The following is a 72,089-nucleotide window of genomic DNA, read 5'->3' on the forward strand; positions in this document are numbered from 1 at the left end:
CTGCAAAGTTTTGATCATGTTGATAATTTAGAGGCCGTAGAAATATAATACAGTAGGCTTTCTAGGGGTAATAATAAAACATTGAAATGTATTTTCATATTTAAAATTTTTACTGATGGATGGTGAGGGGAAAACAGACCTCAAAAATGCTTCATACGTTTTTATGTGATGCGTTTCTCTCTTTATCTTTCAATAGCTGTATTCCCTATACGACAGATGTCCTTCGGGCTACCGGCGTCCGGGACAAACATGGCTTACATGTTGATTGGTGGAAGCTCACTTACTGCTGCTCTTGTTTATGTATGCATTTTTACTTCTTTAATCCTGTTTTAGAAAACTTTGGAAGAGTTAATAATAATAATAATAATAATAGCATCCATTTATGCTTTTTCACCCCCTTTTCCTCCAACAGGCTTATAAGACAATAAACTCGGACAGTGCAAGATATAATGAAAGAATCGCTCAACTCGAGGCCAGACCAAAAAGTAAGATTTAAAAAAAAAAAAAATTTTTATTGTAGTATTATTATTTTCTAGTTATTTTTTGCTGTAGTGGTTTTGTTTTTGCTGATGTACACCTGTTTTCAGTTTGCCTGTTAGTTAATCTTTCATCATCAGTAAAGCGGAATAATTTACACAGACAGTTGGGATTAGATTCCCATTCAGAGTTCTTTATTCCTGGCTTCAGTTGATGGGTGCTGCGAGTCAGGCCTGTTCTGGTATGTGTGTGTTTCTGCAGTTCCTCAGGCGTGATCCTCTTTCTGCAGTTACCCAGCAGCCAACTAAGCTAGCTACATTTAGAGCAGATTTCACTTGTTTACTTCTCTTGCTTGCGTGCTGTTAACCCCTTACTTTTTGTTCTCCCATTAGGTGAGGAAGGTGAGTATATTTAGCCGGTCTTAACAGCATGTCTGGGTTTTTTTTTTTTTAAATGCACTCAGTCAGTAGTCAATAACAACTTTTCTTTTCTTTTACTTTACTTTTTTTGCCTGCAGCAACATGCATCACATTTCTCACAAGCACTTTTCCAAAATTAGTTGCAAAACTTGTTTTGGCATTTGCAAACAGTTTAAGTTAAGGCACTTCAAAGTAAGCATGATTGATGACACATAAAGATAGTAAAGTGAACTTAGAGCTTAGTAAAATGCTTTTATATTATCATAGTAACTTATACTACAGTTCAAAACTTTTGGGTCAATACATTTTTTTTTTTTTTTTTTGCAAAGATGCAATACATTGATCAAAAGTGACACTAAAGATGTAACAAATAGCGATTAAAAAAATAATTTCTATTTCAAATAAATTATGTTCTTTTGAACTTTCTATTCATCAAAGAATCCTGGACATTTTTTGAAGGATTGTGTAACACTGAAGACTAATAAATGCTAAATATTCAGCTTTGTGATCACAGGAATAAATTGCATTTTAAAATATATTAAAATAGAAAACAATCATTTTAAATTGTAATAATATTTCACAATAATGCTATGTTTAATATGCAATTCTGTTTTGTTTTTTTTGTTTAAATAATTGCAGCCTTGGTGAGCTTAAGATACTTTTTCCGTTGACCCCAAACTTTCGAACGGTAATATGTTCAACATATATCATAAATCTGATTCCATGATATAATGATTCCATGACTTATAATAGCCGTTTATTAAAGGAATAGTTCACCAAAAATGTTATTCCAAGCCCATCTAATTGTATATAATCTTATATTCTTACTTGAATAATATAATATAATCATATAGCTCATTTTACTTTATTATACATTAATTATAATTTTTTTTGTATTTTGTCACATTGTATGTCTTCAGAAACAACTAGAATAGAGCGCATTAGTTGTATACTACTTTTTCATTATTTTATGGTACTTCTGTATCCTTCATGGAGCTTGAAAGACCCATTTCCCATTCATTGCAATTGTATAGAAAAGACTGACCACCACCGTCTTCATACTTTCTTCCTTTTTTTTTGGTCCATGGAAGAAAGAAAATAAATACTGCAAAATTTTACATTTTTTGGTGAACCAATCCTTCATCTTGCATTTATTTGTTTGATGTTTGCTCGGTGATGGGTCTGCATTATCTTGAGCCAATCAAGCATCCATGCAGGTTCTTTATAATCAAATCAAAACCTATTCTGAGGTATTTGGCAAGTATGGTTCACTTTAATCTCCCAATAAAGTTTCTAATGCTAACTCTAAGAGTTTAGACTCAAAGTCGGTTGAGCCTGCTGCTAATCTTAATGAATGGTTTCCGCTGTGCATCGTCCTGTTCTTGTAATATCTAATGTTGTTCTATTAAAGGTATGTTTCACCAAAAAAAAAGACAATTCTTCAAGTTGTCCCAAACCTGTTTTTTCCTTCTTCTTTTTTCTGCTGAACACAAAAGAATATATTTTGAAGAATATTTGTGACCAAACAGTTGATGGAACCCATTGACTTCCATAGTATGAAAAATGAAAAAATAACAATAAAATAATATATACTATTGAAGTCAATGGGGCCCATCAACTCTTTGGTTACTGACATTCTGCAAAATATCTTCTTTTGTGTTCATCAGAAGAAAGAAATTCATACAGGTTTGAAACAACTTGAGAGTGAGTAAATGATGACAGAATTTTTGGGTGAACTATCCCTTTAATGACAGATGGAATTACAGTTTTTCTCGATTGTTTACACACATTTTCTGAAAGCATGCCTCATATTCTCAGAACTCTACACACAAATCCAAAAAAACACACACAATGGGCAAAACCCCTCAATTCTCCTGCAAAATGAAACTTTACATTCAAAACAATGTTATTTCTTCTCAAAATGGTATTTTGTTTTCAAATGACACACACAAACCATCAAATGAATAGACATTTATAAGAACCAGTTGAACACTGATGTGCTCAGTGTAAAACACTATGATGAATGGAAAACACTTCTTCTCCATTTATCATAATGACTTAGGCCTTTTTTTGTTCAGTGTTACACTTACTACAGACAGTACATACATAAGTGTGATGTAAAATATTTGAGAATATTGTTTTTATACTCAGAACACACAAATACATGGTAACAAATATATTTTATTTTCCCCACAAAAACAATGTACACAGTGTACATCCCAAACCAACACAAAGTTGTACATACAGTGGTCTACATACAAAACAACAGAAGAATTTACTGTATACAGTTACAGTAAAAAAATAAAAAATCCAATGTTGGCATCCATTGCACCATTGAAGAGCTGACCTATTGCCCTTTTATGCTAAAGCTCTGATTGCTAATTGTAAAGCTGTGTGACGGGTGTTTGCCCATGTGATGAGTCAGTGTGCATATTTGAATGGCAGTGTGTTCCTTGTGAAAACAAGAGATTTTCTGCATGAAAATTGTGCCAAAAGCAGAGAATTGTGTGTAGTGTTTTGAAAAAAGTGTGTTTTAGAACTGCAGTTTGAGTGTAAAGCAGGAATTGTGCTTGTAGTTTAGCAGAATTGGTTCAGGTGGTTGGTGAATGAGTTACATGTTGTGGTCATTGTGTCTCAAGTACCAGAAAATGTGTGTAAACAATCGAGAAAAACTGTAATGAAAAATCTTTTGATGCTAACCCTCTTCATTTAGTATAAGAACACTTTTGCTAAGTCTGCTTTTATCTTCTTAATCACAATTGATCTTGGGATTTTCTTTGGATCATTTTGCCTTTTCTTAAAGTCCTGCTTGATGTATTCCAAGTAGGAGCAGTGGCCGCAGTGGCCACCCTGGCCTCAGTAGAAGAAGCAGCTGCGATTGTGGAAACCGCAGTAGCTGAAAACGCCACTATTGTTGAGGCCACAGCAGCAGAACTCGTTGAAGAGGTGGTTGATGCGGAGGCTGAAGAGATCCCAGAACATGTGGATGCAGCAATGGAGGTTGAGGCAGAAACTGCCATTGCACAGGCAGTAGCAGCTGAGGCCGAGGAACCAACTGCACCTGTTGTTGAGGATGTTGCCGCTGAGACTGCGACTCCTATTGCCGAGGCAACTGGTGAGGCGTCTTCTGTTGAGGAAGCAGCCTGAATACTGAGCAGTCTAGATGTAAACCCCGATGTGAATCTTCCCAACCCCACTTGGAACGCTCCATTTAGTTGTAGAGACTCCCTCTGTTGTGCTCCTTTTATCCGATTGACTGTGTCCTCTGAGCATAAAGAAGTGTCCTTTTTCAACTTGTGAACTCTAAAGGGTTCTAATCCCACATTTACGGTGAGGAGGAGAGGTTGAGGCTGGACAAAAACAATTTACTTAAATTGCAAGTGGCCTTTTTATTATTCCAGTCTGTGTTTTGACACTTGAAAATTGTATATATATATATATATATATATCTCACATCTGTGTTTTTTAACCTCTCCTCCTTCACAACCAGTGGCTGTGCCTGCGATAATACTTGTTGCCATGCATGACATACCCTCACTCATGCATGTGCAGGGAGACATTTGTCTTAAATAACTCATATCGACAAGGTTGTTGTTGTTGTTGTTGTTGTTGTTTTTTGACGACGAGAACATGCAAACATTTTATGGACACTTGCCAGAGTTGTGATTCATTCAGATTCCAGTCCAGTTGCTAGTTTTGAATTGAGTAAAATATATACATTTTCTTCTAGAATGATCATTTTTATTAAGCTTGTATGTTTATGTTCAGTTATTTCACTTTCAATGGCAATGAAAATGACCCATTAATTGTCATTAAAGTGAAATTACTGAATTTAAACATACAGTACGTGCTTGAAAAAAATGCTCATTTTAGAAGAACATTTCAAATGGCACTTAGAGGCTTTTGCATCTGAAGTCTTCATTTATATATATATTACATGTGTATATACACACACACACTTCATTTCCCAGAATACCTTTACCGACTTTCTGTGGGGCGTGGCCAATTTTTAAACGTGTCTGACCTACTTTGAAGTCTTTCTATACATGCATTCCAAACCACCATGGTCTTATAAGCAATTCTGTCTTCAAGGGAGATCTTTTATGTTTTATCATTGTTTTTCCACATGTGAATTCTGACTTCTCTCAGCTTTTGGGATGGAGGCAAACCCCTGTGCCTATTACCAAACAGTTAATCATCTCTGTGAATATCTCTTAACCCTCTGGTGCTTACTATTTTGTATTTTTAGCTGATTTTATGGTACTAAATTATGTTTATGCAGTAGTTATAAATAATCCATGTATTCACTTTTTGAGAATAGACCTGAAAATTAAATTTCCAATTTAAACCGTCACAAATCTTGAATGCTTTGAAGCGCAGACTTAAGTTTGGTTTCAAGAAGACACTTGGCAGATTATTGCTGAGTGAAAAAGTAAAAAAAAAAATTTCTTTAAGTTTCCAATTTAAACCGTCACAAATCTTGAATGCTTTGAAGCGCAGACTTAAGTTTGGTTTCAAGAAGACACTTGGCAGATTATTGCTGAGTGAAAAAGTAAAAAAAAAATTTTCTTTAAGTTTACGTTTATTGTTATGAAAAATGCAATATATATTTTCCAAAACGTGTGTGTGTGTGTAAGTTTGGTTTCAAGAAGACACTTGGCAGATTATTGCTGAGTGAAAAAGTAAAAAAAAAATTTTCTTTAAGTTTACGTTTATTGTTATGAAAAATGCAATATATATTTTCCAAAACGTGTGTGTGTGTGTGTGTGTGTGTGTGTGTGTGTGTGTGTGTGTGTGTGTGTGTGTGTGTGTGTGTGTGTGTGTGTGTGTGTGTGTGTGTGTGTGTGTGTGTGTGTGTGTGTGTGTGTGTGTGTGTGTGTGTGTGTGTGTGTGTGTGTGTGTGTGTGTGTGTGTGTGTGTGTGTGTGTGTGTGTGTGTGTGTGTGTGTGTGTGTGTGTGTGTGTGTGTGTGTGTGTGTGTGTGTGTGTGAGAGAGTGTGAGAGAGTGTGAGAGAGTGTGAGAGAGTGTGAGAGAGTGTGAGAGAGTGTGAGAGAGTGTGAGAGAGTGTGTGAGAGTGTGTGAGAGTGTGTGAGAGTGTGTGAGAGTGTGTGAGAGTGTGTGAGAGAGTGTGAGAGAGTGTGAGAGAGTGTGAGAGAGTGTGAGAGAGTGTGAGAGAGTGTGAGAGAGTGTGAGAGAGTGTGAGAGAGTGTGAGAGAGTGTGAGAGAGTGTGAGAGAGTGTGAGAGTGTGAGAGAGTGTGAGTGAGAGAGTGTGAGTGAGAGAGTGTGAGTAGTGCCAAAACGTTACCACATTTCATACCTTTCTGACGCAGTAAACAATTCTTAAAAAAACAAACGTAACAATTTTCGCTCAATAATGACTGAAGAGCACCAGAGGGTTAAATATCATAAGGAAATATTGTTGCAGTGTCACTTACACGTCATAATACTTGACACTACAGACATTTGCTCTTATTCTCAGTGCTGTTTTTGGAATTTAGGCCCGACCAACTCAGAATTTATGTTGATTGTAGTTTTAAAACTTGTATTCCCTAAATAAAGTGCTTAAAATAATATAAATTTTGGACTCTGAATTCAGTGCCATTATTGCATGCATTTTTTTTTTATCCCTTTACATCATGAACTGTAATTTAAAAGAAAAATAATGAACAAATCATAATACTTTTTTCTATGCTGTAAGTGTATTTACATTATATTTTGTATTTCTGTATGTTGTGTACATTAGTAGAATAGCTCCTATTGTGTTTTCAATCAGGATGCTTTGCTTATAGTTTAGATAGATCTGCATGCTTTAAATTTTTTCACAGTCCTGTAAATACAGATTAAACCCACTAATGCATCCCAATTGTTCCTCCTAAAGTCTACTGTATGCATACTTGACACAAATGTTTTCAAAATGGCTTGAATATAATCTTCGAAGACGCTTTAGGCATCTCTTACATTTAATCTGGGTAAATCTCTTTTATGTGTGTTGATTATTTAATCATCTTAGAGATTTATGCCACTTATGGCGTTTTAAGGAGATTTCCTACCACCTTTAAATCCAGCTTTGAAGATTGCACAATCTTTCCATTTCATGTCCTACAGTGTGTGTGCTCTTCAGCAAAAAGCACCCAGCTGCCCCCTGCTGCTCTGGGTCAAACTATGTATTGTAGAAATATTGTATAGCCACATATATTGCAAACAAAATTCAAGGACTTGAACATGAGGACATATTAGATATACATTTTTTAATAAATCGTTAAATGCATGTTTCCATCCAAATGCAAGATTCTGAGAAACTGTCAAACGGAAGATCTAATGAGCTTGACATAGCAAAACCTTGTGTGGGAAGATTTTGACCTCACTTTTGTAACGTTTTCCATGTTATTTTACTGTTATATAATCTAATAGTATAATACTCTCATTAACTTGTTATTGTAAGGTTTTACAAGTTTTTTAAGTTAAGTTAAGAACATATAAGCCTTCAGAAGTCTTTAAAATGATAATACTTAACTTGAATCAACCAACGAATTGGGGGAAAAAAGCATTGAAAACGTTTTTTTTTATTATTATTATTTTTTATACATTTCACTCTCATGAAATATGTTTAAATATTTGTGGCTCTGTGACAAATTGCTCATGTTCCTCTTTTGTATGTCGCTCTGAAAAAAGTGTCCGCTGAATGCATAAATGTAAATCAGTGCTATTTTAGAATAATTGATAATACAGATTTTGTAAATACTTGAATTTGATTTAATTAGTATATATTTTTTGTTTTAATATTAGTTAAAGGTTTAGTCATTTTGTTCTGTGTTTTTATTAAAAGAAAATATATTATATATTATATTATATTACTTGTTATAATATGTCTAGTTTTTATTAGGTTTTAGTTTTAAGTTTTAGTTTTTTATATATGTACATATATATATATTCAGTTAATGTTTATTTTATTTCAAATAATGAAAATGAAAAGAATTCCAAAGGATTCTTCAGAATTTCCCTCAAATTCAGAGAAAAATAAAATAGATGGAAAATGCTAAAATAAAGTCCATAGATTCAACTTGATGCCTACTTATTGCATATTTACCTATATATTTCTGTTACAAACTAATCTTGTTGCAGTTATCCAGATGTCTGATCTACTGAGCACTGTGAAAATCCTGGCTGGATCTACAGGGGAGATTGCAGCTGCTTCAGTTGGAGATCAGCACCTGGTGGCCACACTGAGGTTGGCTGAGGACAACAATTCTGTGGAGATCCTCAATGGGCTGGAGGTTGTTGAGGTCTCAGCAGAAGTGCCTGAGGAAGCTGAGGTTGAGGAGCCCGTGATCGATAGTTCCGATCTGAAAACAGAAGGAGGAGAACTGGAGGAACTGCCTTCAGCGCTTCAAGCAGTAGAAGAAACTATTGAAGTGGGAGATGAACATGTCAAGTCTGAGGCAGACAGCCCTCTTGAGGCTGAGATGAATGCTGAAAGCCCTGCTTCATCAGAGGAGGCCTCTGTTACAGAGATGGAGAGTATTTTGGAATGGGAAGAGTCATTGAGTCCTGAGGTGATGTTGTCAGAAGATGATACCATCTCTGGACCTGCAGAGGTGACGTCAGAGACGGTCAAGGCAGTTGGTCAACAAATAGAGGAAGATAAAGCATTATGTCATGAGCATGAGCCAGCTGCCACAGAAACAGAACATTCAGACCTCACAGCGCCACCAACAGACCTGGAGGAAGCACTACAGGCCACAACAGAGGCTGCAGAAGAACTTGCTGAGGAAATGATGCTGGATTCTGTGGAGGAAGCTAAACCAGTTAAAGCATCAGAGGAAGGTAATACAATTATATTACCTTAATGACTCTCTTTAGACCAGGTTGTTACCCAAACAAGTATTCTGTAGCAATCCAGATTCCACACATATACCTTTTTAATTGGAAATCAGTTTTGGACATTCAGTCATCATGTCCTTCTTTTTCCACAGCTGTTGAAAGTGGAAATGTTACGATGACCATGGCACAAGCCTGACGTGAATGTTGCACAGAACCGGCGACACAGAAAGCAAGTGAAACCCACAGAATCTGGAATGCATATGTTGAAGTTAAAGGAGTTCACTTAAAAATGAAAATTCTGTCATCATTTACTCACCCTCAAGTTGTTCCAAACCTGAATGAATTTCTTTCCTCTGCTGAACACAAAGGAAGATATTTTTGAAGAATGTCGGTAACCAAACAGTTGATGGACCCCATTAACTTCCATATTTTTGACCCATACCATGGAAGTCAATGGAGTCCATCATCTGCCTGGTTACATTCTTCCAAATATCTTCCTTTGTATCTCCAAATATCTTCCAACAACTTTAGGGTGAGTAAATGATGTCAGAATTTTCATTTTTAAGTGAACTATTCCTTTAACATGCAGTGCTGTAAAAATCATGAAAAAACGTACTTGTTGTTACAACTTACAGATTACTTGTTGTAAGGGGGTAAGATCGATGACCCCTCCGGATAATTTTTTTCTCTTGACCATAGATGGCTCGAAATTTCATTTCAACACATTTAGTAAATGGCTATGCTCTTCTTAATTTTGCCATTTCTTCTAAATATCAATATTTATGAGATTTAGTCAGTTAAAACAGTTTTGAAGTTATCTAATGTTGTGTCTCTGGAGCTCTGTGACTCTGTGTGATTGTATTATATGAATATCAAAAGTTTTTATGTTTTTTGTTACATAAAATGAGAGATTTGTGGACACAATAATGTTTTTAGATTTTTGGAGTAAAAAAAATATTGTTTTAAAAAGAAAAGATCAAATTGGACCCTTAGAGCAAGTGGCATGTTATTAAACATATCATTAGTTTTAATTTAATTTAATACTTACTGAAATTAATTGGAGTTAGATGTATATTTCAGTCATCTTCGCTATTCATTAAAGCCTGTAGGCTAATTGAGTTAATTCATCTAATTCAATTTAAATTCATAGTGTTGCTATTATCTTCATTATCTTCAATTAAAATATGGTCAATTATATATGTATATTAGTCATAGAATAAAGTTACCTTTCAAATTAATCTCTTTTATTGGATTCTTATTTGGTTATTCAATTACTCAACTAAATTGTCAAAACTATTTTAAATAGAATAGTCGATTTAGTATTTTATAGTAATGACATGTTATTATAAAATAAATATGCACAGTTCCTCTGGCTTACCTATAAGCAAATATATATTTTTAAAATACAATATATCATACAGATTTGCTTGTTCAATGAGTCTGAAGTCGTGTTTTCTTTTTCTTTTTTTCAGATAATCAGTGCTGTATTTGTCACATCCGCTCCCATATTTCACCACCAGAGGTTCTCATTAGCTTGTGTTGTTTCTTCTTTCGTTTCTCGAATCTATGTATTATGGAAAACTGATTAAAACTTTTCAAATATTGACAGCTGTGATACAGTGTCTTCTTCAGAACTGAACAAAACTTCATTGTTACATAATTATTATGCAGTTTTGTCAGACAGACTTGTCTCTTTGAAATAAAGAACAGGCATATATCTACTCAATCTATCTTTCAATCATTCACTGTACAGTGGTGAAAGAATGAAAAGAAAAACAAATACAGACATTCAATGATCACACAACATCACTGCTGGAAACATAATTTAAAACCATATATATTTTTAATTAACTTTTTTTTTAAATAGACTATTATGTGAATGTTCTGTATAGCTACAACTAATTATATAAATCACCTTTCCCCACATATAATATCTTCATATGAATTATAGCGTATGTAGAATACCAATCAAATTTTGGTTTTGTCAGTATTAAGTTACATCAGAAGTCAAACAGCAGAGGGCGCTACATATATTTAGGTATGTGGTTTTAGTTGTAGACCATAAATTTGTTTTTCTCCTATGATGATTATAGGCTATTAATTTTGCCTACAACCTCACCTAGTAACATCTGCATTTTTTTATTTTTTTGTTTTTAAATTTTTTTTATTTCATTTATTCATTTATTTAACATCTGCATTTGACCAGTTTCTGACAATCTGGCAAAATGTGGAATGATTAATTTTGAAGTATTTCACTATTGCTTTACTTAGAATTTATAGCAGTCTGTTCCTTTTACTTTCGTTTTCCGGTCCAAAAATAAGCCAACATTTATTCTATTGGTTTGATTTTGGTTTGAGGGTTTTATTACCATAAAAACGTTCCTGTTTTATTAGTATTATTGTTTCTATTACTTTACCAAATTGTGACAGAAATGTCTACTTTTCCTTTTGAAGCTTAACTCTAATAAAATACTTTATTAGCTTGGTTACGTTTACATACAATATTTCCAAAGCATTATACACGAAAAAAGTAATTACAAGAAAATGAACAATAACATCAATTAAAATTAAACATTTTTAAAATAAGGTGCTAATTAATAAATAAAAATAAGATAAAAATAATAAATATATGCCTATATAACATAAAACAGACATTTGTCAAGATATTAAGAAAAACTGCTGAAATATACATTGGTATAGTCTCTTGATCTGTAGTTGGTTTCTGAGGGTGCATCTGTCTCCCTTTCTCTCTCCTTCCCTTTCTCTCTCTCCTTCTCTCTCTCTCTCTCTCTCTCTCTCGTTGTCATTCTACTACATCATGACTCTGACCTGGATCTTGTGTCTGCAAACACAAACCCTCCATGTCCTCTCTGCTCGATCAGTGTAAGGGAGTAGTGTAGTAGGTCTTGTGTTAGAGGCCCGTCACAGTCAGTGTAGTTCAGTGTGTCTGTTTAGACCCGTGTATGTGATGATCAGGTGTGTGTGTGTTAGAGCTTAGCCGCTAACGGCCACAGTGTGACGAGCTCTAACCCACCAAACTCAGTTTCTTATACCTGTGTAAACCAAACAAGTACAGAGTGTGGGTTTCATTCGGAAAATCAGCTTTTCAAGGTAAGAAATCTACTTTTACGCTGTCCATACGCCGAAGAAGCATTAGCAGGGACTATGCGGTTATATTAGCTTAGCTCTATGTAACGAATCTATTGAGGCACTTTACGGTGCTATTTAGTGTCGCTTTACAGTATAAAGAGTAACTCCGACATGTATACAAATGTTTTATCGATTATTTGTTTGAAAGTGCCTATATTTCTACTATTGTGAGCTCCTCTGTGTCGTATTTGCTGGCTGGCTAAGCTAAATGCTAGCAGAGAGTTGACAACTAACCATTTAACGTTTCGCTTCTGTGTTAATATCTCTGGTTTCCTACTAAGATTACGCTTTTTATGGAAGTAAAGTGTTTCAAAAATAACCTTTTCAGCATTGAAATGCATCGCTGGTTTGGTACTATTGCAACAATGTCAGATGATCAACTGTTCACAAGGTTTTTATTTCTTAAAGAGCACACGAATACTATAAATTATGGTTTTCCTTGTAAGGAATTGAGATAACATTGGTGTGTGGTATTTCCTTCAATGTTTATATTGTTCCGCCCACTTATTTGGAGAGAGTACAGCAGGATCAGGGCTTTGTGTTAGTCACTGTTGTAAACACTGATTTAACTCACTCTCATGGTAGGGTAGGATGTCATGATTGTATTTGCTGGCATGTAACTTACAGTGAAATGCAAACCTCTGATAAGATCTCATATGCAAGGGATTACTTTTTAAATTATGCCACAGACTTTTCTTTTAAGGTTTGATCGATTATCTTGGCAAGGTCACTGACCTTTACATTTGGATCAGGGACCCTATGGGGTCCACAAGGGTGTATTTGGGGGTCCGTCCGTAGAAATGTTTTCAGAAAAAGTGGCCAAAAAATAAAGAAAGATAGATTTAAACATTAAATTAAAATACATAATTATAACAGTACTATGACGAGAAGGGAAAAATGCAATAATGTAGTTGAATAGAAATGAAAATATTTTTGAAAATAATATAGACATTTTTTACAGTATAAATTGGGTCTTTATACAACAAACTATATAGATAGCTTTTAAACTATTTAAGTTGGGGTTCCTTTGCACGAGGATGATCATATCTGTGGCATTTAAAAGATTGAAAACGCTTAATTTAGACTGCTGAGAGTGGAGAGAAGTGCTGAAGTCAACAACAGCGGACTTTGATCTACCTCAGCAGTTGCTGAATTCAAGCGATAAGGTCTTTGAAAGGTGCAGATTTCTTTGCCCCATTAGGAATTACATCTCCATGTCTGCTTCCATATCACAGTATGATGATACATTTTCTTAAAGCCAATGAAAGATTGGTTATTGAGACAAATGAGCGTGCAGAGATTGGGGAGATAAATTCATACGAGGGTGGAGCGTAAAAGCATGTGTGTGTGCGATGGATTATGTCCTGCGTGCGGTCATTGCAGGGTTGCAGATTGAATCCCCTTGAGTAGGGTGAGTTTCTGTTCGTGCTTTCATTGAATTTAACCGTTTTGTTTTTTCCTGCTACCCACATCTCTGTGTTCCAGTAAACTGATTTGGACTTTATCATAGGGGGATGTTTAAATGCAAATAGGCATAGCAGATGATATATTATGTTGTCATGGAAGCAACGTGAATAATAAACTCATAAATGTTAACTGAATTTGACTTTCTTACATGCTCTGAAAAGACCAGGATCATGCAAAGAAATTAAATAGGGTAAACATCATGTGGATTTCATGTTGACTTAAAAATTAAGATGGCATCAAACTGGGTTTCCCTGCTTTTCCAGATGCTCGGAGATCAATAAAGCGGGGTGTGGTTCAGTGCTCTTTGGAACCACAATTATTTCATGTGTGAAGCCTTTGCTCCCTCTGAGTTGCCATTGCATTGTTTGTCAGATAGTTTTAAAGCATATTATCGTTGTTCAACTTCTTAATTATTGATTTAACTGGGATAGTGACTGATCTTCTTGTATCTATTCCACAGTTTTTCAGGTTTTTTTTGTGGAGTTTCTGGGCTTGTTTTTTTCTTGATGATTTTAAATTGAAGTTCTGTCACAATACTGACTCGCTAGAACCCCTTGACTAGTGATCTCCATTTAACTATATAATTTATATATTAAATGCCTGCATCAGTGATAATTTAGATTAAGGATGCTAACGATTAATCGACGATTGAATAATTGTCGATAAGAATTTAATCGATAAAACTTATAAATGGTAATTTTTTCAAGGTCATTGTTAAAGTAGTTTTGAGGTGCGTGCGGCAAAACACGTGCAGCAGACACTCAAGGAAAAATTAAGCGAGCGGGCCATACGTATTCTAAATGTATTCATGTCTTCAAGCCATCCAATGGATTAGGTAGGCTAGCCATTTATTTTAAAACATAATTAACCACTGGTTCAAAAAACCCTCCAAACAAGTGATTTTACTTAATATAACATAAGAACTACTTAAGGCCTAGGCCTATTTATTCTTCTGCATCGAACTTACGCCGTAGCTACGTCGTAGGCTGTGTTTAGCACGAGTACCCTTCGGCGTACTCTGACGCGCACCTCTCCAAAAATGAAATAACGCGTCAATTCTACGCGGACGCAATCGCTGTGATTGGTCTGCTAGAACCCCTCCCTCGGGTTTCACATGGTCCCTCTGCATGAGTAATTGCTAATTGCGCGTCAACGCGGACAACGACGCAGAAGTATAAATTAAAACCAACGCGTTGCCTACAGCGTAGAGGCTCTGGCGTAGGTCCTACGCAGAAGTATAAATAGGCCTTTAGCCTACTTGTGTAAATGGCACAACAAAAGTACATAAAATAAACAAAAAGTAATAAAAGGTTGGTGGATGAGTGATCTTGCAGCGCTGTTTCAGATGTGCACTCCTATTCTGTGACGCATTGTAAATCAAGACCTGTCAATCTGAGCGATCAAACCAATCCAAGCGTGCTCCAGCTGTAAAACAGTGTCCGATTGCCACCCGTCACACCCAAGATCCAGTTTCCTTTAGTTAAACTTTCAAATGAATTTGTGAAAGACTGTGTCATGATCACTATGCAATCGGATCCCAGAAGTCCTATAGCTTTAGCCAAGCAGCATGTCATGTCACTCTGTGATTTACGCATTGTCTTGTTGTGTTTGGGCTTGTTCAAGACCACCTGCTCTAAGATATGCGGTCTTTACTATGGTTTACTAATGTCTCGCGAAGTTACAAACAAAAACGTGGCGAAAATCATTGTACTGTTTTTACATGTGCATCAGCTGCGCTTATTCATACAAATACTTAATGGTTTGGTCTGTAACTGAAACAAATATGCTTGTTGTATTCTGCTAGTCGACACCTTTTTTGACCATGTATGACAGGTCTATCTGTTATGTACTATTATTTTACAGATCACATTTTCATCTAAAGTAGTTATTTTTTCACAATATGAAAATAGAGTACTCCTAATATGTCAGCAAATTTAAAAGCACTTGTTAAGTGATGGTCGTCATATTTCCTATATTCACTATAAGGCCAAGCTTCTAAGCTTTAAAACGATGTATTTTGTGTTGGTTATGCGAGTGGTTAAAGCTACACTGTCTGATATTTTCCCCCATCTAGCGGTGAAATTGTATATGACTACCCAGTGAATATTAGTTTCTATTCCTTTCAATTTCGAGGGCGTTTTAACTCCTACGGTGGCCTTATTATTCCAAGATTAACATGGCTTCCAGTTCGACTTCGTCCAATTGCGCCTTTAAAACTATCACCTGTGATCCGTCGCAGCACAGATTTATGTTACAAGGTAAACAATACTTTTTCACCATTGACGTGAGGAGAAGTAACGCAAGTTATACTAGAGGTCGTTCTGGCATTATGCACAACCATGCTATGGTTAGACAAGCAACTATAAAACTTCGAATTTACACAAATAGGCTGAATTACCTCTCGAGAGGAAAGCAGGCAACTTCGGCATCCGTTTTAAAATCTTTGCTCCTCATGAGCTCTTTCCATCTGGGAAAAGTTACTCCAGTATTGACTTTCGTCTTGCTGATTTGCCTGTCGCGTTGACGTTTTAATTCTCTCTTTCGCTTCCTTGGCGACTCTGCTACATGTCCTCGAAAACAGGCGTGATCCTCCATCAGCAATCTTTCAAATCTGCCAGCAGTCGCGAGTAATCTCCCCCTCGCATTCGTCTCTGTGTCACTGCGTGTAAAGCGCGAAAGGCGAAGCTTGAATTTACAGGTATGTCCCTCTTTGGCTAATGTAGTTTCAAGATGGAGGGGCAACATGGCGACCGGCATTCGAACCCCTCACCCGCTGGCAGATTATAAACTTACGAGAATACTTTATTACTTGAAAGAAGTAAATATACATTAATGAGGACATATATTTTTGAAAGAACTAAGTGTTTTTTGCTAAGAATCAACAAAAAATATTACACAGTGTAGCTTTAAGTTAGTATGCTGATAACTTATGCCGAGTTCACACTGCACGATTTTCAAAGTAGTCGGGTCACTGTTCTTTTCACACTGCGTGACTATCTGGGGTATCATTCAGTTGCTGGTGTGTGTTCACACACTGCATGATGGATCGGCGACAGGAGGTTTCACACTACATGACTTTACAAAAGAAAGAACTTCTGTCTGGCCCGCAAACTACGTTTCACAACCAAACACACGTGAGAAGTGATAAGCAAATAATGCAAGATCACGTGTGCGTGAGACCGAAATTGATATTAAAAATGATTGCCTGCAAGAAGATTGCGATTGAAATCGGGCCTAAAATCGTTGTGTGAACTCGGCATTAGTGGCGCCTCCACTTCGGATTTAAGAGTTTAAGGTTAACGATTAATTGATTGTTAATTTAAACCATGGTCGATTAGGGCTATAGGAATTTATGTAAATTGACTCAAAAAATGTATGAGCCCACTGTGGTGTAAAAACAATATAGCATGAAAAAGTCAGAGACTTTTACTTCATTTTTTTTTTTGTATTACTTTAGACTGTCACTTTGAAATTATAACTTTTCTTATTGATCAGATGAAAATAAATAAATAAATAAATAAATAAATAAATAAATAAAGCCCAATATGGTGTAAAACATGAAAAGGTCCAAGGAATGAATAATTTTTGTATTTTCTGTAGTTTTACTTGCTCACACAACCCTTACCAGATGACTGCAATGCATTCTGTGCACTAGTGTGGTGGACTGTGGGAGGCAATGAGACCGTTTCCTGAACATAACCTGCCATTATATTTTTTAGTCATCAAATAGCTGCTTATGAATGCAGGGAAATTTGTCTGCTTTGTGAACCAATTTTGCGCAAGGTCAGTCAACATTTGCTCTGTGTTTGGCTCAAATATTTGACCCCCACTGACTCATGCACAGTTTCCCCTGTTTGCCATCTGCACTTTTGTGTGTGATTCTGTTCTGAGTCGTTATATAAAAAAGCCATCTTTATTAAAATTGCCATATTATTTTTGTCCTAGGAGCAGTTTGTTTTGTTGCTAGATTTAATGAACATTTAAAGAAACAATTCACCCAACATTATTTTCATTATTTGCTCAAACTCATGTCGTTCTTGAGCTGTATGATCCACATGTGGAACACAAAACAAGATGCAAGCGCACAGAGATCATGCGTTTTCCTGTTCCTGCAACATCAAATGCAAACAGACTTCAAATCTCAAAAACTGCTTGCAGCCTTGTACACTCACATTTACACTCACAGATAAACTGTCACATGAATGTTTTCTATGACGCTCCAATTGCGTAAAAAATTGTAGCCTATTTCAGGTTGCTCCCGCTAACGCGCATGTGCAGTCTTAAACGTGCACACTTTCCTTATCCCATTTTTATATTTAATATTATGAATTAACCATCTTATTATATCAATTTTTTGGTCAGACTTGGCTCAGAGAGCAGAGATGATCGCAAACAAGTAGCCTAATGCTATCAGCCATGGCACTGAATGAGTAATTTTTATTATAGTTCAAAAGGGCAAACAGTCGAAGTTATCTTATTATGTGAGTTGACTCGAGAAGATACAAAAAAATGCAGAACTGCAAAGTTGCATTTGTCATTTATAACCGTGACAGCAAGTGAACTTTTGAAGCTGGGATAATGAGTGGATTAAATGCTCTTTCAATCGTCAAGAGAGGAATAACATGGATGGAACTTTCTTGGCAAGGAGGATTATGGATCACAGTCTGGGAGAAGGCTGCTAACATTAGCCTTGTTTATTGACTTGTTAATAGCAAATTGCTGTGGAATATGTGCCGCTAGGGTCTGGTCGGGTCAGACTTTCAAATAATTGACGGCTCCTCATCGGTTTTGTGTAGTACACTACATTTATGGCACTTATCGTTTCTACACAAGTCCGGGTCCAACTTTCAAATAATTGATGGGTCGTCCAGGTCGGTTCTGTGTAGCTCGTTTGCGGGTCTCTTCGGGTTTGGGTGTGAATTTTTGGACCCGTGAAGACCTCTAAGGGGTAGGCGATATACCGCTAGACATGATATATAGCCTGGTAGAAATTTGTCAACCGGTAGAGACTTTGGACTATCATCTCTATCGCGGTTACGCTTATGTGATGTTGCTGTACGCAGTCACGAAAGCATATCATTTGCATGTGTTTTTAAACACTGCGGTTTAAAAACAAGTGATTTTTAAACCGTTGAAGCTTAATAAGCAGCGAAAGACAACTCCAGTGTTTCCCATTCATTGATTTATTTGTGGCGGCCTGCCACAATATCAACATTGACCGGCCGCCACAAATAGATTTCAGTGCTTCCCATTCATTAACAAGACTGTGGCGGCCTGAAAATATATTTAAACTTATCATAATAACATAAAAGGTCTTTAATGTTTTGTGCGTTTGCTGTCTAACAAACTAAAATCGAAAGCGCGATAAAGTGTGCACTTCGCTCACGCAATCAGCACATGCGGTTGATTCTCAATACCGGACAGAGGTACACCCACCACAGTTTCACAAAATTCTGTGGGGAACACTGCAACTCTAAGTTTTCACTATATGCACACGTGAGTGATGAACTCTGTTTAATACATATACTTGCGTGTCAAAATGCCCATCTTTGCAACTATCCTCGTAAACACAGTCATTTATGTCTTAAGTGAACGTGTGCATCTTAAAGTGACAGCAGCCTAATAAACCTGCTGTCGTTTGTGTTATTAATGTTAATCAAACAGCAAAAGAGAGAAAATCTCTCACTGCTCTTGACTGAATCACTTCTGTAACTTTAATATGAATAAATGTATTTTTTTTATATTAGGCTAAATCTGCGAAAATGACAAAAAAATGCTATAAAAAATTATAGTCTAAGCTCATAATGTGCATGATGTCACCATTATTATAAAATGTGCTGGATACGTTTGAAATGCTTTTAGCATATTCATTATACTTATTTTTACATAATGAAGTTTATTTTTTGGCTTAAATAAATTACATGTTACTCAGAGACTGACATGTTTGGTTTGTCAAAAATGTTACATTTAGCTGTCACAAATTCGTTGACTTTTGAAAATCTAATAAAAAAAATTTGTTTTTGTCTCTTATGACAACAATCTTTTATTTCAACCCATGAAAATGCACATCCTGTACATAATAGTGAAAAATCACCTTTTAAAACGGTCGTTCCATTACCCTTCAGCAGATTTTGACTTAAGACTCTGAATGTGATGCAGTCATACTTTTATAGAGCCTTCTACTTTGAAGGCTCTTTGCCATTGTAGGCTTTTATTTGATGGTTAAGAGCAGCGTAAACATTGTTTAAAAGATCTCTTCTTGTGTTCCATGGAAGAAGGCTACAGAGTTGAACTGAATCTAGTAAAAACAGAAGTGGGTTTTTGTCAGTTAGGTGATGTGTTTTGACAGAGGCGAGATTCTCATTGAGAAATAATTTGTTGCATCTGGAGGACTTTTGGGTGGAGGCTGGATTTTGGCGTCCACTGCGTGTGTGTGTTTCTAAAGGTGGGACGTTGCATCACTGGAGAGTCTGTTGAGGACACAAAAGCAGCGTTGTGCCCTGGTCATGTGATGCCTGTTCGGAAAGCTCAGACCATGTGATCCTGCCTCACAGAATGCTGAGTCGAACTTACAAATGCTGCCTCACCCTTGAGATGTGAGCATGATAGAGTGAACGACTGTGAAGAGAAAGATACAGCGCCATTAAAGAATGAAGACATGGAGGAACAGGTGTGAACAAGACGGGAAACTAAAGCAATAGTGTGCCAAATGCTACGGTGCAGACTACGTGCACTTCTCTGATTCGGTCCTTTACTCACTCTTTCCCTGATGGTGCTGTGGGGAGTGTGGCTGTCTTCTGCCGAGTCAGTTTGTTGGAATGTGGAGATTTTGCAAGGACAAGAAGCGATGGCTGAAGTGGACCAGGAACGTCTTAGAATGTGTCCTAGGAAATTGGGATACGTCTTGGAATGGAAAAGAAACGCTGTGAAATTCCATGGCTGCACCAGGAACAATAGGTTGGAAACAGATGAATTACTGCTTGAACTTCCTTGATGCTATCTAATAACACAGCTTGAGTTGAATTGAAACACCCTTCAAGTAATAGTACACTCATCAAGCTATTCAGCCAGAAGATGATGAGTGATTGTAGGCTATGCAGGAATTTGAAGTAATTTCTTTTTATTTAAAGAGCTTAATGCACAAGTTGTTCTTTCACAGCAGTTATGGGGGAAGCTCTAATGGGGAAGCTGAAAGAAACTTGTCATTTTGTGATTTGCGGATAACATGATCCAGATGCATCTGTGAGGAAGTGTGTCTCACATTTAGCTGCCACACCTCTTCGCCCCGGCTCAGACCTTGTGACTGCGTTGCTGTGGCAATTGAACAGGGAATTTATCAGATGACTTTAACAATTTTCAGTGTCTGTCATCACCATGGTGTTCTTTATTTACTCTTTGCGATTAATGAGAGGAAAAGCAAACATCCGTGGTGGCATAAAGACATGTTATGCGGTGTAAGTTCAATTCTTTCATTTACTCTGTCTGGCTCATTTGAGTTTAGCAGAATTTTCATAATGTTCTTCTTCATACAATGCAACTGAACGTAGACTAATTTGTTGGATCTCCAAAGGTGATGAAAAAGCACCATAAAAGTAGTCCATGCGGCTTGCAGCGCAGTCGGTTACCACAACAGACAACACGCATGCCATTATTTATTTGAGTGTACATGAAGGAGTTTTAAGAGCTGTGGTGGAGGGTACAGTTGTAAATAACTTAAATGTTTAGTCTCACACAAAGCTATCAGAGGACTCCAGAAGACTTATGTTGTGATGAAATGAAACATTATATTTGGAACAATTTCATTTTAATATTATTAGCCTTCGATTGAAAGCATTTGCTTTTTTCTAACATTTTCTAAGTGATTTGATTTTTGATCGGTAATTTTGTTTAGTTGCCATTATTTCTGTGGCATCTATGCTCTGAAAATCTTTAATGTAATATTTAAAAAAAACTATGCAATGTATGTAATTATGCATATATTGACTTTAAAAACTATTCCAGATAGAGATTTGGCTTTTTTTGACTCAATACTACTAGTGAATAGTAAACACAGTACTAACATTGATATTAATAAAAGTGGCTTTTGGCTAATATAAGCCTTTGTGTACCCTGAAACGACAAGCTGTTCTTTGTCTTTTCACAAGAGAAATGTTTCGTTTTTGTTTGTTTCCTTTTGTATTGCATGAGATTTCAAATGCATTTTGCTATTTCTTGATGTCAGTGTTTTCGTTATCTTATGTTCAAGTAATAGTTTCTATTCGCATTTTCTCTCTCTGAAAACCGAAAATGGCATTTTAGGCTGATAATTTTCAGTAACTGGAATTTTAATGCATTGCTAGTCATATGGAATACTTTTATGGTGCTTTTTGGTCATTTTTGGAGCTTTACAGCATTTGCCCCTTTTCACTTTATTGCATTGAAAAGAATGGCGAGAACATTCTGCCCTACCTCAGTTTTTGTGTTTCTCTGATAAAATAAAGTCATACAGGTTTGGAAAAACATGATGGTGAGTGAATACTGACAGAAGTATCCCTTTTATGTTCAATGGTCTGAGCATGTGCGTGCTGCCGTTTTATTGTGTCGCCCAGTCACTTTAGCTGTCTGGTAGAAAAGTCACTCAATAATTCAGCTGCTAGACTGTCCCGCTGACGTTTCTTGTTTCTCTCCCTTTCTTTTTACGAAGGTGTATTGAGAAGGACTGGGAGAATTTTGCAGCTGTAATAGTTCATTTCGGCTCCACAAACAAAAGCATGTTGGCTGTTGCCATGGCGTCAGTGTTTCACAGACAGGCTTCCTGTTTTGGTGTTCAGTTACTTAGCAAGAGTGTGTTTCCTGTTGAACCAGACTGACAGAACAGGAGAGCGGGTTGCTTTGGCTCTGCACATGAGGTTCATGAATGTTTGAGATGTGTTTGTTTCTTTGGAGTGCCAATGATAATTTTTTCTTACTTGATGTCTTATGTCTTTTGTCTTTTGTCTTTTGTCTCTTGTCGTGCCGTCCGACTGCAGTCCTGGAGTTTGCCACAGGGGGTCAGCAGAGTGTGGGGCATGAGTCATGACGTCTGTGGTGCTTGTAGACAGTGGAGGAGCAGTGGTGGAGTATGTCACTGCAGTGGACGACCATTTACCGGTAAGAATTTCACAACTACAAAACTTTCTTTAAGCATATTTGCCGCTTTTTTAAATTAAAAATCAAGTTTTTAATGTTATTTATACGTCTATGTGGTGTTTGTAATATGCTTTAAGGCAAACCAAGTGCAAATTCATCAAAAAACGCACTTTACCAAAACATGGTTTGAAACCGCCCTTGTTCTCTACATCACAATGTTGTAACCAATCACGTCAACATGTGGGCGGGATTTAGCATATCATTAACTATGCTCTGAAGCAGGGGAGTCTCAAGTAAAGCCAGGTTATCACTGTATATTTTTCTGTTGATATGAAAACCTGGGTACATTTAGCAATATAGTGGGTGGATTATGTATATGATGTATATTATCGTGTTATGATATGCTTTCCTTCACTGAGTTGTTCAAGCGTTTCTAAAGATACTGTTTTTTCGAAGGCAGCTGGATGACTCTGAGACAGCGAAACAGGAATGTGGTTTGTGTAACATTAGCAGCACATTATTAACTGTTTGATAACATAGTCAAGCAAAAGGCTAATCATATCAATTACCGTTATGTGTCTGATGTAGAGAGCGATACATAAAACGCATTACCATTCTGATACATCATGTAGACGAGCCTGTATAATTCACTCGCACACTTCTTCTGAATTAGTTTCTGGTTCAAACATATATGGCTGAATTAAACTAGTATTTTCACTTGCCATCGTGTAGCGTTTATTATGGTAAAGTAAAAGTTGACAAAGTGGATCTCTGAGCTTGAGTGAGTGGAGGCGGTGACTAATTTGCATATTCATGGATCTGACTAAATGACTCAAGGCAAGGATGTGGAGTTATATTCCAGCTATTTTAAGGCATGAAGAAATTATTTTCACAAGGAAAGAATGTTTAAATATGTAATTTTGGTGATCAAAGATGAGTTTAAAGGCATAAATTTGACCCCAGGGGGACTTTAAGTTGCTGCTAGTCTCATATCCACAGCCCACTTGTCTGATATTGCACTCAGATGTTGCAATATGATAGGCTGGCATTACACAATTTGCAGGAATCAGGCTTGCCATAGTCTTGCATATTTTTGTCTACTGGCAAGAAGTTTGTCAACTTTGTAGTTTATTATGTCAAGAACTGACCAAAGATCAGACAATCAGATTAGAGTTTGCCAGCCCATATACATCAGATGATCTGTGAGATGGAACAGTAACGTCTTATGCTGAGAGTTGGGTGCTCCTTTTTTGAGGCACAAGCAAGAAAATAAAAATTTCTGGAGTGCACCAGGTTACTCAGCCTTTACCCCCAGATTTATGTCTGATTTTGTTTCAACCACTCTTGCGTGATCAACTTTAGTTCAGTATTATGACATGACATTTAAACAGAGAAATGAATGAGAAAATTAGATGGCAGGTCTTGATTTTAACGCACATCCTCACCATTTCCTTATTATTAGAGAGGGAACACCATTCCTGAGGGGGTTTTGACTAAAAATTACGAAGATAAACTTTAACTTACACAAATGAATTGTTCACCACTAGACTAGCTTTTATTTTTACATTTTCAGTTTAAATTTTAGTTTTTGTAATTTTGTGATGGGCCTTTGTCATTTTTATTAGTTTTAGTTTTTTATATTTCTATTTGTTTTTTTTATATTTCTAGTTTTAGTACTTCAACTTAGTTATTTTGTTTCAGTTAGTTTTCAAAGTTTGTTTCTCATCTAATTTTTATATTTTGTTTTATTTCAGATTTATTTTAGTTACCATTTAAAAAATTTTAATTAGTTTTAGTGAACAGTAACAACACTGATGTGCACTAACAAAGTAAATAGTCACGTCAGTTTTGATTTCATGTGGACTTTAAATGTTTTTAAAAAAGCAAATTGTTGGTCAGACCAACTTTTCATGTAAAAGTGAGCAGTTTTTGGTCATAATTTAAGCTGCAAAGTGGATCAAACGTGTTGCCAATAGTAAATTTTCTGTCTACGCAAGACTATGTTTGTGACATCCCGTGAATACCAGCTTATGATATTTATTTTCCGGTATATGTTAAGGAATTTTTTACACCAATCATGATAACTATAATTATTTCGTTTTAATAATCATTCTAAATTGGGAAGTCCACACCACAGCTATAACAACACAGGAACAATTTCATTGGAATCTCTTCCAGAAAGATTTTTCCAGCTGATAAAAGATCAATCAGAATCCACCTGACTTTAAAGAGATTGAGCATTTAAAGCAGCAGACAACTCAATCGTCCGTTTTTGTGGACGACGCTCATGTTAATAGTGATAATAGTTAATAGCATGATACAGTATATATACATTTATCTCATCGACCACCCTATTGGCATTGGCCATCAAAAATCAATATCGATCCGATCGACCACTACTAATAGTAGTTATCTTTCTTAGTGTGAATGACCCTTTAAAGTTTTGTAGAACTCAAAAATCTTGTTCATTATAATGCAGTAAAACTTTACAGCAGCTCTTGAAATCTATATCTGTTAGAATTAATGTTTGGAATGTTTAGTTTTCTGGTTTCTTGTTGATCATAACACCTCTGTTCTCTGTCTAGGAGGAGGGTGTATATGAGGTTGAGGGAGAGATGGAGGGAGAGGTGGAAGGAGAGGAGGAGTACCCTGCGGTGATCGTGGAGCCAGTGCCCGGTGCGCGGTTGGAGCAGGGCTTCGCTGCTCAGGTGCTGGTGTACGATGATGAGACTTACCTGATGCAGGGAGTGGCTGAGGAGCAGGAGGTGGAGACTGAGGTGCTGGAGACAGGTGAGAACACTGTTCCAAACATAACGATTCTCAGTCAACCCTATGAGCACACCTGACCAGGACATTTCCAGGCCTCAGTAACACTTCATGGACACACATACACAATCTTTAATGAATGCACTCTAAACATAAATGTTAATAGATAAGGCTGCATTGTTGTTCTGTAAAATTATTATTATGAATTATAATTTATAAATACTTTTTTATTTTGCAGGATTGCCATTTAAAACAGTATTATATTTCTTTATTGATTTAATTTTTGTCAATAATTTTATTTTTTTATAATTATAATAAAATATGTATTTATTGTTATATAATTGTAATCGTATATTAATAATTTATCATTATAAATGTAGTATAATAATAATAATAATAATGGTAATAATTGTTTTTCCTCTTTTTTTTGTCCTTGGCTGATCGCATGCCTGTTAAAAAATACCTTTTAAAAAATATATATTCTAGTTATTGAAATGGATTTCAATACAAAAGCGCTGTCGTGTCTGTTCATGATTTGTCACAAGTCAACTTCTAGCTGTTCAAAACATGAATGAAATCCCCATTAAAATGGCAGATAAAGAACTTTTTTTTCCCCACACACTTGTCACAGCAAGTGCTTTTGTGCACATGAGCTAAATGCTCTCTGTTCTAGTGATTGCGTGGTCAAATATTTTGAATCCTGTGATATCCAGCAGTTGCTGTTGGCAGTGAGACTTTGAAAACATCTGACTGTGTACCCAGCATTATGCATTTTTAAACCTTTATCGCTCAAACAAAATACTTAATGGTGGACATTAAATGCTGCAGTCTCAGGCATGGGGAGAGAGTTGACTTTAACAGTTGAACATTGCTCTCTTATGTCTGTTATGTCAGTGATTAGGTATCCTGTTTTTTGTGTGCATGCAGACTCTTGTTTGTTATTATATGTAGCATATGGAATGCCATCCCTGTGGGCTGGGAGTTATGGGCCATTTAGTGATGCATCATTTCAGAGGTTAACCACATAAGCATGATTCTGCTATGAAATCAACCTTGTGGCACAAAGATAGTTTTCTTGTATTGGTTACAGTTACTAGCAGTCAAACACAGGACTACGCTTCTATTTTTACAACCAATTTCTGTGTTTAGAACTACATTTTACTGATCTAGCAGAGATTGTCACGCTAAAGAGAGAGTTCACCCAAAAGGGAAAGTCAACATTTGTTCACCCTCATGTTGCCCAACTCATAGTAGATTCATTTGTTCATGGATCACAAAAGGAGACGCTAAGCTGAATGTTAAGAACTGACAGCCTCATTCACCATTCACTTTTATTGTATGAAAAAAATATGTCTTCCTAGCATATCATTTTGTGTTCCTCTGAGGAAGTAAGCAATACTGGTTTGGAGCAACATGAGGTTGAGTAAATCATGGATAAAATCGTGTTTTGTATAGATTTGGTGCCAAGGCCCTGTCAGTGATGGGTCTCTACTGGCCTCTTGTGGACATTCTTTGAAGGTCGGTGCAGAAAATGGTCATTCCTCACATTATAATACTTATTGCAAGTATTATAATAAAACTGACTTGTAATACTCATGTCAAAACCTAAGTCACTTAACGATTTATAATTCTTATAATTTCACGTGACATCATAAAACCCCCATAATATTCGTTCGGAGACTTTGAGATCACAGTTGAAGTGCTAAACATTTTTATAAAAATGACCCTCGTCTAGATAATAAAATACAAAATGCCATGCATAGAAATATGGAAAAAGAAACTTGTCATATTCCTGTCTATTCAGAACAATTATTTTCAGTGATTTATAGATGTTTCATTCAGATACTTAAAGATCACAGTTCAAAGTGCTTAAAATACAATAGAAAGATGTTTAAGAACATTTTATAAAGAATGTCTCTCTAGATAAGAATACAATACAAAGTACGACGCTAAAAGGATATGGAAATGGAAACGCCTACTGTCATAGAACGGTTATTTTCACGGATTTAATTCACTTTGTGTAGAATTTTATATGTATTGCATTGTTAAATGCGTATGTGCTTTATTTTAATTTTTAAAAGATTTTTTAGCAAACGAATACTTGCTCATTCTTTCTCTCCGCTGTTGACGTAAACCGAACGTAACGCAGAGCGCGCGGAGGATTTCCTGTGTTTGGCGCGGAAGGATCCGTGCGCTCTGTTGAGTTTGTGGAGATTTCCTGTGGAGGCGGAGTGATCTGCGAGTCGTGCGTCTCTAAACGCTTTCAATGCGAGTCAATGTGAATCTGCACCTCTGGACGAAACATGGCGACGTCGCTGCATGAGGGACCCGCTAACCAGCTCGATCTGCTTATCCGAGCAGGTAAAAAGCCCAAAGCGCGTGTTCTTTCTCGCCAGCGTGGGTTTGTTTGGGGTGCAGCAGAGCAGCGCTCGCGCCACAGCGCTGTGATCCGCGAAGTTGTGCTCTAAAGTAATGGAGGGCATTTCAGGAAGTGATCACCTTGGTTGGCAACCTGCATGGCGTTGCCTAATTTTCTTTAAATTCTTTAGGAGTGTTGAAAAGTAGCGTGAAGGTGTGCATGCTGTGTTATGCGTGACCAGCGTGCACAGTGTTCAGTTTGCACGGCGCTGAGGGCGTTTTTGATGTGGAGTGTGTTAAAATAACGGGTTTCTCTGGAGGTGGTGCGCTGCTCTGAAACCAGGAAGTGGGAGAGATGTTGTCTTTCCTACGTCTTTGCCACGCTGTCTGGAGTCGGAAGGGCACTGAGTTTTATTTTTAACTCCTAAATACAGCCTACTAAAATGTGAATTATAGTGAAATATGTTGATTTAATTGTATTCTTTCTAAAATAGTGCCTGAGAGCTTTACGTTTGACTATTGGTTTATTTTAATGCCTCATCTTCAAAGAAAATGTGGCATATTAGAGGGAAACATACACGCGGAGCAACTACATAACAACTACGTTTTAATTTCTTTATAATGTTAAGATGTATGCAAAAACAAAGAGTTTGTGTAATAAGATACATGTTTGCTTCACATCGCATATGTCCCGTTATCTAAACGTGGTCGCTCAATTTAGCGCTGAATGTTAATCTCCGTGAGCAGCATGTATAGCTTTATTATTTCTTTAAACACCACTTTGTTTTTTTCTGACCTGTAATGTGTTGCTGTAAAAGTGTCGAGTGGATATTTTGACTTCTTTTTAATGTGGATGTTTAGATTTTAGAGCTAATTTGATGGCGGAAGCATTGTTATTCCACTGGGCTGTCTAAATGTTGAGTGACAGCACTCGTCGTCCAATAGTATTCGCGCCGCTTTCGAAATCCTACACCTGACCAATCGTCTTGTCTGTTTCTTGGGGCGTTGATTAGAAAGTCGCCCAATCAGATTCGGGGCGGGGATTGAGTGGCAGGAAGCTCGGAGAGCGTCTTCAGAAAGAACTGGAGGGAAAGCTCTGACGACTGTAAACACGGAAGTGAGGAGGGACAGCACTACTTTCTTGTGGACCGCTATTTTAGTGACAGACAAAATAGTACCACAATGTTCAGTCTCCTGTGTCAGTTGTTCAGCTGAATCATTACTACTCTTAATGATTTGTTTATAATTATATAAGTGTTAACAATGACGCGACTGCTATTTAACGGCTGTTGTAGTATTTTAGATTTAAGGGAATCTGCATTCCTCCTTGCTCATATTGACAAAGCATGTTTTGTATTTTCTGCTTATTTTTACGAGATTTTAGTGTTGCTTTAACTGCAGTTTTTTTTCTTTTAGATTTGGATTTTACAGATCAAATGTACCCTTTGTCCTAATGGGGTTGTTAACTCAAAAATAAAAATGGTCAACAATTCTTAACTCTCATGTTCTTCCACATGTAAATAATATAGGTTTGGAAATAATTCTTTTTTTGCATGAACTAACCTTTAAAGTGTTCAAGACTGTTTAAGAATAAAAATATATGAATATCTATTGTAGTCAAAAACACAACAAAAACAGCCTTTTTGCTGGTATAGCTTTATTTTTAATTTGTACCGATTGTTTGAAAGCAGTCTTATTCTCGTAGGTTTGAAGTGTTGGCAGCCATATGGATTTTCAGTATTTTCTGTTAATAACTACACATATGTGTCCTGTCTCCAAGGGCAGATCTGTCTGAATACAGGAAGTAAATGCATGCCGGGTCACCCATTCTAGAGGACACTGTGTGTGTGTTTATGACTGGGACTGCCTAAAGATAGCCCTCATGAACAGCAACAGACCAACATAGCCAAACATGGGCAGGGTCAGGTTTTAATGGGACTTGAGAGACGGCTTGGATAGACTGGCACAGGTGCTAGTCGCTCTGGATGTTAACGTCAAAGAGAAATGAGGCTAGAGGTTCAGTCCTATATATGCATGAACTGCTTGTCTGAGATCAGTCTGTGCACCTGTTTCTTAATTAGAGCCAGGGCGTCCAAGGAAGTGACTTGTGAGTTAGCAGATTCTTTTATCTAAACTGTCTTAGATAGAGCACACTAATTGGGCTTTGAGTAGACTGATCGCAGGTACGACTCCTGTGGATCTATTTAGGTCCAAAGGCAGGATCTCAAGAAGTCTACAGTTGCACTTTTGCGTTAATAGGTCCTACGGGACTTAAAACATGTCCCCATACACCATACAAGTTGGTTATATTAAGTGATTCTAAACACTTATTCTCAGAGTGCTTAACTTGCAATGTCTTATTTGTCAGCTCTCTTGATTGTTGGTGTTAACTGTCAGGTAGTTTATTTGTCAGTCAGTAGTTCAAAGCTCATAAGTACCCCAAATTAAAGTGTCAATCACACACTTAATAAAGCCTCCATACTAAGTGTATGTCATTCAATTAACTTAAACAACAATAAAGAAAAAAGAAAAGAAAAAAACGGTTTACATATATTTTCTGTTTTTCTGTTGCTAGATATGATTTGGAGTAATCATGAACACACAGGTTTTCCACCCAATAGCACCCTCTATTGAGAGTTCAGTGTACAAATATTAAATGTGAATCGTGAAGATTATTTTGTACCTGCAGTCCTCATTGTATGTGGCGTTTATTAATTACGCTACTGTCCAAAAGTTTGGGGCCAGTAAGACTTTTTTTTTGAGAGAGAGATAAATTATAACTTTTATTTAGCAAGGACACATTTAATTGATTGATATTGACAGTAAATGCGTTTATAATGTTACAAAAGGTTTGTTTTAAATAAATGCTGTGTAAACTTTCTATTCATCAAAGAATCCTGAAAAAACATCAGTTTCCACAGAAAATATTAAGCAGCACAACCGTTTCCAACATTAATGATATTAATAATAAGAAATGTTTCTTGAGGAGTAAATGTTAGAACGATTTCTAAAGGATCATGTGACACTGAAGACTGAAGTAATGATGCTGATTATTCAGCTTTGGATCACAAGAATAAATAACATATTAAAATATGTTCAAATAGTAAACAGGCTTTTTAAGTTTATATCTGTATTTTTGACCAAATAATTGCAGCCTTGGTGAGCAAAGATATTTTTTTCAAAAACATAAAAAAAATCTTATCCCCAATCTTTTGAACTGTAGTGTATATATATCAACATAACTGACAGATCAAAATCAAATGATTAACCATAAAAAACTGTACAACTGAGGCATGTAATAAAGTAAAGTTGTTTGTGTCAATATTAACCAGTAAGTTGTATTACACAGTTTGTTAAAGGTGTGTGTGTATATTGATTGATTTATTTATAAAGGTATACTTTTAAATGCTGGTGTAGACACTTTGCTATTAAATCATGCTATATAAATGTAATGATACTTTTTAAAATTGTAATATGCACCCAAGAATTTTACAAACCAAGTTCACAGGAATATTAAGTTTTGTTTGTGTGTTTTGTCTGTTGCAGTGGAAGCATCAGTTCATGGCTCTAGTGTGCATTGCTCTGATAAAACCATCGAGGCTGCTGAAGCTCTTCTACACATGGACTCTCCCTCCAGCCTGCGTGGAGACCGGAGCCCAGGTGAACAGTGCTTTCTCTTTCCCCTTCAATTATAGCTTTCGCGTTGCTGTAGACAGCCACACAGTGAGAAAAACATCCTTTCTATAATGATTTGTTTTTCTGTTGTGTAGAGGTGTTTGTGCCTCCATGTATCAACACTTCGGAGTTCCTGCATGCGGCCATGCGACCTGACGTGCTGACGGAGACGGTGGTGGAGGTCAGCACAGAGGACTCCGAGCCCATGGAGGTGGTTACAGTTTTTCAGGAACCTGAGATGCTGGAGACGGAGCCCAGCAAGAGAAGAAAATGTGAGAACACAAGAATATTACCAAATGTGCTATTTAGATGATATTTTAGTGTGTGTGTGTGTAAAGGTTACATAGGATGTCAGAAGTTTTTATTTTATTTTATAAACGTAATTTTTTTTAACACGTTTTTTAACTTGTTTGTGTGTTTCATCCTTTTAGCTGGGCGGAAACCCAAACCCCATCACATTTCAAACGGTTCTTCAGATCTGGGCATCAAGAAAAAGTCTAGGGAAGGGAAAGGTACGTCCTATACATTCAGTGTTATTTGCATATGATATGGGTGAAGAAACATCTGGGCCCTATTTCACACAAATAATATATCAAAAGTACAAGTCAAAAAGGAATAAAGTAAATTTGCATCTCATTCTCAATATGAGTTATTGTTGCACATATTGTTCGGTAATACGATAAATCGCGGTAATGAATATGCACGATATTGTTATCGCCGGCACTTCAAAATATGATAAAAAATATAGATCAGAATTTATATTTATAGAACGTGCATTAGCTTATTTTCCATCAACCGCTTAAACAAACACTGCATATATGCTGCGCGAAACACGTGCGCACTCTGATGTAAACAATCCCCACATGTAGAAGCACTGTGTGCATGCGGCGCAGCGCGCACTATAGTCTAATGTAATGAATCCTCACATGGAGAAGAAGCATGGCGGAAGGAGGAACGCTGCCGACGATTTATCCCCCTTCTAAAAGCAGGGCTGCCAACTCTACGCATTCAGCGTGAGACTCACGCAATTTACACTTTTCACACGCTCTCGCGCCACACATCCATTTTCTCACGCAGAGAAAAATCGCGGAGCAAAGAGGACACTGACACCGACAGACTAGACAGAGCAGGTTACTTTTGATATGAATCAGGTTCTGTCCATTTTATTACGAAATTCAGACAATAAATACCGTATTTTCCGCACTATAAGGCGCACCGGATTATAAGGCGCACCTTCAATGAATGGCCTATTTTAGAACTGTTTTCATATATAGGGCGCACCGGATTATAAGGCGCATAGAATAGAAGATACTGCAGTCAAACGTTTGACTGGGTTTGCGTTATGCAGTGGTCACCAACCTTTTCAAGCCTAAGATCACATCCAAAGTCCAAATGTAAACCAAGATCTACCACTTGCAAAAAAATATGAAAAAAACAAGTGGCTGAGCTGTAAAACCTTGTTTATACTCAACGCGTCCGCATGAGCGCGAAGGTAATAAAAAACTAATATCCGTCTGCTCGGGCAGATTCGGCTCAAAGTCGTGCATCTTCGGATGCGGAGGCGCGCGCGCGCGCGGCAAAATGACGTCATTGTGACAGCGCGCGCGCCTCCGCCCGAGCAGACGGATATTAGTACGTCTCATCACACCGGCACCCAGTTTGCGCGTCTAAATCAGTTGTATGGTCTGGTGTTCAGTCTAAAACAAAACAGTTGCGTCAAGTATAAATGCCTCGTCTGTTTGGGGAGGTGCGCGCGCAGTCAGCGGAGGCTCGCGCTCCGGTGCCAGGCGAAAGTATAAACAAAAGGTTTAAGTCAGCGGTTGTTTTACAGACATTAATATAAGGCGCCAGATCCATATATAAGGCGCTCCGGATTATAAGGTGCACTGTCGTTTTTTGAAAAAATTAAAGGCTTTTAAGTGCGCCTTATAGTGCGGAAAATACGGTACCGTTTTGGTGCTTGTAAATGTGACGTGACCGATCGCTGTAGCGCCTCAGTTCAAGTACATCGATCATCTGTTAGTTTTTATTTAAAGACACAGTACAACTTACCGAAAGGTATTTATGCCTCATACATAATATCGATCAATCAGTGTTTTTCAACCACGGAAAGAGGTCAGTAAAGCTGCAGGTGAACAATTATGTCACAGAACGTTACATTTACCTCAGGAAAGCCATTTAATGACCAGCACGTAGTTAGCTATAGAGAGGAGTATTTAGCTAAATATGTGCACTATTTTACATTTGTATTATATTTTTACTTGTGTCATAATTGTTATTATAATGAAAACCAAATTATATTTAATTTAATTAGTTAATTTTTAACCTTTAATAATACCAGCTGACAGGGCTCTCTGTATGTTTACAGCATTATGTGAGATATCTTTTTTTCTTGAGAAAAATTAACATGTAGGCTATCTACTGTAGCCTACCTAATATTTATCCAAAGAGTCCATATTGAATCAAGATTGAAATCAAATCCCAAGAATTGAATTGAAATCGTGAAAATTGTGTAAAATTCTGTTTAGTTACCAAATGTTTTGACGATCACAATTACACCTATTGTGATGCAAGTTGTTGTTTTTTCTACATCCCCCCCAATCCATCCGTTTCTCTTGAGCAATTAAAATATCGTGATAATACCGTATACCGTGATAAAAGCTCAATCAATTAATCACAGCATGAAAATTTGATACCCGCACATGCCTAGTTGCACATTGTGTACATCATGATATTATTCATTGTTACTGAATGAAATGGTTTTGGTTGATTTTTCATTACTTTAGAAACACTAAACAATTTGTACAATAAATAATTTGTTATCATATACAAGTAGGATTAATGAAGTAATGATGCTGAAAATTCAGCTTGGCCAACACAGAAATTAAGTACATTTTAAAACGCATTAAAACAGAAAAAAATTGTTTTTAAATTGTACAAATATTTCACACTATTACTCTTTTGACTTTTTTTTATTTTTGATCAAATGAATACTGACCCTGGTAACATTACATGTATATAATGAGCAGTATTGAATATGTAGTGTATATAGTAAATTACTATATGATTGTGAAATGTTTGACATGTTCTTGACATGATTTGTAAAATCCATCCTAATATTATTTACTTAATTAAATTTATTAGATTATTAGTTGTGTTTTGCTAGTGTCAGTGCAGTGGCTGTTAATTAGCTAATATTGTTTATATAATGTGGATCTTATGCTATATTTGTGTTTTCTTACAGGAAGTACATACCTGTGGGAGTTCCTGTTGGACCTACTGCAGGATAAGAACACCTGTCCCAGGTACATAAAGTGGACACAGAGGGAGAAAGGCATCTTCAAGCTAGTGGACTCTAAAGCTGTGTCAAAGCTCTGGGGAAAACACAAGAACAAACCAGACATGAACTATGAAACCATGGGCAGAGCGCTCAGGTGAGAGAGAACCTTGTGTGTGCAAACATCGTAAGATATTGAAAACATTTCACATGGCTGGAATGACATATTGACCAATTGGCATCCATAACTGGAATTAAATTATTGTATGTTTAATTGATGTCTCTGTTTCTCTCTCAGGTATTACTATCAGAGAGGTATCTTGGCTAAAGTGGAGGGTCAGAGGTTGGTCTACCAGTTTAAGGAAATGCCTAAAGACATTGTCGTCATCGATGACGATAAGTGCGATCCTGGCGATGACGTAATCGGAGAGAAGGTCTATGAACGCGTTCCTCCCTCATCTGACACTCTATTGACGTCTGACCTCTCCAAAACTCCTGCCATCTTGAGAGGGGGCGGTAGGACTATAGTCCACCCAGGCTCCCCGAAAGCTAAAGCTGGACTCACTGCAACTCCCCTTCAGCGTATCGTAACAGTCTCCACGACAACAGATCCGTCCCATGCCACCATTATTTCTAATGCCAACGCTCCCAGGTAACCAGACTTAAAGTGCACCTGTTATCTTTTTTTTATTTTTACTTTACCTATATTGTAGTGTGTAATGTGCATGTAAACAATCTGCAAAATTACAAAGCTCAATGTCTACACCAAAGGAAGTTAATTCCAGAAACTTGCCTGAAAATGCTTTGTTTGTAGTCCTGCCATTATTAGCTACATCACTGTTACACATTTGCATAATGCCTGCCCACTGGCTGCTTTTACCAATCCTCAAAGAACAATTGGGTTAGTGATTTCACTATGTTAAAGGGATAGTTCGGCCAAAAATGATATTAAACCCATGATTTACTCACCCTCAAGCCGTTCAAGATGCACATGTCAATCATTTTTCAGACGAACACATTTTCAGTTATTTTAGAAAATGTCTTAGATCTTTCAGTGGTTATAATGTCAAGTTATGGGGTCCACCTCCTTCAAGTCCCAAAAATGTGCATGCATCCTTCACAAAAGTAATCCATCCGGCTCCAGGGGGATAAACGAAGGCCTTCTGAGGGTAATCCATGGCGGTTTTGTCATAAAAATATACACATTTAAAACTTTATAAATGAAAATAACTGGCTTCCGGCAACGGTCGACGCGTGTTCACGGGAGATGGATGCCGACGTAGGACGTAGCGTTTCAAGGATGCATGCACATTTTTGGGACTTGAAGGAGGTGGACCCCATAACTTGACATTATAACCACTGAAAGATCTGAGACATTTTCTAAAATAACTGAAAATGTGTTCGTCTGAAAAATGATTGACATATGCATCTCGAACGGCTTGAGGGTGAGTAAATCATGGGTTTAATATCATTTTTGGCTGAACTATCCCTTTAAGGAGATGCTGTTTTTTTCACTGCGAGGGCAAAAAAACATTGACTTCCAATACTTATGGCATAGTTACAGATTTAATAACTACTGTTTAGCTGACCAATCAAATCAGACTGGAAGAAGTGCTACAGCAAAGTATATGAGAAAAATGTTTTTTAAATCGTGTAAATTAATTCTAGCTTACCCCAAAAATGAAATAACAAACTTGTAAATGAGTATAGTGTGGGCACTTTAATTTTATGTGACTAAAATTGTTGTTTTAAAACATAATCTTGTGTCCAGGACTGTGCGGGTTGCTATGCAAGTGCCGGTCGTTATGACAAACTCCTTGGGACAGAAGATCTCCACAGTGGCCGTGCAGTCAGCAAACCCTTCGCTCTTCACCACAGCGCCCACCAATACTGGCTCAGCGACTGGCATGAACGCACCTAAAGTCCTAATCCAGACCATGCCAACGATGGTGCCCGCCACAGCCGAGAATGGTGACAGGATCACAGTTCAGCTCGCCAAGATAATCACCATCCCCGCAACCCAGCTCACGCAGTGCCAGCTTCAGGCCAAACCGGGCAGCCCCACAGGCATCAATCTGATGGGCGTCCGAGCCCTTACGCCCATGCCTATGGCGCAGGGGACGCAGGTGGTCAGACTGGCAGTCCCCGCCCAGCAGAGTCCGGCTCAGGCGAAGACGCAGGTTCCCGTTTCAATCCAGACGCAAACTCGAGTCCCAGTCTCCATTCAGACGGCGTCGAGTCCGGTGTCAGTCCCAGTTCAGATCCAGATTCAACAGAGCCAGCTCTCTCCGAAAGCAAAGAGCACAGCCCAAACCTCAGAGTCCAAACCCGACAGCACTTCCGCAGAACAGCCTGAGCAGGACAGTCCCACACAGGCAGCAGCAGAGGTGGTAGAGGAAGGTTCAAAACCACAGTTCGCAGCAGAGAGCTGAAGAGTGACGCGTTTTGTCAGTCATGAACTTTATGATAAATGAATTTATAATCCCCAGATACTATTCAGTCGCATTCTGGGAAATCAAACTGGAGTTGTACAGTTTCAAGTTCAAGTGTGGTTTCATTTTATGTATTCTAAGCAGGCAAAGACTCCAGCCTGTATCAGCGCCCCATTTCTCACATCATGTGAATTAAACCTGGATGTCCGTCATTTCAATTATGATTAAGGGACCAATGTAAAGAACACTACTAGTTCTCCACTTAAAAGAAAAAACTATTTTGACACTAATAACAGCTAAGCAGAACACTAAGGAGTGAGTAGTTGTAGTCAAGTATGTGAACTTTTGAGGGAGGATAAATTCAGCTTTTTATAACTTGTATAAAACTATTTTTCTTTAACATTAAAATCGCAAGGCAAAACCAGCAGTTTCTTTTGACGATCACTGTGAGTCCACGCTTCACAGGAACGTGTCGATTCTCCCTCCACCTCTACTAAGGGAAGAAATGAACTTTGTATATAGGAATTATACAGTTTACTGAATTTATAAACAATGCAGCCTTAGAACAGTTTTTTTCTTTTTTTTTTTTTAAATCAAGCTTTTGTGTTACGCTCATGTTTTGTTGTTGTTGTTGTTTTTTTCTCACACATTGTACCAAGCACAGTATTATTGGCAAACAAACTGCAAAGCATTTTTGCATTCCCATTTCAATCTGGATTTTTAAAAAAGGACATACTATTTGGGTGTAATCAAATCTGGGTCCAAATCCTGGAACAATGAAAATTTGTCAACACAAAAGAAAAAAGGTCAATCGGCAGCATGCATCTTCACTGCAAATACATTTCTTACGCATTTGTTTTCTTTTGCTTTTTATTAGTCCTTAAAGAGGGAGAACAAGATGTTTGTGTTCAGAATAATCTAGTTTGTATATTCAACATTTGAAGTATATTCTATTTTGTTGTACTCTTGTTTCAAAGTGTACTCGAGTAGGTTTTACTTAAATATAAAAATATTCCTGAATTTGAGTGGTGTTGTTTTTGTCAGCTGCAGAACTGTTTTGTTTTTTTGCATGGTCTTGGTTCACCTTTTCACTATCTCAGAAAAATGACAGTTTTGGCCGAATTTGAGCTTCGGATGCATTGAAATGTTTGAACTTTTGCGGCCATACCATACGCGACCCCAGACTGGATATGATGTAATCTAACCAAAACTAATGAAAAACAAAGTGGGAATTACCCACAAAAGTCAAGTAAAATGATATTCTTTAAACTGTATTTCTGTAAAATGGGCGGTTATGAATAATTGTGTCCGAAATTGTTACATTTGATTAGCCCTAAAAAAGGCGATCATTTGTTTTTTGTGCATATATTCATACATTCATACACAAGTGAATTTTACACAAGTGAATAAGTGGAGGGTAACCAATTTAAAGTTTCGTGTGACTACCACTAGGGGCTAAAATTAGAAAATGTGGCTTTAGGAGAATAACATCTGACTTTAATTAGAAACACCCAATATAGAATTTTTACAACTACAAAAAACAACATACTATCTAACCTAATTTAGGTGTATGTTTGTTACCCACTGATAATACAAATTCAGACACAAAATTCTTGAAATGCCAAGCTGAGCCAAAGTAACAGAACAAACTGAAACAAGAAAATGACATAAAACACTGGACAGAAGACCTAGACTAAACATGTCCAGTCCCACTGAATGCTGCCCTAGCCTGATAGTCCTGGCTAAAAGAAGACAAGTTAGACCCCAAATGCACTGAATACGAGGTACAATATGAGATTCACTTCATACACTAACATTAGTAGTACAATCTTTTCTTAGTTTTTTGTTGTTGTTTTGCATACCAGCAAACTAGATTTCAATGGAAATCTACAATCATTAAGTCATTGTGCTGTAGTCCACAGCAAGAAGTTGTATTTCTTGGCTCTGCATGCAGTTATAAATGCTGTCACTAGGAGGTTAGTGTGCTTTCTAGATATCTTCTACACATTTGCTGTGTGAACTGGAGCCGCTCTACACCAGAATCTCTCAATACGTGTCAAGCCATCCTGGTCATGTTTCAGGGTTATAGGCAACAATAAAAAAAAAAAAATATATATATATATATTTAATCATTTTCTTTTCTTTACTTGAAATAAAACAAATGTTAAATATAGCATATATATATATATATATTGAGTCCATGTCCATTTAATCGCTAATGGTAAAGTGCCCATTCGGTCGTATTGCGGTGCCCCCCGGAACGAGAAGGGGGAATCTCCTCAACCCTCACCAATGTGCACATCCAACCCGTTTATATACTGTCTATGATCCAACCTGGATAATGCGACGACCGCCATTGTGTACGGGCAGGATTTGGAGTGGGCAACCAGTTTAGTGAAATTAAACATAGGCTACATCTTCATGTCTGTGACATTGTTTACCGAGCATGATGATGACTGATGATCCGAAAATAAGTTGACTATTAAAAAGAACAGCTGCACATCAGTTCACAAATAAAATATATTGTTTAAATTGTTACTGTCTTATATATATATATATATATATATATATATATATATATATATATATATATACATACATACAGTACAGGCCAAAAGTTTGGAAACATTACTATTTTTAATGTTTTTCAAAAGAAGTTTCTTCTGCTCATCAAGCCTGCATTTATTTGATCAAAAATACAATTTTTTTTTTTTTCATATTGTGATATATTATTACAATTTAAAATAATTGGTTTTCAATTTGTTATACTTTAAATTATCATTTATTTCTGTGATGCAAAGCTGAATTTTCAGGATCATTACTCCAGTCTTCAGTGTCACATGTGACATCCAGTCTATCACATGATCCTTTAGAAATCATTATAATATTCTGATTTATTATGAGTGTTGGAAACCGTTCTGCTGCCTAATATATTTGATGAATAAAAGGTTAAAAAGAACTGCATTTAAAAAAAAAGAAAAAAAAAAGTCTATAAATCTTCTTTACTATCACTTTTTATCAATTTAACACATCCTTGCTGAATAAAAGTATTGATTTATTTCAAAAAAAGAAAGACTCCTGACTCCTTTTACTGACTCCAAATGCTGACCAGTAGTGTATATTGTTGTTACAAAAGATTTCTATTTTTAAAACATTTGCCTTTTTGTATTATATTTTTTTTTTAACTTTTTATTCATCAAAGTATCCTAAAAAAGTATCACAGGTTATGAAAAAATATTAAGCAGCAGAACTGTTTCCAACTTTGATAAAGAATCATCATATTAGAATGATTTCTAAAGGATCATGTGATAGACCGGATGTCACACGTGACACTGAAGACTGGAGTAATGATCCTGAAAATTCAGCTTTGCATCACAGAAATAAATGATAATTTAAAGTATAATAAATTGAAAACCAATTATTTTAAATTGTAATAATATATCACAATATAAAAAATAAAAAAACTGAATTTTTGATCAAATAAATGCAGGCTTGATGAGCAGAACAAACTTCTTTCAAAAACATTAAAAATAGTAATGTTTCCAAACTTTTGGCCTGTACTGTATATATATATATATATATATATATATATATATATATATATATATATACATTTTTTATTTTTTATAAATGTAAAAATGCTTAAAACACTTGAGATTTATACTTGGTTTTAATGAATAGGCCTAGAACATTAATTACAATTGAATTATCATTAAATACAATGTAAACATACAAAATATAATTTTAGTTGGTTTCTATTTTTTATGTAGTGTAATGTTTATTTAACCAGGAAAATGTGGCAACATTAAGTGTAACTGGGACATGAATTTACATTTGATTAATAAAAGACCTTGCCTCCTCATTTCAGAACACCACTATAGCTTTGATAAGATTTATATGTATTATATATACTTTTAAAGTATATACACAAATCTTATACAGGCTATATTTTATTTCAGCTAGTTGCCAAGGCAACATTTCTCATTTAGTTTAACTTGATGTTCTAAAATAACAAACACAAATTAAAAACTATACAACCATATTTAAGCAACAACAAAATAACATCAAAACACAACAAAATTGCTTAAACTTTAAAATGTAAAGTAGAAAAAAGGCATTCAAAATACTAATAAAAACTAAAATAGTATCTCAATAATACTAAAATAACATTTGGTTTTATCAAAAATGTAAAAAAAATTAAAATAGACTGTAATGATCATTGTGTAAATATATGAGAGTATGTAGTGTAATATTGGGCTAGTGGTTTTGCACACTTCCCTAACAACCCTTGAGGAAGGGATTGAGTTGCATCCTCTTCCCGCAGTGCCCTTTAAAGGTTGACTCTATAAAACGAGGAGCTCATGTGATATAGTCCTAATAGTTAATAGTTAACCTGTCTGCAATTGATCATGTAGAGTAGACTCTGGTGAAGCTGTGAAATAATTTTGAGGATGTTGCATAAAGGAAATTATTTATTAATAAGGCTTCCCTCACTTATACATGAGTGTGAATGAAACACAATGAGTGTATGCAGAATTTGACACCTTCCCAAACATATTAACCGTTAAAAACAAAACAAAAAAACACCACAATGCAATAGTTTTATTTGTGCAAGCTGTCATGTTATTACCAATAATAAGACCCCCAAAAAATGTCAGGATGATTTGAGTCACATATTAAGAATTTATTTTTAACATTTTTGCTTTTAAACCTACACCCTGAAGTTAGAAGCATACCAGTCTAAAAGAATAAGGGTATGTTTACACGACAACAATGCAATAAAACGGAAACGTTTTTCCTTTGCGTTTTCCGCGTATACAGACGACAATATTATCAAAATGATTCCCATTCACACGGATCCGTGAAAACGAAAAAAAAAAAGAAGCTGTATTCTGCTGCCAGGCCAGTAGTTGGCGATGCCAATTTGTTAAGAAAAACTACACTGAATAGACACGGTTTTCACAAATTCACGTTTTTACAGTTTACGCGGTATCGTTTTCAAAAACATGCACTTTGAAACCTGTTTTCAAAAGTTTGCATTTTCAGTCCCCCAAAATGCCATTGTTGTGTAAAAGAAGGGCCAAAACACATAAAAAGTTTTCCGTTTTAAGTTGAAAACGCTGTCGTGTAAACGGCCTCTAAATCGAACAAAAATGAAAATTCTGTTATAATTTACTTAACCTCTCCAAACCTGTATTTTCTTTTTTTTTTCTGTGGAATACAAAAGGAGATATTTGACTTAATGTCCTACCTGCTCTTGTCCATACAATAAAAACAGACGCCAATTTACAGCACCATAAAAATTGTAATATTCAAGCCTTCTGAAGCTATGCTATTGCTTTGTGTGAGGAACAATGATATTTAAGTTAATTCTTGAACCCCTTTCCCCATTATAGCTCTTAAATCTTGCATAAACATTGCATTTCACCACTAATGTCTAACCTGGCACCACTTTAGAATGCAGGTTTGATTTTAAAAAGCAACATTGGAAGATTTCACACAAAGCTATCATATTGTATGGACAAAATGACTACTTTTACACTAAAGTTTTTTGCTTTAAGAAGATTTTATTGTGCTGTATTGTCTTAGCAAATGAAAACAAATCTCCTTTAATGTTCCACAGTACAAGAAAATGATACATTGAACGAAGTTGAACAAAATGAAATCTTTCTGTTTTTGTATGAACTGTCCCTTTAAGGATGTACTGGCTGAAGTGTTAATTATTCATGAACAGCAAACAAAATATGTAGAAATACTGTGCCAGCACAAGTCTCGACTTGTGTAATATCTTGCAAAATAAGTCTGTTATTACTGGGAGGCAAGCGTCGGATCCTTGAAGCTGAAGTCACAGACGAGGGAGAGGTGATCTGAAGGGTAATTATAGGAAGGAAGCCTATTGGGTCCAATTTGTTCGGCTGTAGGAAAGTCCAGAACCGCATTAACATCAAACGCTCTGTGCGAATACCACACGTAATCCAGCGTGTGGCAGCTCTCGCCACTGGGCCGGATCTTCCACGTCGTGTAAGGTGGCTCGGTTTTCCCGTCCGTACTCAAATGCTTATACGCACTGTCCAGTCCCAGATTAGATGTTGCGAAATTCCTATAGACGTCTTCTGACGGCTCGGCGTTAAAATCGCCGCATACTATCAGAGGAACGTCTGCATCTGCCTTTTCTTCGGTCTCTATTCTCTGTACAACGTTCCGCAGGTTGCGCAGCAGATCCGAACCCTGTGTGCTGCGTAGGACCTCCCAACCGCTCCGTGCCTTCAGATGGGTCACCGCCACACAGAACGCCCGACCTGTGTCTCGGCAGCGTAGAGCGGTGATGATGGCCACCTGATTGGTCTTCAACATCATGGCGGACAGTCGCAGGTGTGTTGTGTTTAGTGACTGGAAGCGTTTGTGATTGAAGAACAGAGCACAGCCATCAGGGCCGTTGTTGTTCTCCACATCCAGACATGGAGACCATGGTTTGGGGCAGAAACTGCCCTGGTAGCCCAAACTTGCCAGGACGGGCTGAAACATGTCAAAGTAGTGATCAACTTCCTGTAGGCATAGGATGTCAGGTCTGTAGGTTAGGATCTCCTCCAGGATCAAATACTTCCTTTCAGCCCAGTTCAGAGCATCCACGGGGCACTGCACAAAACTGTCCATGCCTTCACCTAATGCTGCAACGGGACAGAGAGAAGGTGGATTGTTTTTAAAAAAAAAAATCTCTGTAAATCCTAGCTACAACTTTATAAAGTCAAAGATTTTTATGAAAATGTCACCTTGCGGCAGTGTAATTTCAGCATCATTGAGATACTTTTATAGTTTTAATTAATATTTTGAGTTGAAGTTTTAGTAATTTTGTCATTATTATTATTTTTTAAATATGTCTGTTTTCTTATTAACCCTTAAACACATACCTCGGGTCTTTATCGACCCGTACATCAGTACATCATTCACTATCCTACCCCTCCTTCATTTTTTAAAGTTTGACATCAACCTTTTTTAGTATTACTCAATGAATTCATTATAAACAATATAACAAGAAAAAAAAGTAAAATAATAAAGAATGCGTGGTTTCTAATAAATTTTTTTTGTAAAAAGTAAATAGGGTCGCTAGCGTATTTTTTTTTTCTTCGCAAAAATGACTGAATCTCTGATTACTCAATAAGTGCAATTCACCTTTATTCCTCAAAGTGGCAATGTCTAATACACAATGATGATGTGATGTTTCAGTCATAATTACCGCAGGCATAAAACAAAAGAATATTATGGAAGCTTCTTTCCGCCACTAAATAAAAAATAAAAAAGGTAACTGCAACTTTTTATCTTGCAATTTTTTTCTCAGCATTGTGCGATTTAAACTCGTTATAAAGTTATAAAGTCAGAATTGCGAGATATTAACTCGTAATTGCAAGTTATAAAGCCAGAATTACGTGATATAAACTCATAATTGTAAGTTATAAAGTCACAATTGTGAGATATAAACTTTAGTTTTATATTAATGTGGCAGTTAGAGAGCCATCTGTGTTAGATATAAATCTGGGTCACTAAAGACCCGAATATGTAATAATGATTAGCGAAACAATCATTATTAATACAATTAAAGTTGAACTATTTTAATACATCAAGTTAAACTAAACAAAAAGAAATCTTACCTTGGCATCTAGCTGAAATAAAGAAGTTAATTTTTAAAATATTTTATTTAATTTCAGTCAATATTTATTATACTTAAAAACTATATATTTTTTTAATGCTTTTAGTTAACTATAATAACCACCATAAACTCCATAAAACTCACCACCATGACACTAGAGTGTTGTTATGCATTGCTAAGATTTCCTAAGGGGTTTTAGCGAGTTGCTATGTGGTTGCTAGTGTGTTCTTGGTGGTTAGTATTATAATTGTTTATTAATAATTATATTTCATTATTACTATTTGCCTATTTTATTCCTGATCCTGAAACTTTTGTGTCAGTAAGATTTATTTTTTATTTATTTTTATTTTACAAAATTACATTTATTCAGCAAGGATACATTAAATGAATCAAATGACAGTAAAGACTTTTACATCATTAAAAAAAAAAAAAAATCTATTTCAAATAAATAAATCCACAACACTATTCAGCAGTACAACAGTTGTCAACTGATATTGATAAAAAAAAAAAATTCTTAGCAGCAAGTCAGCATTTGAGAATGATTTCTGAAGTATCATTTGGCACTGAAGACTGCTGAAAATTCAGCTTTGTCATCACAGGAATAAATTAAATTCAAATAGAATTTTTTTTTATTGTAATAGTTCACGAAACATGATTCAAGATTTATTTTTGATCAAATAAATGCAGTCTTGGTGGCCATAAGAGGCTCTTACATATCCCCAAAATGTTTTAGCGTATAATATGTAATATGTCATTCACTGTCCCCTCTTAATGATGATGAATATAGGGTTTAGGTTTATACCTTGTGCTAGTACATTCCACTGCATAACTCTGATCGTCTGCCTGGAGTCTCCATGCCCCGTCTGGATGAGAGTTCTCTGCAGTTGGGCAGGCCGGTTTCTCAAAACCTCTCTACATTCCCGCAATAGCTCCAAAGGGTCCGCCAGGTCTTGATCCAGATTGTTCCCCGGAAAGTATGTGGAGTCCCGAGTGTGAGGAAGAGGAGGTCTGCTGACAGTCTTAGCCAGGGCACTGTAGAGACTAGAGCTGCTGCCCATGGAACAAGCTAAGAGAAACAAAACAGACATCACACATAATTATCTTTCCTGGAATTTCATCACCGGCTCCCTTTAAAGGAATATAAAAGAACTACACCTGTTCGCGTTGCAGCTGCAAATAGCTGTCAGTGTGAACACACCTTTACACTGAGGAGTTGTGCTGAACTAAACCAGGCTTTGCTATCTATTTCCACTTTAATTCATTCCATCCTCTTTCTTCTTCAAATAGGACAAGCAAACACATGCCTAATCCATTTATACTGAGAGCAGCAAGTAGCACCAGTTGTTAAGACACGTCTCACACACCCAGAGCTTAGAGGCGTTCATGCATATAATGGCCCCATTGATCTCAAAGTCTCAGCAACATGCAAATTCATGCAAGGTGTAGACTTCAATTCAAAGAAATGTCCTGATTGGCTACACTAGAGCTTTATGTTGGTCTATGGGTCCCTGGTAATCCATCTTGGCCTTAATCAACTAAACATGCCTTGATTAACGCCTGGTTAGCCTTTAACTCAATTTCCTCTGAGCTCTATAGATCACTGAGGCTTTATGATGCTCACTGTTGCGAGTTGAGTTAAAGCAGAGTTAATTTCACAATATCATATCATCATATATTAATCTTCAGCAATAAAAATGGCAAATTCAATGACTACAGTTTCAATGCGTGACTAAATAAAAGTATTCAAATAAATGTAAATAATTGTTTTAAAATTAAATAAATTGAAACAAAAATAATACATACATCTTAATTATAAAATATTCTAAGGATTAATAGTTTTTCCCCATTAAAATCAATCTAATTATTTTGTGCTGACACCTAGCAGCGCAATTGTGCCATCTGTTACTGATGCCACTGCATAAATCAGCTATCATGTGATATCAACATGACAGCCCCATAATGCAACCTGTAAAAAAACCCAAGTAAAATAAAACTGCCTTTATTAGGCTAATAATATGATTGGTCTCCATCTCATGTTGTACATTAGTTTGCACAACATACACTTCCAGTCAAAAGCTTGGAGTCTGTAAGATTTAAAAAATAAAATAAATAAATAAATATTCAGCCAGGATGCATAAATTGATCAAAAGTGACAGTGACCCTTTTAAATTGTTACCAAAAATAAATGCTGTTATTCTGAACTTTGTATTCATTAAAGAATCCTAAACAATTTTGTTTTACTTCCACAAAAATATTACGCAGCACAACTGTTTTCAACATTGATAATTATAAGAAATGTTTCTTGAGCACCAAATCAGCTTATTATTTATTCCTTTATATGTAAAAACTTCTTAATCAGGAAAAAGTGACCAGATGAGATTTTGAGTGAGATATATATACACGACATATTGTTATCTGATACCATCACGGTACCATTGCATTTTTTGCTACACACAGAACACCACATAAATAGACTCTGTCCAAACACAAATTTAAATACATATTATACAAACACAAAAACATATTATACAAAATCATTAGTTTTAAAACCAAGTGGCATTGAAATCAACCAACCATTAAAATTACATTTTTCATTAGAATTAAAGGAGTTAAATTAATTTGTTTATCTTACCAACAACAACCTCCATGATGTCAGGACTGGATTTTGAGTTTGTCCTACAGCAGAGTGTGTGTGTTGTGATGTTGTGTGAGCGATGTTCAGCAGAAATGCACCACTGGCTGTGTGTGTTAAACTGCTTCTGACAGAATGAGATTACAGACTTGAGACGTCAGGAGACCATTTGGACACACACACACGCAATCTGAGTACAAAGGACAAAAGGCTGTTCCAGGGAACATAATGCAACCATGAAACCACACGATTTTATGCATGTTACATTATATCCGTTTCGTCACAAGGAATAATACTAACGTTAACAAAATAGGCTACACTCTTGTACTGCGACTGAAAAAGCTCAACACGCTGCAACTGAAGAAAACGCATGCAAAAAGAAAAAACACCAGCAAATTAAAAAAACATCATGAGTTTGACAACACATGTGCTGCAAATACTCACAACACAACCAAATACAGAAACTCGCTGCAAATACTCACAACACAACCAAATACAGAAACTCGCTGCAAATACTCACAACACAACCAAATACAAAAACTCGCTGCAAATACTCACAACACAACCAAATACAGAAACTCGCTGCAAATACTCACAACACAACCAAATACAGAAACTCGCTGCAAATACTCACAACACAACCAAATACAGAAACTCGCTGCAAATACTCACAACACAACCAAATACAGAAACTCGCTGCAAATATTCACAACACAACCAAATACAGAAACTCGCTGCAAATACTCACAACACAACCAAATACAGAAACTCGCTGCAAATACTCACAACACAACCAAATACAGAAACTCGCTGCAAATACTCACAACACAACCAAATACAGAAACTCGCTGCAAATACTCACAAGACAACCAAATACAGAAACACGCTGCAAATACTCACAACACAACCAAATACAGAAACTCGCTGCAAATACTCACAAGACAACCAAATACAGAAACACGCTGCAAATACTCACAACACAACCAAATACAGAAATGCGCTGCAAAAACTTGCAACGCACATACGAATAGGATTTTAAAATAAACCCCCCAAAAAAACTCACCTTTCAGGTCATTGACAACATTGACGAGTAGACATTGAACAATAAGCGGTCCCAGCCAGGTTTGTCACTTGCCGGGGTCCTCTTGAAACACTTCCGTGTTATTTGCAGTGTGTTTCTGTATTTGATTGCGTTGTGAGTATTTGGAGCACATTTCTGTATTTGGTTGTGTTGTGAGTATTTGCAGAAAGTTTCAGTATTTGGTTAAGTTGTGAGTATTTGCAGTGCGTTTCTGTATTTAGTTGCGTTGTGAGTATTTGCAGCATGTTTCAGTATTTGGTTGATTGTGAGTATTTGCAGCTTGTTTCTGTATTTGGTTGCGTTGTATTTGCAGAAAGTTTCAGTATTTGGTTGATTGTGAGTATTTGCAGCGCGTTTCTGTATTTAGTCGCGTTGTGAGTATTTGCAGCGAGTTTCTGTATTTGGCAGTGTTGTGTGTATTTGCAGAAAATGTGTTGTCAAATGGATTTTTTTTTATTTGCATGTGTTTTCTTCAGTTGCAGCACATTGTGCTTTGTGATATTTGCAGCATGTTTCTGTATTTAGTTGTGTTGTGAGTTTTTGCAATGCGTTTCTGTATTTGGCTGCATTGTGAGTATTTGCAGAGCGTTTCTGTATTTGGTTGCATTGTGAGTATTTGCAGTGTGTTTCTGTATTTGACTGCATTGTGAGTATTTGCAGAGCCTTTCTGTATTTGGTTGCGTTGTGTGTTTTGCAGAGCGTTTCTGTATTTGGTTGCATTGTGCGTTTTGCAGTGTGTTTCCGTATTTGGTTGCGTTGTGAGTATTTGCAGTGTGTTTCTTAATTTGGCTGCATTGTGAGTATTTGCATCTGTCAAATGGATGATGTTTTCTTAATTTGCTGTGTTTTTTTTTATTTGCATGTGTTTTCTTCAGTTGCAGCGCATTGCGCTTTGTGATATTTGCAGTGCGTTTTTGTATTTGGTTGCGTTGTGAGTATTTACAGCACGTGTTGTCAAACGGATGATGTTTTCTTAATTTGCTGGTGTTTTTTCTATGTGCATGTGTTTTCTTCAGTTGCAGCATGTTGAGATCTCTCGGCCACAATAACATACGGTGCAATTTATTTAAAGGCACCATGAAATCAAAATGGACAGTTCTTGTTTTTTTATGGAATATTGCAGTAGTTATTTTAAATGATCGTGCACATACATTTTTTTAATTCACATGCCCTTGTAATAACTTCCCCTCCCTCTTGCAACGACATCTCTTATTCTCTGATGACTTACAAGACAGATTACTGATTACAGGACAACCTGTCTCTCACATGAGATCACAGCAATAGAAAAAGATAACAATTCAATAATCCAATCAATTCAGAATGTACAAAATCAAGTCCCACCCTACATTTCTTGTTTGAGAACATGTTTTACTCAAATATACGTCAATAGGAAAGAAAAGACTATTGCAACTTCTGTTTCGTGCGACCTTAATCATAAATGTCTCTAACTGACTTGTCATTCAGGAAGCTAGGCAAGGTTACAACATAAGTGGTTTGTACATTCACATTACAGTAGCAACAGTAACTTACTTTTTGCCACACATTTGATATTACAAAATCAGCACATGATCATGATATGCTTCAAAACAACCTCTATTCAACCATCCTAACATATATTTTTTTCTATCTATGTCTTACATTATGGATTACTAAAAAGGATAATTTTAAAATCTCTAACAAACCATGTACCATGGTTTTGGGATCAGTAAGATTTTTTAAAGAGATTCATATTTTTATTCAGAAAGGGCACATTAAATTGATTAAAAGTGACTTAGATCTACCATGGTACTGCCATAGAACATTTAGGAAGGAAATGTAAGGGAGTATAATTTCTTTCAGGATAATATTGTGCTAATATACCCGTGTCACTCAACTTGAATTTTAAGGTCATGATTAAAAGTCACAGATCAAAATAGCATCATCAACACAAACAGAATGAGGGGAAGTACAGCAACACCATTATTAGAGGTGCAGGCCAGGGGCAGATCAAAATGACTCTACTATAAGGGGTCAACATGGTACTGTATGAATGAATGGGATGTTAGGTGTGTTGTAACAAATGAAGATATTGGCTCTTATCTTGTTCTAGCTTCATTCATAAGATAATCAGATCTCCTACAGTTTGACTCCTAGAACCTGCTTATCTGTGCCATAAAGGAAACTGTTACTTGTGAGTGACAAATGAAACTGACATGGAAATTTATATAAGATATAATGACTTTTGTGTGCTAGAGTATACAAGCCCTGTTTACACTTGGCCACATAATGAATTTTCACTTATTTGATAGCAATTCAATCATATAAAGACCATGCCTGCATCCAAATATGTATTAGTATATAGGCCTATATATTGTCTATGTATAGAAGTAAAAAAACAGTATGTGAAAAGAGTTGTATGTCCGAATCTATAGTTTTCATAAAACAGTAAAAAAATACCTGGATGAACTACTTCAAAAGTAATTTTCCGAAGTGCGCTTTACTATCCCATGAGGCCATGGGAGAGGAGTTTTGAATGACAGTGAAGCAACACAACTAAGCCACATGACAATGACAACACAACGAATATAGTATGTCTGGATTACATTACACACTCATACTATTATAGAACATAGTGTCAATGCAATGCATCAACTCAAGGCAAGCAATCCGATCACTCAAGACGAATAAGGTAACCAATTGTAAATATTTTCAAAAGTTGTAATGATCTAAATCATTGTCCTTTATTTAAGCAATAAAACATTTGCAAGTGTAATGCTTTCATACAGCAGTTGTATAAACAATTATTATCAAGTAGGCCAAACTTATGTTTCAGATAAAAATTGGACTGTTTGTATATTTCGTTTCTATTAAAGAAACTAGCTCTAAAAGAAGAAAAGCATCAAACTTTGTGTCACCATGCAAATGTGCAGAGCAAACACCAATTTGGAACAGAGGAGCAAAGCGGAAAGTGTTTTGTTACACACTGCTTCAGGTTTTCCATTTCACACTCCAGCTCACTAGTGAAAGAAACGTACTCCAAGGGATTTAAATATCAGATTCAGCACTCTTGGAACAAACAACACTTTCCAATCAAATTTGAAGACCCAAACTATTTATTAATAAAATGTACAGATATCAGATAGTTAAGGCCCATTCACAGTCACATCAAGGACTATAACTATAATGAAAACGATACTATAATAAAGTTCTAATTCTATGAGAATAGGGAGGTCCCCACCACAGCTATAATGAATGACACAGAGGAATGATAACGTTGGAATCACTTTCAGAATTTTTTTTTCCAGCTGATGAACGTTAAAAACTTCGACAGACAATCAAAATTCACCCGATTTTAAAGTGCTTAAGAATTTAAAGTGGCAGACAACATAGTAGGCAAATTGACACCAATAATGATAACTATAAAAATGACTATAACGATAACTACATTAGCGGCCGTCCACATTAGCAGGATGTTAGCGTTCTGTTTATTCTAAACTATTGTTTTTGGTGTGAACTGGCCTTTAGTCCCAGCCCTCCATTCTTCAAAATATATTGTATGTTCCTTAGAAAAAAGTAAATCATGCAGGGTTGGAAGTGGAACAACGTTCATCACGTTGGGTGAACTATCCCCTTTAATGGTGTAAAGTTTTTGAGCAGGGTTACATCGTTACACCAGTAGGTGGCGAAATCTGTCTCAAGAGCGCATTAAAGGATAATTCCGGTATTTAACACCTTGAGTCTATTTTGTAGTTTGTTATGGATGAACTAGAGTGGTGGACACAGCAATTTTGACGATGGGTCCTGTCTCGACTTTTTGACTCTTTTAGAATCGCCTTTGACCGCTTCAGAGTGGCTGTCGATGGACATGCACGAATATGTCCTTAAAACAACCCTTAACGTTCGTTTTCAAAACTGTGTAACTCACCGAGTGGTTAGTGGTGTTTGTTGATGATTAAAAACAAATATATCGGCGCAATGTATGATTTCAATCCGTGTTATTTGCTATAGTGGAACTATTTTTTCAGATACCTCACAACCGCGTATAAACTTCCGCTCGATATTTGAGTCTGAAGCGTTAGTACACTCCCGACCACTTGATGGCGACAGCCACTTTGCCGTACAAGGATGCTGTACGGAACTCGGTGTCTAGCACATAGAGCCATAGACAGTATAAACTGGACACAGCGACCCCATTGGATTCAACGGAGACAAGTGAAGTCAATTAGAAGCTCTTACTTCCTGGGGATCGAGCGTACTGCGCAGACTCAAACTGAGCTTGACGACGTAGATGTGACGTGAGCAACCCGTCTGTCTTCTAGTAGCTGTGCCATGAGAAATCTAAATCATTCCCTTCCGAAACTTGCAGAGACGGAGAGTGTGAGTAGGAGGTGTCCATAAGCTAGGAGCAGGAGAAACTTTTGCTATGTATTCTGATTAATTATTTTGTCACTTTGCCTCCACGTCCCCCCCGATTGCCTGTGAGCTTCTCCTCCTGTCCATACGGCAATTCTCTACTGTGCGACAGAGAGTCGCGTGGTTATGACGCAATCGTTAGCCTATTTTTACAAAAATTGCTTCTACGGGGCCATAACGTAAGATACAAGGTAATGGAGCCTTTTATACATTTTCGTGTTTCTTTAGAAATAAATAATGGACAAATGGAGTCTTTAAACGCCTCAGATGTAAAGTTATTCGCTGTCAAAGTGACGCCAAAATGAATGGGAGTCAATGGGATGCTAACAGCAGGTGGGGGTCCGCTAGCCAATGGCGGCGCCCGGGGAAACTTCAAAATAATATGAAACCCTGCCCCCCTGCATAGAGCACAGTTGCTCTGCTCACGCTAGCCTTCTGAGGGACGGAGAACTGAGCAAAAAGACTACAACCAGAGAATGTCTAATAGGAAGAGAATTGGCACTCTCTGGTTACTTCCCCCAGTGGATCACCCCCAGTGGAACTCTGGTGGAACTACAACCAAAATTCGGTACAATAAGACTTAGCTGCTAATAGATCGGGGACGGAGTACACCCCTTATTTCCCTGAAAGTGTTCACTGCGCTCCTGATCAGGATCTCGAGATGCTCGATTGTGGTTTACGCCAGGCTCTCCGTAGACGGGCTCTGCTACAACCAAATGTAAACAGCCCCCTTTTCCGTTTCCGGTAGCGCAGTAATATCAACGAGCAATGAGTCCTCCAACAGAAATCAATGGGATTTTACAAAATGACAAATAAAACACGACAGAAACTGTATTTCGCTACGCTACTTGTTTTTAATCATCAACGAACACCACTAACCACTCGGTGAGTTGCACAGTTTTGAAAACGAACGTTAAGGGTTGTTTTAAGGACATGTTCGTACATGTCCATAGACAGACAGCCACTCTGAAGCGGTCAAAGGCGATTCTAAAAGTCAAAAAGTCGAGACAGGACCCATCGTCAAAATTTGTGTCCACCACTCTAGTTCATCCAAAACAAACTATAAAATAGACTCAAGGTGTTAAAAAATAAAATAAATATATATATATATATATATATATATTTTTACGATTAATTTGGGTACTAAATGCCACTACGGTGCGTTACTCGGACACCCTGTATCCTGCTTTGACATCGTATCGAACTGGCCGTATTGTGACAAAATGTAAGTTACTCAATATTCTATTCATTGTGTTATATAACATCAATCACTCTCACAGTCGTGATGTAACCTGCAGCCTCGTGCTTATGAGTGATCATACCCATTCACGTCATTCTTGCTCGTGTGATATTGTGTAACTTAATTGCCCACGATAATGATTACGCATAGTTAAATAATAATAAAGATATCGAAGCATCACTAATTGTAGTAATCCTTTATTCGTAGTAGGCTCGAATTTAAATTGATGTATTGTTTCTTGAATACCCTTATGGTTTTGCGCATTGTTTAGATATGTTTATCAACAAGTGGACTGAGTTGAACGCATTAGAGTACCTTTCTTAAACAGAGACCATCATCACACGAGCGAGCTAGTGGAGGACACGCAACATGATTTGTTCTAAACTTCTCCTAGGTTACGATTCATTACATGGAGTAGTTGGAGAACAGTCTGATTCTATAATATGCGCCGCACCGATGAAACTGAAACACAAATGCAGAGAAGACATAAAGGACGACAGCGCATACATTACAGGTAAAGTGGTGGTTATGCTTAGTCGATTTTGTTACTCACCAGATTGGCTTCAAATACTGAATATTCCTCTTGCAGGCCGGTAATTGCGTGTGTAGATGCGATCTGCGTCCGTTTAGAAACATAAGTGACCTCCTCAAGCATACACACGCTACAAAAACAGCTGTAAACCAAAGCAAGGTCATAGGACTGGTGGTGACTCCTGATCCACAGAGTTGCACTGCCATCTGCTGGGTTGAGGCGGTATTGCATATAAAAATAAAGGATCCCCTCCTCAAGGGGGCGCCTGCATTCATAACGTGTGTCTGTGTCTGTGTCTGTGTCTTATAGCACTATATGTTCAGCCATGGCCCAAAGTATTGGCAGTGACATACATTTTGTGTTTTGTAAAGTTTCTTTTTTGTGTGTTTCTATGGTATACTGGAAAACAATGATAAGCATTTCATATGTTTTAAAGGCTTTTATAGGCAAAAACTTTGAATATATGCAAAGAGTCAATATTTACAGTGTTGACCCTTCTTCTGACTGATGGGAATCCATTCTTTCCTTATTAGTGCTCGGAGTTGATCACAATTTGTGGGCTTCTGCTTGTCCACTTGCCTTTTGAGGACTGACCACAGGTTTTCTGGGATTAAGATCCAGGGAGTTGCTTGGCCACGGATCCAAAATTTCAATGTAATGATCTCCGAGCCACTTCATTATCACCTTTGCCTTGTGACATGGTGCTCCATCATGCTGGAAAATGCACGGATCATCACCAGATTGCTCCTGGATCCATGGAAGAAGATGCTTTTGCAGGACGTTTTGATACCATTCATGGCAGGTTTTTGGGGCAGAATTGTGAGAGAACACACTCCCATGGATGAAAAGTAACCCCACACATGGATGGTCTCAGGATGCTTCACTGCTGGCACGACACAGGACTCATGGTAGTGTTCACCTTTTCTTCTCCACACAACCGATTTTCCAGATGACAGTCAGAAATGGGCTTTATCCGAGAAAATAACTTTGCACCAGTTTTCTGTTGAGTATTCCATGTTAACTCAACCAGAGCTCAAATTTTAAATGTTAATTCTTTTTTTTTTCTAGTGAAAGACATACATAAATGAGGAAGAAAGACAAAATATATATATTTATTTTTTGTTGATTTTAGAATCTGGTTCCTAAGAAATGTTTCTTTTGGAATCTTCAATAAGGCCCTGGTTCAATCCCAGAGATATAGGGATCTCGATGCAGCTCCATGTCCAAATTGTTGAATCTTACCCATTTTCAATGGTTGAAAACCAAATGTGATTTTTGTGTTTATCCAGTCATGACTGTTGATGCCGCATATGCATATAAGAACAGTAACCCAGGCTTTAGGAATGTGTACTGTGGCATGCCAGATTATGGAAAACCAGGATTAACTGTTTACTCCGGGTAAAGAACAGTGTGAAATATAAAATAAGATAACACAGGTTCCCAATTACAAAACGCATTTCTAGTTTCAATATTATTTGTTCTTCAGATATTCCTCTTTAAAAGAAAAAAATATCAGTTGTATGCAAAGTGACCCACATTTGTTTTTTGACCATTGACAATGTTTACAATTGAACAATTTATTCTTGGAGTCACATTGAAATCCCCATATCTGGAACTAAATGAAGACACCAAAAGAAAAGTTTAAGAACCTAAATCTAAATGATATTAAGATGAATTTAAAACTTCTTGAGTTAAAGGTATGCAAAATTTGTTTATAGAAAAAAACCTTGAAAACCGCCCTTTTCCATTTTTTAACTGTCACCATTGGCATAAAATGCTAGGAACATTGCTAAAGTGAACAGATTTTACTAACTGACCTATCAATCTCTGTGAAAAAAATAAAAGAATAATGCTGCCATCTTTTTTTAAAGTAATTTTTCATACCCTGTAATTTGGCTCAAAATAACAAAATAGTGGACAACTCAATACATATTCATCCATGACATTTAATATTTTGGCTTTCATCACTTTTTATGTTTGTCTTTCACCAGAAAAAATATATGAACAAAAATCAAACATTTGGAAGTTTGTGAAATTTGGTTGATTTGACACGGAATGACCCTGCTGTCCAATCCTGGTACTTCCTGCAGAATTTCAGTCTGTTATTGATATTTTTCTTTTTTCTTTTTTCTTACTTATTTACAGAATAAAATAACAAGACAAGCTTCAAAAATAAAACAAATGCATCAAGTCCTCCTCCTCATCCCCACAGAACCTGCAACAGGGATCCTTTTCTATCTGCCATTTGAACAGAGATTTTTTTTGTTGCAATAATTTTATAAAAGATTTTAAGTTGAAATATTCTGGAATATGAATCAATTGTAGTTCTATAAATTCTATATCTTATTGGTGGGAGACAAACCATTAATTTATTCTTCTTACCATTTTGCAAATTTATTTTCCAAGTTTTAGGAATTGCAGAAATCAGCTGGTTGAATTGTAACCGATCGAGAGAAATGCTAAACAAATTTCTCAAGTTTTCATAAGAAATAAAATCTCCAGATAAGTCTAAAAGGTCATTGACAAAAATCAACCCATTTTTGACACATTCCTCCCACAACAATGGCTTGTCTCCAACCGTAATGTTTGAATTCATCCATAGCAACTGTGTCTGAATATCTTGAATTGTATCTGGAGGATAGTACTGGAAATTCAACCAAGCTTTCAGTGCATCCTTGAAGAATGGTGATAACTCTTTTCAACTATTTTGAAATAGTTTATCAATATGTATTGTTTTTAATTGGTAAAAAGGAAATATATTGTTCGAGAAGAAGGAAAAGGCTGAATATAATCTCTGGCTCGTGATCCATTGTTTGTTGTGATAAATTTTAGCAAATTTATGTTTTTCTTGGAGAGAAGTGGCTTCCTTGCTGCCCTTTTTGACACCCTTTGAGCCATTGTCCCAAAGTCTTGGCCTCGCTGTGTGTGCAGAATAGCTGACTTCTCAGGAGGAGACTGTCCTATCGCTTGCTGGACACTCTGGGACGTCCTGAAGCCTTCTTCACTGCAGTTGAACCTCTCTCCTTGAAGTTCTTGATGATCCGGTCTTTCAGGTGCAATATTCTTTGCAGCAATTTCCTTCCATGTGAGGCCATTTTGATGCAAAGCGATGATGTCTGCACGTCTTTCTTTGGAGGTCACCATTGCTAACACAAGAACACAATAATTGGAAGCATGTCTTCCCTCCTTTTGTAGCAATCAGTCTGCTCTTATAATCCAATCAGAATCAGCAATCTCTTATTAAATAAACTTTATTAAACCTGTTCAACTGAACAAAATGACATTATCATTGTTAAACACAAACACATCCAAGCAGTATACAAAGACAGTAAATATAAATATATAATTTTTTTTATCTTTTTGCTTTATTTTTTACATTTGAGCAAATTCCTAGTAAACCAACGTTTCATAATATGTGTATTGATTAAATTGCCACATGTGTCCAGTACATTTCATTTAACATTTCTGCTTATTTTAATAATTTTGGATATTAATATATTTGCTAAAAGCCGCATCGTCCCGCCATTCTTTTTAAAGACCAGTTTACGTGTCAAATTAGAGACAAAATCCAGGCTTAATCTTGCACATATGTGACCCTGGACCACAAAACCAGTCTTATGGTTAATTTTTTTTAAATTGAGATTTATACATCATCTGAAAGCTGAATACATAATCTTTCCATTGATGTATGGTTTGTTAGGATAGGACAATATTAGGCCGAGATACAACTATTTGAAAATCTGGAATCTGAGGGTACAGGAAAAATATTGAGAAAATCGCCTTTAAAGTTGGCCATTTCTATTAGCGATAGTGCTGCATCCATTCACAAAAATAAATGTTTTATATATTTAAGGTGAGAAATTTACAAAATATTTTCATGGAACATGATCTTTACTTAATATCCTAATGATTTTTGGCATAAAAGAAAAATCTATAATTTTGCCCCATACAATGTTTTGTTGGCTATTGCCACAAATATACTCATGCTACATAAGACTGGTTTTGTGATCCAGGGTCACATATGAGGATCCTGTGGCATATTTTCCACCATCTCTATTATGCAACTTTGTAGATTTGTTATTCTTATTTTTGCTTTTGTTATGGACAGCAGGCCATTAAATTATTTTAGAAGTTGGTGCCTTCTTGACTGAGAAAAGGCAGAAAATGTATTTATGGCTCATGTGGATGAAAGACAACAACTCCCAGAATGCACTTGCTTCGCTGCCCTACGAGGCCACTCCCAAGCCACGCCTACCGGTTACAGAGGGCAGTATCGGAAGAAATGTTACAACTAGGCTACTAGTTAACTCTACACTGAAAAGATGCTGTTTTATCATGAGATACCACCCCCTATGGGTGGATTGAAAACATGCGGCTCCTACTACTGGCTGTAGTCTCTAGCCTCTGACCAAAAAATCCTCAGATAACGCAAAATGACGATTTTTGCGTCATCGGTGAAGACACACAATACAGAAATCTCTCGTCTCAGGGGGACATGAGAGAGGGAAGCACGGTCATTCGAAAATACTACCGGGTTTCTACTGATACAAAGCTTAATGCCTAATCGGTGAAGTATCCCTTTAAAGAAGAAGCTTTGCTGTAGTAGATGTAGTGGTTTTGTAATCTATAAGACTGTAATTGTAGAGGATGTGAAATATGATCGCCATTATAATATCAAATGCCCCTGTTGCTCTTCCTAACATTCTGTGGCTTTCGGTGATGATGACACAAAATATCGACACCTATGGGAGCAGGTGGTGCTAAATGTTGATAAAACCCAGTTTTAGGTTGATCTGATCTTCCCATAGGTCCCTTGGGCACACACATGGGGCTTTATTCATGAAACACGAGCTGAACGGATTTCTGCATCAATCGTTCATAAATCCATTTGCTGCAAATTGTTACATTCAGTTCAATAGGACATGAAGTACATGCATTTTTTACAGATATCCATTCTGCTCGTGTTTCGAGAATAAGGCAATTTTACATATCGCAGATCAGCAGCGATCTATACGTTTTATTAGCAAACATAAGATTTACGAACCAATCTGGCATGCTTGCACAGGTAGGGTCTAACTCGTCTTTGGATTCAACTGCGCCTGTAGCTTATGAGGTTTAATGAAGCATAAATGCAAGATGGAGCCAGATTTGTAAGAACAGTGAGGGGCATGGTAAATTATAACATTAGTCATCTAAAGCATCATTTATTGTAGTAAGATGATGGCATGAGAATAATAAATGTATGAATTAGGAAAGAAAATGACACTAGAAAAGAAAAGTATAGTTCAGGATAAACTTTGTCATAGAATTTCAATACAAATTCTGATCATAGAATTTCAAAACAAAGATAAAAGTTTGGTGTCAATAAGTTTTTCTAAAATATATATTTTTAAATAAGTCCCTTATGCTTCCATAAGCATATACCAAGGCTGCATTTATTTGATTAAAATACAGTAAAAATAGCAATATTGTGATATATTATTGTAATTTTAAATAACTGTTATCTATTTTAATATATTTTAAAATGTAATATATTCCTGTGATGGCAAAACATCATTACTCCAGTCTTCAGTGTCACACGATTCTTTAGAAATCATTCTAATATGCAGATTTGATGCGCAAGAAAAATGTATTATTATCTTTGTTGAAAAAACTTTGTAATGCTTAAAATTTTGGGAAAACGTGATACATTTTTCCCAGGCTAGTTTGATAAATATAAAGTAAAAAAACAAACAAAAACCCCCCCAGCATTTATTTGAAATAGAAGTCTTTTGTAACATAAATGTCACTTTTCTAATGTGTCCTTGCTGAATAAAATTATGAATTCCTTTAAAAATAATCTTACTGACCCAAACATTTGAACTGCATATATTTCCCTTTTATATTTCTTTTATGTATTTTATATAACTTAACATAAGTTTTGGCATGCATTCTGCTGCTGCCTCATTTAAATTTAACGTGGGTTCATCATAATCAATGAGAATACAAACAAATGCATTGTATGTGGCTATGTGTAATATGAACCAAAGGGTCAAAGTTCAACTGGTTAGCATAGTATGGTCCAGTTTGCCCCTACTGGTAGGTATTGGAACTACACTGTTCAAAGGACAAAAAAAGCATTTTTCTCTTCATATAGCAAATGTTTTAAAATGCTTTTAAAATCATGAAATAGACTTCCCCCCCATTCTTCTGCCTTTCATGTCACAGCTCCGGATAGTCACTAGTGAAGTGTTTGAGATTGTGAGATGAATGGGAATGTTAACGGTTGGCTCCATAGTATTATAGACCTTCTCGGTATGCACCTGTTTTTTGTGAGAATCTTCTCTGCGTGCATAAGAACACTTCAACACATTTGTCAGTGAATGGAGCCCATTGAGAGCAGTACAGGTTCACGCTGTTCTAAAAAGCCATGAATTTACAAGGAATTTAATTGGTGCCAAAAAGGGGATATTATACAACTTAATTCAGTCATCATTTGATCTCTTGATTACTTGAGATCGACTTTTTTTTGTGCCTCATTTAGTCTTCTGAGTTTAGTATTTCATCTTTGAGATATGCAATTTATGTGGCATGTTGGAGGTTGAGATTTTGTCTTGTTTTTGAAAGGTTTCCACTTCATTGACCTGGATCATGCTGACTCATTTTAAACTCAGGACGGCCCAAGGTTGTCATTATTCATGGCTAACTTAAGACTCTCAGCTGGAATTCAGTAGAAGATCATGATGAAATTCGGAGTTGTGGTGAATCTGCTCTCTGATTTGATCCCCCCGCAGGTCATCACTGTCACTGGACTTAGCTTGGTGCTAGGCTAATGAGTAATGCCTGAGGCGGGTTGGTAGCTGGGACATGGCCTTTTTGGCAGCCCCTCCGTTCTCTCCTCTCTTTCACACTTCCTCTATTCCTGTTCTGTTTCATCCATAATCCTTTTCCACAGACACGGATGACAGGAAAACTTTCTGATTTTTCGGAGGAAACATGGTTTTTAACTGAATGACAGAAAGATGATCAATCATGATGCTCAAAAACATGTTCTCTCTCTTTAATACACAAATATATTATCTTTAACCTTTTCTGCAAGTTCTAAATGACCATCGTATGCTTTATGGACATGGTACCGCAGTAATTCCATGTTTGGACAATATGGTAAATACCATCATGAGAAGAATTATAAGAATATATTATTTGAGTACTATGTAAACATTGTGGTATATGAATATAACAAATAATCAAAGTATTATTTTATTTTTTTAACAATTTTACACACACATACACAGACACACACATATAATTTATGTATAAATGTAATCAACAGAAGAAACTCAGATTTGAAAAGACATCAGGGTGTTTTTGATAAAATGTTAATTGTTGTCCATCTCTTTAATATTTTGCGTTTGTTATGTTATGCACAGAGAAAAACTGAGCATCATACAATAAAAGACAGAACACAACAAACCCATGCAAAAACATGTGCCTCGCTGCTAGGAGACGCATGGCAAAATAAAAAAATGTGTTCTAAGTTGTTTGATATCATCTGACTGGATGGAATCATGTGCCATACACAATTTTCTGTGAAATCTGTTAACTCTGGATGTCCAAAATCTGCAGACATGACTCTAACTTTGACCAACAAGCGTTGACTTCTCCAGGCAGCAAATTAATTTGTTAGTTAGTAAGTAGAAGTACAGTGACCGGGAGGGGACATGTTCGGTTCACTTAGTTTTGTCGTGGCCACAACATATAAACTCGTGGGTGATATTAAGTCGTGGGAACGTCATAATATCTTGTGTGGGCACGAGATCCTATGTTGAGCGAACGACATCCGTTTCTCGTGGCCACGACTTATGTTGAGGGGACGACATCCGTTTCTCGTGGCCACGACTTATGTTGAGGGGACGACATCCGTTTCTCGTGGCTACCAGTTTTATAACATGTGGGAACCGAATCTTCACACGCGATACGGGCTCCTCCTTTAACCCCGGTCATGATTTGCTTTGTTATTTGTTAATTTAAGTTTCTCATAATTTGTTTTTGTTTATTGCCTTAAAAGGAACTATATTCGTGACCCGAGTATTTAATTCAAGCCAGCAAATTTCCGACGAAAAAGCCCATTCAACTTAAGAATGCACTTCAGGTGTCTTTCTCTATACGTACCCATGTCTTAATGCCAGATACCACACTATATCTTTATATGACATTCCTAATTTAAAGTAAAATGTTATTTCATCAGTCATCTCCATTTCCGACTGCTGTATATGGCTACAGTATTGACCGGTGTGGTTCCCTCAACATAACTCGTGGCTACGAGAAATAAATGTCGTTCTCTCAAAATATGAAGTCGTGGCCACGAGACAAATATATCGTTCCCTCAACATATGATCTCGAGGCCACGACATAATGATGTCGTTACCTCAACAAAATGATCTTGTGGCCACGATTTATTATCACGTTCCCAAGACTTAAGGCCAATTTATACTTCTGCGTCGGGTGCGCGTAGAAGGTACGGCGTAGCATACGCATTGACGTGTACCATACGTTGTACCCTTCGCCGTACCCTGACGCGCACCTCCTCAAAAATGTAACTACGCGTCGCGGCGACGCGGACCGCAAGATCTGTGATTGGTCGGCTGGATAGCATCGCGTTTCCTCCTACCCATTTCCGGAATGATCTTCTGCACTCTGCACCGCCCGCCCGCCATTTTTAAATTCCGAAGATCAGTGAAGAGCCATGGAAATAGACAAAGTGACAGAGAGATTGCTTGAAGAAGTGCGGAAATACAGCCATCTGTATGACTCCTTCAGTCGCCATTGCTCGTAGAAACCTAAACTCAAAACAGCCGCGATAATGTAAACACAGTGGAACATTAAAACCCAACCGCGCCAACTAGCGTTTCGGCGGTGTAACTGCAGAGCAACACAGACATTCGCAGAAGTATAAATGCTCACGACGGCGTCGCCTACGTGCGTAGCCTACGACGTACACTACGGCGTACACTCGACGCAGAAGTATAAATTGGCCTTTAATATGACGTTCCCACGAATTAATATCTCGTGGGCGTGGCAACAACATATTATCACGTTCCCACAAGTTTATATGTTGTGGCCATGACAAAACTAAGTGAACTGAACATGTCCCCTCCCGGTCACCGGGATATATAGCACCTTTTTAAAAACAGTGTTTACAAAGTGCTTTACAGAAGAGAAATACATGTGTACATTTACAAAAAAAAAAAAAAAAAAAAACCACATACACTAATAATAGAAATAAGATAATAAAATGAAATACAACAACAACAAAAAAGACATGTTCCTGGGTCAACATATTTTGTTAAAATAAACCTAAACCTAACCCTACCCATAAGTTATCACTAAAAGCAGAGGGAAATGATAGGTGAATAACACTGATGTAGAAGCACCTAATGCTGTAAGCCTAAACTTGACATAAACTGTAAACTTGTCCTCAAATCTGATTGGTTGATTGGAATGTTTTTCCAGGATCAACAAAGACTGAAACGACTAAAGACTGACTCAGCAATGTTTAGCCGTTTTTTTTGTTTTTGTTTTTTGCAACCAACAAATTAGGGCAAACATCTGTGCAGAAGTAATGTAGTGCATTTCAGCCTGTATACAGTCTCAATAGTGTTTTAGGACTGGAGAGAATGTTTTGAGCTCTGAAACTTGCTGTAAAATATGTTTTCACAGCACATTCAACACTTTTATCTCTGAAGATCAAGGAAATTCTGATTATTTAAGATCTGACTGCTTCAACTATTTTTGTAAATATTCAGTTGAAGAAAGCAACATGGAGAGAGACAAGATGAGTGTAGTAGAGACACTGAGAACTATTGATTCTAGAATCCCTGCAGCAAAAACCACACCAGCTCACTAGAAAATGTAATGCTTTGCACCCTAGTGTGCTAGACTGCTAGTGTCCTCTTGCTCAACCAGCAGAATGGCTATTACCATCACCAAAACAGCAAAAGCAGCTTGATCCAGGGTTTTGAATCACGTAATCCACAGCCACACTAGACGGATCGGTTTCACTTTATTTTGATGGTCCCTTTAACACATTTCTTTTGATTATTTGCACCTACATGTCTACTAACTCTAATTGGAGTGTTGGTAGAGTATTAGTAGACAGGTAGGGTTAGGGTGTGGATAAGTTGACATGTAGTTGCAAAGTAACTTTTAGTCAGTAGAATGTCTGTTGGAGGACGATCAAAATAAAGTGTCAGCAGATATAACGCAAACAGTCTACTTATGCTCTAATGAGAGTTAGTTGACATAGTTGCAAAGTTACTTATAGTCAACAGAATGTTCAGAAGGGACCATCAATATAAAGTGTTACCGACGGATCTACATTCATCTCAATTAGAGGTACAAAATCCACTGTCAGTGTCTACAGACACCCCGTTTTGATCTTGTCAGAAGCAGTTCCCAAACTTGAAACATTTTGTAACACTATAAATGCATTAATTATCAAACATGTACTAACATGTACTTAAGGCTGCTGTTATTCATGTATGAATCCATATGACTCCTGTCGTAGTTAAGGATAGCTCTTCATTGGTTCATGATTAGTTCATATCTTCACCAATCTATTAAAGTAACTATTAATTCAGGTATTAGTACATGATTATTCATGTACTGTTTTTGTAAAGTGTTACCAAACATTCCTTATCCATTTTTCTTTTGTTTTACTCGTATCGACCATTTCCGAGTAAAGGCGGAGTGAAATCACCACTGGAAACTGAGAAGGCTGTGCAGACAGAGTCAGTTCACCCTCAGTTCGATATTTTTTTCTTTCTTGCTTTTTTGCTAAAAAGTATCTCTGCTCACTTAGCAGTTTCTCTCTCTGTCCTCAAGTAAAACAAGTCTTTCATCACTCCCTCCCTCCTTTCTAGCCTCAGCACTGCTCTCTCTCCTTGTCGCTCATGCGTTTGGATGAAAGAGAGCGTGGGGGCCATCTGGTCATCCGGATTTAGCAATGGTAGATCAGGGAGGGCGGAAACGAAAGATCACAGATTACCTCCACCTCAGACGCACACCCTTACAGAGCACTCGTAGCACTCCATCTCTCTCTCTTTTTTTTACTGTCTATGCTGGTTAAGTCCAGTAGACTTCCTCTTGTCTACTGGCACTGCATTATAAGTAGTTCACTTATCCATTGCATGCCAATCAAAAGTTTCTCTCTCTCTTGCATTTCTTTTTCTCCCCGTATCGCCGTCGCAATTCCTCTGGGTGGAAATCAATATATGATTCTGTTGCCACTGGCAATAACAGCTGAGCTTCTAAATAAGACTGTTGTGAATGTGTTTATGTGTGTGTGTGTGTGTGTGTGTGTGTGTGTGTGTGTGTGTGTGTGTGTGTGTGTGTGTGTGTGTGTGTGTGTGTGTGTGTGTGTGTGTGTTTATGCAACTCTGGTTTGACTTCCTCGTGTCACTAGTTAAAACCTTGTCCTTCTCTCAAGGATGCAGTAATTGACTGGGGTACAAGCACACGCACATACGCACACTTCATTTCTCTTTCTCGCTGTTGAATGACAACCCTTTTATTTTCAAATTCAGCCACTCATGTTTTGGCATTTTCTTGCCCGAGGCCAGCCGCCATTCCGAACCGATGCACATACGCGCGCCGACAGGCCCTCAGGCTGGATTAGAGATTTTGATAAACTCCGTGTTTAATTTGTCCGACATTTAAAAGACAAACTGAGTGAAGTGATCTAGAGCTTAACTAAGTTGTATACCAGCCGAGACATCTTTTTTTTTTTTTTTACTCCTTTCATCTGCTAAACGAGCTGATATAAGCTGCACAAAAATACATGCGTTCAAATAAACGCTATTTTCCATTATTGCACGTTGTGTAATTAGTTTTGCATTGTTCGGTCTTGATTCCAAAAAAGCCTTTTGTGTGGAGCCCAAAAGCTTTTATTTCAAAATCAGTCGCTGCTCACGTCGCTTTGGAATCTGTGTGAAATGAAACCGCAGGGTGGTGAAATCTATCGGGGATTGTTTTCCTTTTAACTCTTCATTAAAAACAGCCGTCCTGTAAAGAAAAAAGGCTTAGATCTTTTGCTCTTTTGTCATTTGATTATTTATTTAAAAAAATATTTTTTGACAGAGATGCACCCAACTGCTTTTCGTAATGCGTTTGTCTTGTTTCCTATAGAGGGCACTGCAGGCTTACAAACACTCTCAAGCTGTTCATGTCCTACCTGTGCAATCTCCTGCTTTTTTTCCCTCCTCTTCTTCCTTTCTCATTAACTACTCTTTCACTGTAATTTATTCAGTTCAGTAAGCCTTATTGCTGTGTCTCAATGACCCTTATATCTTTCATCTCTCTCTTTCTCTTTCTCTAACCCGGCCTCTCCTTCTCTTCCACTCGTTTCTCTGTCATTAAAACTTTACACTGTCTCTTCTGCCCCGTGTCATCTCGACTTCCACCTTCAAAGAAGTTGGCTGTGTCATTCTTTTTCTGCCCCATTTTCCCTTATTCTTCTTCCGTCTCCCTATCTAACCCCCATGACCTCTCTCCAGACAGCCTTTTTGATGTCCACCTCTATCAGTTTGTTTTCACTCACTTGTTTATCAGGCTTTTATGTCGCTTTTCCCTCATACTGGGTCAGTCATGTTTAGAACAGTTGGACTGATAACTCAAATAAATTAGCAATATAAAGCGATCACGAATTTCTGAAGAAAACGTAAGGGCTTATTGCAGTGCAAAAGTTGCTTCCTTGAAGGTGTTGCTATGTGGTTGCTAGGGCACTTCTAGATAATTGAAAGATTTTGTGATCTTTAAATGGTTTGGGTCTCTCCTTCAATGCAAATGTGATTTTTACTTACTGACTTAATAGCAATCCGACTGGTTGTTCATATGACATTCCCTTAATCTTAACTACACAATTTCATATGAACAACCAGACAGATTACTATATATATCAAATAATAAATGATACAGATATATATTTTTTAAATAAATAGTAATATTCAGCAAGGGTGCATTAAATTGACAAGAAAAGTGACATTAAATACATAATAATGTTACAAAAGTTTTCTATTTCAAATAAATACTGTCCTTTTGAGCTTAATATTCATAAAATTATCCTGAACAAATGTATCATGCTTTCTAAAAAAAAAAAAAAAAAATCAGCACAACTGTTTTCAACATTGATAATAATATGAAATATTACTTGAGCAGCAAATCAACTGCATACTAGAATGATCTGAATAGCATTGAAGTCTGGAGAAATGGCTAAAGATACATTTTAAAATGTGTTAAAATATAAATCAGTTATATTCCACAATATTACTGTTTTTACTGTATCTAAAAAAAAAAAAAATCAGAAATGCTTCCTTGCCTTGATGCAAATGAGAGACTTCTTTCAAAAACACACATAACATTACTGATCCTGAACTTTTGAAGGTTGCTCTTTCGTTAAGAGATTTATGTGCATGGTAGTAGAACACACACACTCAAAAGTTTATGCATGATTTGTAATGCAGGTTATTTAAGTGATTACATATTTATCTTTTCTGAGGTATAGGGTGCGTGTTTGCATGAAGGTAAGTTAGATGGAAATGATGAAAGTGGAGTAGTTTGGATTTTCTCTGTCTGTGATTTAATCTCTCACATTTTTGTTTGGAGCAAAAGTATTTTGAGAGCGTGGGAACAGGGCTGGCTTCTGATTGGTCATTTCTTGTCCGCCAGAATGTTTGTTGCTGAGGACAGACTCTGATCCCAAGACTCACAGCTGGCGTGTACACACACACACACACACACACACACACACACACACACACACACACACACACACACACACACACACACACACACACACACACACACACACACACACACACACACACACACACACACACACACACACACACACACACACACACACACACACACACACACACACACACTCTCTCTCACTCACTCACTCACTCACTCACTCACTCACTCACTCACTCACTCACTCTCTCTCTCTCTCTCTCTCTCTCTCTCTCTCTCTCTCTCTCTCTCTCTCTCTCTCTCTCTCTCTCTCTCTCTCTCTCTCTCTCTCTCTCTCTCTCTCTCTCTCTCTCTCTCTCTCTCTCTCTCTCTCTCTCTCTCTCTCTCTCTCTCCCTTTGCTCAGAGCTGGTCATTTTTGAGGTTGGCAGCTTTTCACTTTGTAACAGCTCTGAAATTTTATTGCTTAGAGGTTGCTCTTTCATAACGGGTTGTTTCATGCAAGTTTGTTTCATATGTGTCTCCTAAAGTTCCTTAGAGATATAAAGAGATATAAAAATAGAACAAATTTGACTGTCATACTGCAAGAATATAAAATGTATGAGGATAGCATAGCTCAGATCATTTTCTCAGATCATTTGCTCTTAGATGTATCTGATTAGAGATGCTTGAGATCTCTCTTTCAATAACAGTTTTTAGTGTCTTGTCAAATATAGGCACAATTTGAAACTCTTAAGGAGTGAAATTACAGATATATTCTACACAGGGTAAAACATCTAAACATATTACTGTCTAGGAGCAGTGAAATAAAATATAAATATCAAAATTTATTTCAGTTAGTTGGCAAGAATTTTCTTTAAATTTACATTAAACACATTTATGTTCAAACACCATGTAAAAGTGAATTTCACATAATAGGTCCCCTTTGGTACCCCTTGGGCGCAGTACTGAGAATTTTACTAAATGTATTTTTAAGGCTGTCAACGTTATCACGTTAACTTAAAACATTAATTAAATGTGCTTACTTATGCTGGCGGTAATTTAACACATTTACTGAATTTGATACCTTTACTGTCAAATCAACAGCCCTAGTTTGTCACAGTAAGGAGCAAATCTACATTCTTGTCTTCATATCACGATTCAATTAAAGATTTATTTTTTTATAGACGTTTTTCCCACACAGTTTAAATGCATGAAAATATATAGCTGCCTTTATGTTTAACAAATGGAAAATCGTCATGTTTTGGTGGTCCCTGCCATTAAACCCGTCTTTTAAAATATCATCTTCACTGAAAACTCAGCCTCTTCACACAAACTTTTATGATTAAAAGAGTCTCAATGCTGAAGCATCACAGGTGCGAATTAAACAAGATTTATCAGTAGCCAGCTACAGGTTTGTGATATGATACGCAGCCAGCCGATCATGGATCAGTTGGCTTTGTAAAAAAAAACACACATATGAGGCGCTAAAATCGTGTTTCATACCAGCAGTCCGGAGTCATATCTGTCAACGCTTTGTTGCTGTGCTGTCAGCAAACAAGAACTTCTCCTGAGAGTCTACTTGAAGAAGCATCACTCTGCCAACAAATTAGCAAATGCCTGGGCTGCTTGGCGAGCATGTGTCTGTGTGTGTGTCTTGACAGAATTCATTTATGGAAGTGTTTTGTGACGCTGCATCTGTGCCAACATCTCAGCGAGGCTTTTGGCAGTCTAAAAATGTGTGTGTTAGAGAGACAGAGTGGAAGGATTTTGGCTTGGCTCTCAGGGGAATATACCGTTTGTATCTAGAAGTGTGTGTGAGAACCGGTTTGCCTTTATGTGTGTGTTTATTCTCCGAGGAGGAAGATGGAGGTGGCTGGGGTGTTGGTGGATGGTGTAGGTTGGTGTTGTTAGGTGGAGGCATACAAACAAACACATAGTGACCCAACCATCTGCTTTTGAACTCCTCAAATAAGACCAAGGCTTTTCTGTGTGTGTTTGTGTGTGTGTGTGTGTGTGTGTGTGTGTGCCACCACAAGCGGTTGGGTGGGAATCTGTGGCTCCAACTTCTCCGCCTTTGGCTACAGATCTTTCCCCCTCGGTTTTCTCTATCACCTAAATACCATAATTTGTACACTTGGTTGGGACACACACTCCACACGCTCTCACATGAGCGTTTGTATTATTGTTGTTTCGTCTGTAGTAGCTGTTGCTTTTCTTTGTAATTGGTCTCTAGGTGAGATGTTATTGGTATTTACATTTATGCTTTTGGCTGATGCTTTTATCCAAAGTGACTTAAACGTACACATTCACATTTATCAGTTCTTGCTTTCCCTGGAAATCAAATCCATGACTTTGGTGTTTGAGCTTCAGGAAAACATTGATGCAGATGGTCAATTACCATTAGTGGTTTTTCCCCACTATAACCCCCTTCACCATCGTACCTCTTTGCAGTCAACCTTTCTTATAACGCCACACTTTAAATGTCTTTGTAGATTTCATAAAGCAGGTTCTACTCTAGTTATCGATGTTTCCAGACTTCACAAAAGATCATTTGGTAGAAATTAACAGGTAGACAAGAATCTAGATTCATCCACTTCTTCACTGCGAAAAAAAAAAAAAAGCTTTTTCAACCAATCCAACCCCCCAACAATTTCCTGATTACCCCCCCCCATGTTTCCCGCCACAAAAAAAAACAATAGGATTTTTCCTTTTATGAACTTTGAAACCTAAATACAATCGGCAGAAGTAAAAAGATAATCGCATGTCAAATAGCATGAATTCAGTGTCACTACAACTAAGCTCTTTCAATCTTTATTTAAAATCTACAAATTGGAAAGTTTGAGTTAGAATAGTTTATAGAATAGCAAGAGTGTGAGACATCACTGTATTTTTAGGTCGTAGGATAAAATGTCAAAATATCTGAAGCTTGTGTTTACCACAGACTTTATTTCATGCATTTAACAAAAAATGCATTCAAAAAATCCATTGATTTCGGACAAAAATGTAACTTGTTTCTGGGTTTTAGGGCTCATTCCTGTGACACTCTATAGCATGTTGGTTCCTTCTACTATCTGTCACATCTACTATAAATGGAGAAATGCTGTTGCAGAGTTAAACATTATCACTGCATAAATACACGCTCACAGATCCTAATTTACATGAAGGAGAGTGCCAGAAAAACGAGATTTTTACATTTAGTGTTGCTTGTCTGTGCACACATCGTCAGCATAATTGAAAGGACATTGCAATGCACTTCTGGGTAGTTTTTAGTATGCTGCTGTGTGGTTGCTATGGGTGGGCCACATAGACAAAGTTTGGGGGGCAGAGCTATGAATAAAAAAATTATAGAATTTATATTTTCTCATTTTATTTGTCTTATTTGTCTTATCACATCATTTTAGTGTAGAATGAGTAAAGCTTTTTGTTGTTAGGATGACAAAAAGTTTTACAAGTAACATTTTTAGGCTGATACATTTTTTAAAGTTGCTCTGCCTCAGCTGTCCAACAGCACTCATCAATGTCAAAATGATCGAGATGGCCAATCAAATCAAAGAGGAGTCTTACTGTCACTGTCACAATGCAACAAGAGTTTGTAGAAAGATGTAAGTATTAGGGTGTACTCACACTAGCCAGTTTGAACCGTGCCCGAGTGCGTTTGACCACCAAAGCGCGGTTCGTTTGACTAGTGTGAGTGCTCCGAACCGTGCCCGGGCGCGGCTCGATTAGCCGGCCCTGGCCCGCTTGGAAGAGGTGGGCCAGAGCACGGTTCAGTTGGACTCGGGCGCGGTTCGCATGCAGTGTGAGCGCTAACCGTGCTGGACTCCATTGTGTTCAGTGAGAGCGCCGCTCTTCCTGTTTATCCCGAAACCGTCGCACCATAATGAAGTAAGCGTGCTCCGGCACGA

At 37.0% G+C, this 72,089-nt stretch overlaps 3 protein-coding genes across 11 annotated transcripts; 2 read left to right on the forward strand and 1 right to left on the reverse strand.

Annotated features, from left to right (window-relative positions):
- Positions 1-196: 196 nt before the first annotated feature.
- Positions 197-10,565, forward strand: LOC309491488 (uncharacterized protein; the record flags this gene model as incomplete). Its single annotated transcript, XM_082190539.1, has 5 exons — positions 197-300; positions 413-485; positions 8,020-8,721; positions 8,871-8,947; positions 10,191-10,565. Coding segments are annotated over 4 exons (923 nt in total), but the record flags the coding sequence as incomplete, so codon positions are not given.
- A 980-nt stretch (positions 10,566-11,545) lies between these two features.
- Positions 11,546-37,976, forward strand: LOC309491490 (ETS-related transcription factor Elf-2-like). Of its 5 annotated transcripts, none has more exons than XM_082190542.1 (9): positions 11,546-11,829; positions 22,344-22,464; positions 25,029-25,233; positions 31,114-31,227; positions 31,338-31,514; positions 31,674-31,754; positions 34,487-34,676; positions 34,818-35,171; positions 36,291-37,976. In XM_082190542.1, the coding sequence occupies exons 2-9, from the start codon at positions 22,390-22,392 to the stop codon at positions 36,949-36,951; spliced, it is 1,857 nt and encodes a 618-aa protein (XP_082046668.1). In that variant the 5' UTR covers positions 11,546-11,829; positions 22,344-22,389; the 3' UTR covers positions 36,952-37,976. The 5 variants fall into 5 exon arrangements, with proteins under 5 accessions (XP_082046668.1, XP_082046667.1, XP_082046666.1 ...); XM_082190541.1 differs by lacking the exon at positions 11,546-11,829 and adding an exon at positions 20,154-20,292; XM_082190540.1 differs by lacking the exon at positions 11,546-11,829 and adding an exon at positions 20,210-20,789.
- Positions 37,977-41,405: 3,429 nt separating this feature from the next.
- On the reverse strand, positions 41,406-54,651 carry LOC309491491 (nocturnin-like). 5 transcript variants are annotated; one of them, XM_082190548.1, is made up of 3 exons: positions 54,495-54,651; positions 45,399-45,662; positions 41,406-43,619 (listed from the first exon to the last, which is right to left on the reverse strand). In XM_082190548.1, exons 2-3 carry the CDS (start codon positions 45,652-45,654, stop codon positions 42,760-42,762), a joined length of 1,116 nt encoding a protein of 371 aa, XP_082046674.1. In that variant the 5' UTR covers positions 45,655-45,662; positions 54,495-54,651; the 3' UTR covers positions 41,406-42,759. The 5 variants fall into 5 exon arrangements, with proteins under 5 accessions (XP_082046674.1, XP_082046673.1, XP_082046672.1 ...); XM_082190547.1 differs by lacking the exon at positions 54,495-54,651 and adding an exon at positions 47,232-47,375; XM_082190546.1 differs by lacking the exon at positions 54,495-54,651 and adding an exon at positions 47,229-47,352.
- Between the last annotated feature and the right edge of the window lie 17,438 nt (positions 54,652-72,089).

Source organism: Leuciscus leuciscus, assembly GCF_965113295.1.
Source record: "Leuciscus leuciscus genome assembly, contig: HAP1_SCAFFOLD_287, whole genome shotgun sequence".
Lineage (NCBI taxonomy): Eukaryota > Metazoa > Chordata > Actinopteri > Cypriniformes > Leuciscidae > Leuciscus > Leuciscus leuciscus.

Excerpts from the sequence above, each read along its gene's own strand:
- LOC309491491 (XM_082190545.1), bottom strand. The coding sequence starts at position 45,684 with ATGTCTGTTTTGTTTCTCTTAGCTTGTTCCATGGGCAGCAGCTCTAGT. Across the intron at positions 43,620-45,398 it reads GTGGAATGTACTAGCACAAG|CATTAGGTGAAGGCATGGAC; the intron begins GTATAAACCTAA and ends GTCCCGTTGCAG.
- LOC309491490 (XM_082190542.1), top strand. The coding sequence starts at position 22,390 with ATGACGTCTGTGGTGCTTGTAGACAGTGGAGGAGCAGTGGTGGAGTAT. Across the intron at positions 22,465-25,028 it reads CAGTGGACGACCATTTACCG|GAGGAGGGTGTATATGAGGT; the intron begins GTAAGAATTTCA and ends TTCTCTGTCTAG. Across the intron at positions 25,234-31,113 it reads GACTGAGGTGCTGGAGACAG|TGGAAGCATCAGTTCATGGC; the intron begins GTGAGAACACTG and ends TGTCTGTTGCAG.